Source organism: Chiloscyllium plagiosum, unplaced genomic scaffold, assembly GCF_037043375.1.
Source record: "Chiloscyllium plagiosum isolate Xiang-an unplaced genomic scaffold, Cpla_swu_hap1 HiC_scaffold_29, whole genome shotgun sequence".
Lineage (NCBI taxonomy): Eukaryota > Metazoa > Chordata > Chondrichthyes > Orectolobiformes > Hemiscylliidae > Chiloscyllium > Chiloscyllium plagiosum.
Window position 1 is genome coordinate 70,827,506 of NW_028270167.1, and position 72,089 is coordinate 70,899,594.

Sequence of the window (72,089 nt, forward strand, 5' to 3'; positions counted from 1 at the left end):
ATAGTTAATGTTTGCATGTTAACAAATAAAACGATTCAATACTTTCAACAGTTCACAGTGACATTGATGAGATAATCATTAAGACAGATCAACTAACCATTATAATCTAGTTCCAGGATTATTGAATTGAAAAAAAGATGTTTTTCACATGAAATTGTTTTTTTCATTCAAGTACGTAGGCTGTTCAAGAATTTTATTTCGCCATCCATTTTTGTTCTTGTCAAGAATGCTAATTTATAATTCAATGACATTTTATTGTGTTCTGTATTTCGAGATTCGTGTCAGGTTTGAGAAGAAAAAGAGGAGCAATTAACACGAGAATATCAGTAAAGAGAAAGCACAGAAAAAATAAATTTACAGAGGCAACTTTCAGTATTTGCTCTGAATAAGCTGACAAATATTTCTCTGGTGCTGTAAAAGCATCAGGCAGCATCTGGGGAGAAGCAGAATCAACATTTTGGACATAAGCCCTTCATCAGGAATCTTTTCTGATGATGGTTTCATGCCCGAAAGGTCAATTCCCCTGCTTTTTGGATGTGCTTGGCCTATTGTGCTTTTCCAGTGGCACACTCTTGACTCTGATCTCCATCATCTGCTTTCCTCACTTTCTCCAAATATCTTTAATGAACATAAACTGAAAATGTTAGCATCGGCTTTTGAAGAAGACCATATTAACACTTCTTTGCAATATTTAGAGTGAAAACCTGTTTGTCAATATGCAGCAATTCCGAGCTATCAACATCTCTTCCCAGTAGAATCCTTGGCCTTTTATAGTAAAGAATAACCACTGCTTTGACTAACAATATCATGTATAATTACTGAACTGAAATACCAGAGGACAACTATTGTATTTATTGAAGGGAATGATAACCAGATCCTACTGTGATAGTGGTGATTGATCTCAGGAACAATAAGTTAGTTACTGTGATTATTGCACTGAACAATGATTAGATGGTCATGAAGATCTTTGTGAGGCTTTATGTGCAGTGTTTTGTTTCAGCATTAATTTTAGTAACATTGCGATACTTTACAAGTGTGTCAATTGAGAGTTAAAGATTTTTTTTTAAAGACAACATTTTCAAAAAATACTTGTTGGTTTTGTTTATCAAAGCACTAATGTAAGATTATGGGATGCCTACAGTGTGTAAACTGGCTATTTGGCCCAACAAGTCCACACTGACCTTCCAAACAATACGCCAATCAGACCCATTCTGGTGCTAACCACTGTTCTCGACGCCCAGCACCATGCAGGAAGTGAGATAAGTGAGAGACGTGCAAAGTCAAATTTCAACTGAAAACTCTCCGATGTTGTAAAAGCATATCAACGTTATATTCAATATGAATAGGCGAATGGAAAACAAAACAAAAGTCCTGACAAATCATGAATGAACAGCAATTAGACAATTAATTTGATCAAAGAACACAACAATATGTAGGTAACTTGTATTGTTTAATAACAAATTTGGGAATTAACTGACTAGCGAACAGCAGGAAGTGACATTTGTTTATTTTACTGATGAAGAAATTGTTTTTCATCCTTGTAATACTGCAGAATAATGATTTATGTGCCTGAAAAATTTGATTAATCTCTTTCCAATAAAAAGAAAAGATCAATACGATCACTTAGACTGCTTCATCTTTAAGACTGCAACATTCTCGATTTTTTTCCTGGAATTTAGAAATAGCAGAACTAGTTAATTTTTTCCTTGGGAACCCGAAGAGAATAAACAGCAGATTCTGTGAATTCGTCATTCAATGCAAGTATTCAGCTGAAGACAAGGACCCTTCATTGCAAAAATGTTCAACTTCTAAAAGTACAAAATTTATTGTCATTGTTTAATGAAATGATACAGAGATGTCAATTCTTTTTCATTTGACTTAACAAAATGCATGAATTTTACATCATTTTGTTGTATGAAAATATTTAAATCTTATCGCGATTACAAACACAATAAATGTTACAATGAAGTCAAATATATTGAAATGAATTCAACGATGTTTCCATGGGCAAAATAAGAATTGATATTAACAATGATTGAGAGATTGCACACGACAATATATTTATAGTTATTCATGCGAAGAGCCATAATTCTACAATTACAGCACATACTGAATTGAATAATTATTAGGTATGAACAACAACTGAAGTGTAAAATTCGATCAATGAATTTAGAAATAATGAAAAATCTCATTTTGCTATGTGACTGAGGATTATGTGAAAACGAACAGGAATTATTGCAGTGAAAAGTAATTGCAGCTCCATGAATTTAAAGCCTGGGATTTTGGTGATCATTCAAATTAGCAAACATCAAATATTTACAATGAATTTTGGATGGAAGTCATTGGATCCATTGTGGGATACTTGACCTGAAAAAAATGCAGTTTCATTCTGAAGTTTTGGCAGTCATAAACAACTGATTACATTAAAATGTGAATCTCACTATACTTGTTCAAAAGACTTTCTTCATAATTGTGCAATTGTTGTCATGACAATGACTTGATAATTAATGTTATAATATGAGCAATTAAAATGATTCAATATTTCAAAAACACTTTGTTGTGATGTTGATTGGATATTTATTAAGATTGGTAAACTGAGGAATAAAATATAGTACTTAGCTTTATGGATTGAAGAAAAAAAATCAGTGATTATAAAACAAAATGCTTTCTTTTTCCTCAAAAATCTAGGTAATACAAGAATTATGAATTTCCATCTCATGGTTTCTTCATAGAGACATGGTATTTTAATTCATATGATAAATATTATGATCAGTGTTCAGACATTCGTGTCAGAATTTGGAAGACAATTAATAGATAATGAAAGTGAGCATGAAAGTCAACAAACGATGCAGTCAATGACATTTGGTATAGAATGCCATTTTCATAGTTGTGTCATCATTGTACAATGATGAATAATGCTGGACCAGAAGCGACAAAAAAAAACATGTTCAAAGCAGTCATTTTCAGACAATGAAATGAAACCAATAATCGTTTTGCAGTGCGCATGGTTTGAAAAAGCTAATTTAATGTGTTCTATAAACTGAAGACTACATTTCTTTTAGCAAAAATGGAGGACTTCCACAAATTCGAAACTTAAGTTTTTGAATATAAAACAAAATGATTGTAATTTGAAATTTCTCTTGCACACAAATTTAAAATAACTAAACGTAACTATTTTTAGAATGACAATATGTTAGTTGTTCGTGTGGTTGTATTACTGTCAATATCCGTGATAAAGTAGAATCATTGTTTTAAACAACATCTTTAACTACTGAACCGAAATAAGAGATATCAATTGCACTTGTTGCACGGAAAAGTAAACAAACGTTTACTGTTGTCATTGGTTTCAGGAGAAATACGTACTTACTCAGGTTATTCTCCTGAACAGTAATCAGGTGGCATTGAAGATCTTTGTGTTGTTTTATGTGCACTGTTTCGTGTGAACATTGATTTCTATAAAATTGAGATATTTACATGAATGAGGAACAGACTGATAATTGGGTGTGAATGATCTGATTTAAAATCAGACAATTTTTGATATTTACTAGGACTGCTGAGTGGAATGTCCTTAAACCAGCATGCGATAAATGGAGATAAGTGAGAGATATGCAAAGTGAATTTATAAATGAATACACCCTGGTATTTTCACACCATTTCAATGCAATATTCAAGATAAATATGTGACTGGAAAGCTAAAAACAAACCTCACAAAATTCATAAACGGATCAATAAGTAAAAATTGATAAATAATAGCAAGTGGCATTTGTTTAATTTCCTGAACAAGTAATTGATCTTTTCTCATATTTATAGCACTGGATCCTAAAATTCTGTGTGTTGTTTGAACTAAGCTCTTTTCAACAAGAGAAAATTAATGACTATCACTGCTTCGTCTATTTCAGCGTTATGACTGCAACATTCTCAATTACTTTCTGCGGAATATTGATTGAGTAGAGTTAGATACATCTTGCTAGTAGTGACTGGAAGAAAGTATATAGCAGATACTATGATACCTCAAAGAATCTACTGATATCGTGATTGGATACGCAGTAAATGTTAGCATCAAAGTAAATTATAATCAAATCAATTGAAAAATATTTCCAAGCTTAAAATAAATACAAAATTCACATTGATTGAGAGATTGTACATTGCAACCTCCTTGCGTTATTAATTGTATGGAAGCATAATTCCACACTTGTACCCCGTACTGGATTGAACAATTATTAGATATAAGACATTAGCAATAAAGGGGTTTTAAAAATTATATTTGTGAATTTGAGAATAATGAGATACCTATTTTTTTAAATAAACATTTTATTGAAAAAAATCCAATTTACTTAACTGAAACTAAATTACAAACATATTGATAGATATAGCTTAAATTACATTAAAGTTACTTAAATTAGATCATGTCCTACTGCTTTATTCGGTCTTACTCGTCACTCCCCTAGTGAGACCCATCCCTGTGAGGATCCCCTAGAGTACCCATATTCTTTTCCTTCCAGTCTCCTCCTCCCGCGGCCTCACGAGCATCCATAAGATTTCCACGGCGACACCGCTGCCCTATTATTGCTGATAAGTCAGTTTCAATATAATTTAAAAAGGGCCATCACGTCTGACAAAACTGTTCCGTTATGTAAGGTTCCGTTATTTGTGAGGTAACCTTGGGAAAGAGATGTCTCACCTTGATATTAGATTGAGTAATGTGCAGAAATGAAGAGAAATATTGCAGTGTAAAGTATTTGAAGTTCTCTGAAATTCAAAGACTGAGATTACCGTGATCTTTCAAATGAACAAGAATTTTGCTCGGGATGTTATTGGTCTTTTTGTGTTTGCATTGGCCTGAACAAACAGGTTTTAATATTGTAGCATTAATAATAAGAAATAATGAATGAAATAAAAGACATTGCATTTGTTAAAAAGTCTCAGTTCAAACGCTGTGTAATTAGTGAAATTGATCATTGTTTCAGAATCTGGATGGATAAATTGACATAACATTTTGGAAGCACTTTGTTTTTGTTTTTGTTCAAAAATTGCAGGCAATGCAAGAGTTATATGCTTTCTTCCTGTAGTTTTCTTGAAGAGTCGTGTCAATGTTATTAATGTAATTTTTATCATGATAAATGTTTCGACATTCATTTCAGAATTATGAGGAAAATAATTATGCCATGAAAGTGACAATTATTGTGAACAAAAGATAGAGTCAATGACATTTGGTACAGAAATGAATTCTCATAATTGTGTGATTATTGTTCATTGACACCTAGTATTGGAAGGAAAAGGAAAATTGTCAACATTTCCAAGTTTTTTTTTAATTAAATGAAAATAAACATCATTTTTGAGTGCATATAATTTGAAAAAAAGAAACGATCATTTGATGTGACATTTGACCTGAAGACTATTTCCCGTTTCCCCCATTGTAGTCTTTACAAAATTTTAAAATTTAGTGTTAGCTGAACTAAAGAACAAATTTATATACCCCCATTGTTTTCTCGTACACCAAAAAAGGAAAATGTAAAGCAATCTTATCATGACCATGACATTGCTCTGAATGTAATCATTTCACACACCAGAAATGTTTCTATTTAATTGAAATTTCATCATAGCTGTCGTAGTGTTTTCCCCTGACGGGAATGAAGACTCAGAAGGCAGGCAGACGTCAGGCAAGTGCAAGATGTTTACTCATGCTGCAACCAGTCAATGCAGGGATCGTTCCCCGAGACTAATCTGGGAAGCGAGATCCATGTCACAGTGTAAAGTGTACAGGAAAAAGCAGCATTTTTCTACACTTGCTGTATTACAATGGTCACATACAACATGATTACAGCCCTTCCCTCCTCATCCAGGCACCCAATACAAACACATAATTTCAGATGGGCATTCTAATCGACAGCCCCAGGTTCCGATCATCTCATGTTGTTTCACAGTTACAATAATCTTCAGGCCTTGGGATCTTTCCATGCATCTTGTTCATTCGGATTCCAAAGTTATTTGCTACAGTCCATCGAGCCTTTCAGGATGCCTTACCTGTAGGGACATTTTGAATTCTGCTATTCATTGTATTTTATTTTATCAAAGTCAATTACTCCTCATATTGTCCCTAATTATATCTGTACAATGAAATACACATTGTGTAGTTTTAACTTACTTGCGACACAATTAGTAATATGACTTGTGTTATAAAGTTAGTTATACAGTGTAAAGGTATACAGCCGCTCTTACTGTCAGGAATTCATAATTAATGGGCAGGTAACATCATGTCTTGAACTTAATTCCTAAAACTAGCTAACGTCACATCTGAGTCTAAATGCTTTTCTATGATGCTTTTTAATAGACATTTGTTACATGTATCTAACTTATATTGCAATTTTACCCCATGATATTCAAAAATCTGTAATTAGAATCATTGTTTATTGTTCTGAGTAACTTTAAAATAATAGCTATTCCTGACAAACGAAATCTGTCTGTTGTCCTGATCGCTGCTGAGTGAGTTAATTGGGCCACATTCTGCAACTGCTGTTTATTCATTTACTGGGACATTTATCCTTTCATTAATGATGATCGGGGATTGTCGTTTGTCTGCATGCCTGCTGGAATTTTCTGGAATGCAGTACTCCTGGCATTGGAGTAGGTCTACTGAAAGTGTTTTTGTTTTAATTAAAGGCTGGAACAGACTGCTATTCTTGTTTATCTCCCTTCTGACAGGTGCTTCGTTTTGTTTGTCCGGCATTCTGTAGGATCCAACAATGACCATTCTGTTCCAGATGGGGGCAGGCCACCCCTACAACAGCACATCAACTCGGATCCCAGTATTAAAATCAAAATCAGCATTTGCTGCCATTAGTATCTGCACAGTACAATACGTTTCCGTCACTGAGCCATAATTCCACACTTAAAGCTGGATGTACTGCATTTGATCAATTATTAAATATTAGATATAAGCAACATTTAATCTTAAAAACATTTATTAGCAAATATAAAAATGATTAGAAATTTCATATAGCTGTACGTGATGTGAAGAAATGAACAGTAATTATTGGAGTGTAGAACAATCAGATGTGTCTTAATTTGTAAGGCCGAATATTTATCCAATAATTTCTGTGAACTTTCAAATGAGAAAGGAACAGATATTATCTGTGAATGTTGGATGGGGAATCATTGGTTGAATTGTGGTTGTTCACCTGGAATAAAAGATCTATTATTCTTTGTAATATTGGCACTAAGAAACAATAGATTAAATAAAATGTGAATTTGACGATTTTTTTACAAAGCCTAAACTGATTACTGTATGATTGTTTGAATGACAATTAATTGATAATTAATTTTAGAACTTTGGCAAATGATCAATATTTCCAACGGGTTTGCTGTGATGTTGATTAGATATTTCTTAACATCAGTCAACTGAGAATTAAAATGCTGGCATGTTGGTTTGGAAATAACATTAGACATTCAGTGAACATTGATCAGAAATGGTTTGTCATTCATAATTCTCAGATCTTAAAGAATTCTATACTTGGTGTCTCTGCTTTTCTTCTGGGGAAATATATTATATAATAAGAACAAATTATGTATTATATTTACTTCATGCAATGTTTTCATATCATCAATATTTAGAAATTTGAGTCAGCATTACACAGAAAAATAAGGTAATAAGGAACATTTCTTTTCACAGAAAAAATACAGTCAACAGCATTTATCAAGGTTTTGGTTTGAATATTGTCTCTGTATGAACAGATGAATACGTTTAATGGGAACATGTTCATAATGTAATAAGCCACAATTATATTTTTATCATAAGTTTTGGACTGGAAACCTATCAGAAAATTTGCCTCTGTTCAAGACTTACTTCATCTCGATACATGTTACGATTAGCATTCTCAGCCACAAATATTAGTGTCATCATTGGTGTGGGAAAGCTGTAGTGGGTAAATTGGTGTCACTTGCATATCTTTCGATCTGGTCAGAGCGTGATGTTTGCTGTGGTTATTCATCCTGAGAACAATAAGGTACACACAAAGAGTTTTTTCACTGAACAGTAATTAGGTGACCTTGAAGACCATTACGGGTACTTTGATTTCAATAATGATAAGCTGATTTCCATGATCTGGGAAATGTTTCACAACATTTTACCGAAGTTCTGGATTCTAAGCACCCAGTAGCTTTCGTGCAAACGCCCTTCTGTTATCATTCCCAAAAGAGGTGTGTAATGCTCAGTCACTGAGTTGGAAGTCAAGGTACCAGGAAGTCTGCTTCAACTCTTGGGCTGGTTGTAACGGATCTCCCGAACATTTAGTGACCTCCTTGACCGGGCTTTACACTGTTTTCTGGAGCTTATTGTCTCTGCCTACTGTTTTCTTTAGTTTGACATTTTGTTTAAAGCTCCGATGTCTTCAGGTGTAGGAATATAGATTAGATTCCCTACAGCGTAGAAACATGCCCAACATGTCCACACCAACCCTCCAAAGAGTAGCCCACCCAGTCCCATTTCCCCTCTGACTAATGCACGTAACACAATGGGCAATTTAGCATGGGCGTTTTTGGGCTGTGAGTGGGAACTTGAGCACCCGGAGGAGTCCCACGCAGACACAGGGAGAATGTACAAACTCCACATAGACAGTCACCCAAAGCTGGGATCGAACCTGGGACCATGTTGCTGTGAGACTGCAGGGCTAACCACTGAGCCTCCGTGCCACCCTGATGTTCAATTATGGGCCACTGGTCACTTGACCTCAGTGGATAGATAAAATGTGGTTTACTTATTGTTGTAACAAGGAATTGATCATTAATCTTTGCATTTTACAAATAAAACCATTCGATATTTTTAAGTAGTTTACAGCGATATTGATGGGATACTAATTCAGAGAGATCAACTGACAATTATTAGCTATTTCTATGATTATTTAATTTTTAAAAAGATACAAACATTCAGAAATCTTTTGGATGGAATTGCTTTTTCATTCACACATATATAGGCTGTTCAAGAAGTCTATGTAGCTGTTCATTGGTTCTCTTATCCCGATGCTAATTCATAATTCATATCACTTTTATGATGACCAGGATTTTGAGATTTGTATCAGAGTTAAGAAGAAAACGAGGAGCAATTAATATGAGAACGTGAGTGAATAGAAATCAAAGTAAATTTCAATTACAGAAGAATCTTTCAGTATTTGCTCCAAATAAGCAGATAGATATTTTTAATGTCGAGACTATAGTGGTGGTAAAGCACAGCAGGTCAAGCAGTATCCATGGAGCTAGAGAGTTGGCATTTTGAGAATAAGCCCTTCATCAGGAAAGATTCTCAGATGCTGCCTGACCTGCTGTGCTATTCCAATGCCACACTCCCGACTCTGATCTCCAGCATCTGCTTTCCTCACTTTCTCCAAATATTTGTAATGGGCATGAACCGAACTTGTTAACATCGGCAGTTGAACGAAACCAAAGCAACACTTTTTTTGCAATACTTGGATGGAAAAACCTGTTTGTGACCATGAAATACATCAGGACATATGAACATCTCTTCCGTTGGAATCATTGACCATTCATAATAAAGAATAACCACTGCTTTGACCAACCAGTATCGTGTGTAATTACTGAACTGCAATACCAGAGAACAACTATTGTATTTATTGGAGGGAATGATAACAGATCCTTACTGTGGCAGTGGGGATTGATCTCAGGAACAAACATAGTTACTCTGATTATTCCACTGAACAGTAATTAGATGGTCATGACGATCTTTGTGTGGCCTCATGTGGAGTGTTTTATGTGAGCATTAATATCAATAACATATTTTAAAAGATTTAGGAACACAATGATAATCGAATGTTAAAGATATTAATTAAAATCAACATTTTAAAAATGTGACAATTGCTTAGAGAATCGCAATTAAACGACTGTAGAATCCCTGTTACCTCAGTGTGGTAACAGGCAATTTGTTTGAAACAAATGCCCCTCTAAAGAGTAACCCACCCAAACACTTTTCCTGATCATATTTCTTCACATTTCCTGCTGACTAATACACAGATCCCTGAACACAATGTGCAATTTAGCATTGCCAGCTCACCTAACCTGCACATCTTTGGATTGTGGGAGGACACCACAGCAAAGTCACATAGACTTGGGGAGAACGTGCAAAGTCCACACAGACAGTCACCCGAGGAGGGAATCCCTGGCGCTGTGAGGCAGCATTGCTAACCACTGTGTAATCTTATGCAATAAGTCAAAATCAGTGAAAGATTCGAAGACAAGTTTCAAATGAACACTCTCCGATATTGTCAAAGCATGTCATTCTTACATTCAATACGAATAGGTGTATGGAAAACAACAAAAAAAAATCAAATTCCCGGCAATTCATGAATCAACAATAATTAGAAATTTAATTTGATCAAAGGTCATAACAATATTTAGACAAATTGCAATTTTTAATAACAAATGTAGGTAATTAGCTGACTAATAAATAATTGGAAGTGGCATATATTTATTTTACGCCGAAGAAAGCGACTTGTTTTCCCCTTGTAACACAGCAGACTAACGATGTGTGTGTGTGTGTGTGTATGTGTTCGAAATGTTTGAATCAAGCTCTTTCTCACAAAATAACTGATGACTTACGATCACTTAGTCTTTTCACCTTTAAAACCACAACATTCATAAATATTTTCCAGGAATTTACAACAAGCAGAACTAGTTAATTCCTTTTCATAGGAACCCAAAAAGAATACGTAGCAGATACTGTGAATCAGTGAGTCAATGCAAGCATTCAACTGAAGACAACATCCCTTCTTTCCAAAAATGTTCAAAATTTTAAAAATCAAAATTTATTGCCATTGTTGAATGAAAGAATAAATACAAAGAAAAATAAATCTTTTTTCATTTGATTTTGTTGCATGAAACATCCATAAGTCGTATTGTGATTACAGACACAATAAATGTGAGCATCGAAGTCAAATATAATTACTTGAATACAACTCTGTTTTAACAGGTAAAGTAAAAATTGATATTTACAATGATTGAGAGATTGTGCATTGCAATATCTTTACAGTAGTTCATCTACTGTGCCGTAATTCCACATTTGCACAACCTACTGGATTGAATAATTATTGATATATTATTATAAATCAGCAACAATTGAATTATCAAAGACTGTCAATGCATAAAGGAATAATGAAAAATCTCTTTTTGCAAGTGATTGAGCAATGTCTGGAAATGAACTGGAATTAAGTCAGTGAAAAGTAATTACATTTTCCTAAATTTTAAGGCGAGATTACCGTGATCATTCAAATGAGCAAACATCAGATATTTGCAATGACGTTGGATGGGAAGTCATTGGTTCCTTTCTGGGCTAGGTGACCTGAAAAATAAACGCATTTTCATACTGTACTAATAGTACTAAGAAATAATGAATTAAATCTAAATGTGAATCTCACTATACTTGTTCAAAAGACTTTCTTAAATGATTGTGCCATTATTGTAATGGCAATGACTTGATAGTTAATGCTGTCATATGAAGAATTAAAATGATTCAATATTTCAAAAGCACTTTGCTGTGATGTTGGTTGGATATTTATTAAGATCAGTAAACTGAGGAATAAAACATAGTACCTAGCTTTATGGATTGAAGAAAAATGAGCCATTCAGTGATTATTGAACAAAATGCTTCTTTTTTTAAAGTCAAAAATGTACGTAATACAAGAATTGTGAATTTCCATCCACTGGATTCCTTGTAGAGATATGTTACATCGATTTATATGATTAATATTATGATCAATGTTTAAAGATTGGTGTCAGACTTAGGAAGAGGATTAGTAGGTCATGAAAGTGAGCTTGAAACTGAACAAACAATGTAGTCAATGACATATGGTATATAAGCGATTTTAATAATATTGTAATTATTGTACAATGATGAATAAGGTTGGAATAGAAATGACAATAAAATCATCATTTTCAAAGCAGCTCTTTTCTTACAATGAAATGAAAACAATACTCATTTTGTAGCACGCATGATTTGAAGTAGCAGTTTTTTTAATGTGACATATACAGTGAAGACTAACCTTTTTGCAAAAATGTAGGGATTTCACAAATTTAAAATGCAGTGTTTGTTCAATTTGTAATAAAAATTGTTATAATTTGAATTGACTCTTGTACACACACAACAAACAAGGAGCTTAAAAATTGTTAGAATGACAAAAATTTATTGTAGTTCAGTCAATATACGTGATAAAGTAGAATTATTGATTTAAACAATATAAATCAACATAACGACTGAACTGAAACATAACACATCAATTGCATTAACTGCATAGAATAGCAAATAAATGCTTACTGTTGTCATTTGTCCCAGGAACAATAAAATACCTACTCAGGTTATTCCACTGAATAGTAATCAGCAGAATATCTTTGTGTCGCTTTATGTGCACTGTTTTGTGTGAACATTGATTTCAATGAATTTAGATATTTACATGAATTAGGAATAGAGTAATAACTGGGTGTGAAAGATCTTATTTAAGAATAGACAATTTTTAGTATTCCCTAGATTTGCTGAACACAACACACTTAAGACATCATGCAGTAAATGAGATTAGAGAGAAATATGCAAATTCAATATTCAAATGAATGCTCTCAGATATTTTCACAGCATTTCAATCTTACACTCAATATAAATAGGTGAGTGGAAAACTTAAAACAAATTTCAGACAATTCATAAACAAATCAATAACTAAGAATTGATATATAGTATGGAAGTGGCATTTGTTTATTTTACTGAAGAAGAACTTGATTTTTTTCTCATATTTATAGCTTTGAAGCATCAAGTTCTATGTGCAGTCTGAACTCAGCTCTTTAGAACAAAAGAAAATCAAGGAATATCTATACTTTGCATATTTCATCTTTGTGAGTGCAACATTCTCAAATATTTTCAAAAGAATATTGATTGAGTCTAATTAGATGCATTCTGTTTTAGCGAACTGAAGAAAATCCGTAGCAGATACAGTGATTCTTGGAATGAACAACAAATGGAAGCATATCTAATGTTGAATTGAAAGGCAATTCATTCGATTCTTAGATATTTTCTAATCAACATTCAGAGCTGCTCTGACACAGCTCTGTCCAAGTTGGGAATTGAAATTGTGCCCTCTGGTCTGGTAGCAGTGACACGACTCGAGTTGCACAAGATTCCTTCATAACATTCCCAACCAGGCTGGGCAGGGCTGAAAACTAATCAGATGTTTATTGTGATAATTGGATTGGAATTAAATGGTTGGATACTGTGTGATATCACAGCAGAGAGCGGCGCGAGCTGGGCGGAAGTGAGGTCAGAGCGCAGAGCTGGTCGGGAAGGTAAGTGATTGATATTTGAGTGGGTGTGTTCTAGACCCCAGGCCCGACATAGTAGGGCCTTCCTCCCATTCTCCTCGTCTAATCTAATTTTAAATTCCACAGGTAAGCTACTCAGTGTTCTTGTTTTCGGAGACGAGGTCTAGAGTAATGGCAGCGCAGGCAGTGGAATGTTCCTCCTGCAGGATGTTCGAGGTAGGGGTGACCACCGATACTCCTGCCGACTTCATCTGCAGGAAATACAGTCAGATCCTGCTCCTCACAGAACGAGTTAGGGAACTGGAACTGGAGTTGGATGCACTGAGGATTATTCGCGAGGCTGAGAGGGACATAGACAGAAGCTACAGGGACATAGCTACGCCTGAGAACAGAGGTAGCTGGGTAACAGTTAGAGGTGGGAAGGGGAGGGAGCAGGCAGTGCAGGGATCCCCTGTGTTCGTTCCCCTAAACAATAGGTATACCGCTTTGGATACTGTTGGGGTAGCAGGGGTAAGCTGCAGTGACCGGGTCTGTGGCGTGAGGTCTGGCTCTGAGACTCAGAAGGGAAAGGGGGAGAGGAGGAGAGCGCTAGTTATAGGAGACTCTCGAGTTAGAGGGACGGACAGGCGGTTCTGTGGACATGGGCGAGGCTCTCGGATGGTTTGTTGCCTTCCGGGTGCCAGGGTCCGAGACATCTCGGACCGTGTCTTCAGAATCCATAAGGGGGAGGGTGTGCAGCCAGAAGTCGTGGTGCACGTTGGCACCAACGACATAGGTAGGAAGAGGGGTGGGGAGGTCATTCAGGAGCTCAGGGAGTTAGGCTGGAAGCTAAAAACTGGGACAGACAGAGTCATCTCTGGGTTCTTGCCGGTGCCACGTGACAGTGAGGCAAGGAATAGGGAGAGAGTGCAGTTGAACACGTGGCTGCAAGGATGGTGTAGGAGGGAAGGCTTCAGATATTTGGACAATTGGATTGCATTCTGGGGAAGGTGGTGTAGGGGGTGGTGTAATTTTTAAATCATTAACTGTTGTAGTAAGCACATAGTAAGTACAAAGCCACCATTTTAGTCTTCTCTACCATGTAGTAAGCACGAGCAGACACTCCCCCAGATTTTCATGAATGGAACAATGGAAACAGCTTTCCTCGTGGCTGAGGGACCGCCCACAACCACGGCTGTACGTCATCATCCATATAAGGGAGAAGCGGGGAACTCGAACACTGATTGGCTGGGTGAATAACCAAATAATCTCATCCATCAGGAGGACAGTGGGGAACTTTAACACTGATTGGCTGAGACAGTAGAAGGCCCCGCCCACTCCTACATGTATATAACGTGCGGGGTTTACAATCTGTGTGTGTGCCTCGTGGGAAGCCATTGAGGTAACACCCGGTTCTGCAGAATTGAATAAATAGTTTTGGACGAACTCCTCCGTGTCCTTGTTCTTGGGAAGGGAAGCAGAGTGCCTGATGGGGGGTCGCAGAGTCCCCTATCCTGCACAATTGGGGGCTCGTCCGGGATGCAATAATTATTGCCGGGGCTCTCTTCGGCTCGTGGATCAAGTCTGATACAAAAAGACGCGTCTGGTATATATTTATACTGCTCACTGGATCGGCTTGGTCCGTCAGCCGTTGGCCAAGAGAGTGACCCGGCTCATTAAAATAATTTTGGATCCCGAGAAAAGGAACACACGGACGAGTGCTGGGACGACCGGTTAGTGACTATACACGGGGGTACACACATTTAAAAAGGCCAGACAACTTCGTGCACGAATCAAGGTAAGAGATTTTTTTTGTTCTTCCTTGTTGGCCACGTGGTTTTGACGGTCATCTGTGAAAACGCTTTAAGCGTTTAAGACCAGGACCGAAGATACACCACGGGAAATTGTGGTTTTGACGATTATCTGTGAAAATGCTTTAGGCGTTTAAGACCAGGACCGAAGATAGACCATGGGAAATCAGACTTTTAGGTCCACTAAGGACAAGTCAGGGAGGACTGTAAATGGAAATGAAATACACCCCCGATAGTCCACTAGGTCGGAAATTGAGTTTATGGACGGAAAGCAGTAGGACAAAGGACTTAAAGAAAGAGACTATGATAAAATATTGTTGTTTTATATGGACCAAAGAACCTATCCGCGCCCCCTCGGTAGTTTGGCCCGAGTATGGGTCTGATGAAGACTGGGTGTGTCAACTTCTAAATATATATGTTAACAGAAAACAACCGTTTAACCCAGAAGAGAGCAAATACGCCGCCGCCTGGTTGGCGAGTGACTGCGGGGACCCCACGAGTCTCTATCCTCTGATTCCCCAAACAGACCCGAGAAAGCCCCAGAAGTCTTGGGACGTCCTCACCGACGGTTTGCCCCCTTCTGCCCCGCCCCCGTATGTACAACCCGCGCACGGCCAGGCGTCCAGCGCGGACCTCCCTCCTGCGTCGGATAATCCCGGTTCCCGGCAGGTCATGCTCAGTGAGGGAGAGCCTGCTGGGGGGGGACACAGGAAGGGAAGAAGAGCCCACCCCAGGCATTAGGAGATCAGCCCGAATTGAGATGCGGAGAGATCAAGAAGAGAGATTGGGTGCTGAGAGGGTTAACAATGTTGAACAGATGAACCCTTTACGAGGGGTGCCGTTTGGGAACGAACGGACCGGATTCGTAGTACAACCTTTAAATTCTGGGGATATCCGAGAACTCCGTAATGAACTACCCCGTCTACTGGACGACCCTGTCAGTGTGGGAACACAACTAGACCAATTTCTGGGGCCCAGTATATACACATGGGCCGAATTGCAGGCCATGATGAGAATACGATTTAATTACGATGAAATTGTCATGATCCGGAATAGTGCAATGGCCATTTGGGATAGGGAGCATCAGGACGGCCCTCAGCGTGGAGAGCAGAAGTACCCCTTAGAGGACCCCCGGTGGGATCATAATGATGAGGGGGGACGGGCTAATATGACAGACCTCAGAAACCTTATAATCAGGGGAATCGAAACCTGCGTGCCTAAACAGCGGAATTTAGCGAAAGCATTCGAAGTTGGACAGAAAAAGGATGAATCCCCGAGTGAGTTTTTAGACCGTTTGCGGGAGTCCATACGAAAGTATTCAGGTTTAGACCCCGATGGGGAAATAGGCAAGGGCATGCTTAAGGTGCACTTTGTGACTAAGTCATGGCCTGACATTCAGAATAAATTACAGAAAGTGGAGGATTGGGCTGAAAAAGATGTTGCAGAATTATTACGGGAAGCACAGAATGTGTACGTTCAGAGGGATGTAATAAGGGAGAAACAGAAGACAAAAATGATGGTGGCAGCCGTACGGGAAGCTTGTAAATCCACCGGAATGGGGAAGAAGGTTATGGGATGGAAAGAGGAAGGTCGAGGAAAAGTTGGAGAGGGAGAGGAGCGAGACGAATAGAAGTGGGAGAGGAGGATCTTATGGAATCGAACGGCCTCAGGCGGCCGGATGTTACCATTGCGGGAAACTGGGACACTTCAAGAGGGATTGTCCCGATTTTAAAAGGGAGCGAGAAGGGATGTATGAAATGGTGCACGAACAAATGGATTAGGGAAGTCAGGGGAGGATCGGAACACGGGCCTACCAAGAACCCCTGGTAAATTTACGGATGGGCCCATTTAGACAAGATGTTACTTTCTTAGTTGACACAGGCGCCGGCAGGTCCTCAATCCCCCTCCATCCTAGGGGGGTTGGCTTCCAGGCTAAAACATTAAACATTTCAGGAGTAAAGGGTGGGGTTTTCAGTGCAAGAATATTTGAACCACAACCCTTGTGGCTGGAGGAGGGGGAGCTCTAAGTGGAACTCCTTCACCTCCCGCACCTTCCCTATGGATTGTTGGGACGGGATTTAATAGTCCGTCTCGGACTACGAATAGAAGTGGGAGAAGAGGAAGAATTAGCCATTACCATGTCATACCTTAGTGAGTCCCGATTGACAGAGATAGACCCTAGGGTTTGGGTCGCCAAAGGGAACCGTGGGGGGCTCGCAATTCGACCTGTGGAGGTAAAATTAAAGCCCCAGAGCCCCGACGTCAGAGTGCACCAATACCCCATCTCTTGGGACGGGAGGCAGGGCCTGAAGACAGTTACCAAATGCCTACCCCTCGCCCTGTTGCAAATTCGCACCCAGCCAAGACGGGATTTGGGCGTCTCCCCTTACGAAATGCTGTTTGGCCTCCCGTTCCATGGGCCGAAGGGAGAACCTCCCTTATTCGTGTCTCGGGACATGTTTGTGCAAAAATATGTGGTGGCTCTGGGGTCTGCTCTATCTCGTTTACGCCAACAGGGACTTTTAGCACAGACGCCGCCCCTCGAGTTTGCGGTGCACACCGTCAAGCCGGGTCAGTGGGTCCTGATTAAAAGCTGGAAGCAACACACCCTCGAACCAACTTGGGACGGTCCCTTCCTAGTACTTTTGACTACCGAAACGGCTGTCCGCACGGCCGAAAAGGGCTGGACACATTATATTCGTATCAAGGGATCGGTGCCACAACCGACGGAGGACGAACAAACCTCTCTGACAGAGGCATCTAAGGAACAGAGACCCTGAGAACAGACTAATTGGACTTTGGCGAGTTTAAAGGACTGTGTCCTCCGGCCGGACACTAGTGTTGCAACAAAATGCAGTCAATCGTATTGTTAACTTGCTTTGCCATTATCCTTCGGCTGGGTCATAGTGTGCGTGTTACCCAATTCGGCCTCTGGAAAAAAAAACAAGCAGAGGACCGTCGGTGGCTCTCCATCTCCGTTCCCGCCAACAAGCCAACACAGACACTTTGTTTAGACCTATGTGGGTTGGTGCCCTGTGCGACTAAAAGTGAACTGAATCAGACTAAGCGTAACCTAGAGAGAGAAAGGGGATTCCAGGGTCAGACGTTAGTATTACAGTTGCATGGCAAAGAAGGCATCAATAGGCCTCCGGCCCCCGGGGTCCAGGCTATGGTGTCAATTGTCCGTGATCCCATCACCCCTGGGCGGAATTGTGAACAGAATCAGTGCAATCCACTCTATCTGACCATAAAGACCTTGGGGAACAACGGGACGAGCCTTAATGGAACGATCCTGGGTATTAGGGTTGGGGGCCAGGCAGGACAGAAGGGGTTGCAGCTGTGCTGCACAACCATCACGGTCATTGAAGCTGGGTCTGGGGCCTCATCCACCCCCGATGAGCAGGAAAAGGTTAGGATAATTGAGGTGATGGACTTGGAAAGGACCTTTGAAATAGAAACGGGATACGGGGAGGCGAATGCCTGGATGGAATGGGTCAAATATACGGTAAGGAGCATGAAAAAGAGTGATTGCTACGCGTGCATGGGTGCCCGTCCTAACCCTCAGGTGGTCCCATTCCCGCTGGGATGGGAGAAACATCCACAAGCCTTGGACTGCATGGTAAGGCTGTACCAGGACCGAGAGGCCTGGAACGACCCCACTTGTCGACCCTTAAGTTTGAAGTTTCCTCCCGTCAGGTCTAAAGGGGCGCCCCTCCCTCCGTCATTCACAGGGGTAACGGGTACGCACCAAGCCTGCGTCTCTCGGACGGGACCGCAATGAGACAATGATGTGGGGACATTTGACAAGTGCAGCGGATCAATTCGGCGGGTCAACGAAACTACCGGGGGCAGGAATTACTCCCACATTCATGTACCCAGGGCAGACCTCTGGTGGTACTGTGGTGGGAGGATTCTGCGACCGACCCTGCCCCAAAAATGGGCGGGCACTTGTGCAATCGTTCAATTGGCCATCCCATTCACCCTGGTATTCGAAAAACAAGAGCAACCCCGTTCCAGTAGAAGAACTAAAAGGGCTTTGGAGACCTCTTTTGATGATAATATATATTTAGATGTCATAGGGGTCCCCAGGGGTGTTCCTGATGAATACAAGGCTAGGAACCAGATAGCCGCGGGTTTTGAGTCGTCACTGTTCTGGTGGGTGACCATCAATAAGAACGTGGATTGGATTAATTATATTTACTACAATCAGCAGAGGTTCATTAATTATACTCGGGATGCAGTGAAGGGAATAGCAGAACAACTAGACGCCACTAGCAGAATGGCGTGGGAAAATAGGTTGGCCCTGGACATGATGTTAGCAGAGAAGGGGCGTGTTTGTGTCATGATAGGCACTCAGTGCTGCACTTTCATCCCCAACAACACAGCCCCTGATGGGTCCATCAAACGCGCCCTGGATGGGCTCACCACATTGGCGGATGAACTCGCCGAAAACTCGGGCATCGATTCTGGCCTCACGGGTTGGTTGGAAGCTTGGTTCGGTAAATAGAAGGGGGTGGTCGTTTCCTTTCTCGTCTCATGTATAGTGGTGGCAGGGGTACTACTGCCCTCGGGTGTTGCATCATTCCCTGCGCCAGGGGGTTAACTCAGCGACTGATCGAAACCGCCCTTACTAAGAGGGATGTTCCCTATGGGCAGGTCGAAAGGATGAACCTCGGGATAGAACAGTCTGAATCCCTCTTGGGCGGGGGTAGCATTAGAGACGGGCAGCTTGATAAACAAGCTCGGGAGCTATTGGACGCCCTGGAGAAGAAACTCCCAGTTTAAAAATTACAAACCGTAAGAAAAGACACGGGGGATTTGTAGGGGGTGGTGTAATTTTTAAATCATTAACTGTTGTAGTAAGCACATAGTAAGTACAAAGCCACCATTTTAGTCTTCTCTACCTTGTAGTAAGCACGAGCAGACACTCCCCCAGATTTTCATGAATGGAACAATGGAAACAGCTTTCCTCGTGGCTGAGGGACCGCCCACAACCACGGCTGTACGTCATCATCCATATAAGGGAGAAGCGGGGAACTCGAACACTGATTGGCTGGGTGAATAACCAAATAATCTCATCCATCAGGAGGACAGTGGGGAACTTTAACACTCATTGGCTGAGACAGTAGAAGGCCCCGCCCACTCCTACATGTATATAACGTGCGGGGATTACAATTTGTGTGTGTGCCTCGTGGGAAGCCATTGAGGTAACACCCGGTTCTGCAGAATTGAATAAATAGTTTTGGACGAACTCCTCCGTGTCTTTGTTCTTGGGAAGGGAAGCAGAGTGCCTGATGGGGGGTCGCAGAGTCCCCTATCCTGCACAGTGGGACCTGTACAAGCAGGACGGGTTGCACCTGAACCAGAAGGGCACCAATATCATGGGGGGTAGGTTTGCTTGCACTCTTCGGGTGGGTTTAAACTAATTTGGCAGGGGAATGGTATCCGGATTTGTAGTCCAGCAAGTAGGCTCGCTGTTTGTCAGGATGTCCAAGAATGTAGGGAGGCTGTGAAGAAGGTAGCACAGACAGGGAATACTTGCGCACACAGAAATGGGTTCAAGTGCGTATACTTCAACGCAAGGAGTATGAGAAATAAGGTGAGTGAACTTAAGGCGTGGATCAGTACCTGGGACTACGATGTTGTAGCCATCACGGAAACTTGGATAGAAGAGGGACAGGAATGTTTGTTGGAGGTTCCTGGTTACAGATGTTTCAGTAAGATTAGGGAGGTGGGTAAAAAAGGAGGGGGGTGGCGTTGCTAATTAGAAATGGTATAACGGCTGCAGAAACGCAGTTCAAGGGGGATCTGCCTTTGGAGGTAGTATGGGCTGAAGTCAGAAATAGGAAAGGTGCAGTCACCTTGTTGAGTGTTTACTATAGATCCCCCAATAGCAGCAGAGATGTGGAGAAACAGATTGGGAAGCAAATTTTGGAAAGGTGCAGAAGCCACAGGGTCGTAGTCATTGGCGATTTCAACTTCCCAAATATTGATTGGAAGCTCTTTAGATCAAGTAGATTGGATGGGGCGGTGTTTGCGCAGTGTGTCCAGGAAGCTTTTCTAACTCAGGAAGACTCAGGAGATAGGCATAACTCAGGCAAGTTGAAGATGTTCACTCATGCAGAAATCAGTTAATGCAGGGATCATCCCCCGAGGCCAAGCTCGGAAGGGAGGTCCATGACGCACTGTAACGTGTACAGTAAGAAACAGTATTTTTACACACTTTCTGTATTACAATGGCCACATGCAACGTTGTTACGGTCTTATACAGACACCCGATCCTGTAGAACACCTAATCTCAGATGGACATCGCTATGGATAGCCCCAGCTTCCTATTGTTTCATGGTGTTTACAGGTGCTAAGATCGGCAGACCTTGGGGTCTCTCTGTGCATTTTATTTCGGCAGATTAGAAAATTAATTAATTTCTGCAGTCCTTTGGGCCTCTCACTCTGCCTTATTCACGATTCTCAAGAGTATGTAATTAGAAACTTTTTAAATGTTCTGAGCAACTTTAAAATAGTAACTATTTCTGACAATCAAACCCCGTCTATTTCCTTGATAGCAGCTGTGTAAGTTAGCTGGGCTCTATCCTGCAGCGGGTGTTTATTCATTCACTGGGACAATTATTCTTTCATTAATGAAGGTCATTTTTCTGTATGCTGGCATTCCATTATCACTATCTGGAATATCAGTGTCTGGAATGGCATACTTATGGACTTGGAGTAGGATTGTACAAAATGTTCTTTTTTTTAACTTAAGACTGAAACAGACTGTTCGTCTTGTTTATCTCCCCTCCACCATTTGTGTTTTAATTCCAAGGCAGGCTGCTCAGGGCATCCCTACAGCAGCAAATCAACAAGGATTTCAGCATTAAAATAAAAATCAACATTCGCTATCATTAGGAAACCGTAACATACAAAATGCTTGCGTCACTGAGACATAATTCCACACTTAAAGCCGACTATACTGGATTTAACCAATGATTAAATATTAGATATAAGTAACAATTAGTGTTAAAACTGGTCACCTTAAACTAAACATGATTAGAAATGTCATATTGCTATCCGTAACATGTAGAATTGAACATTAATTATTGGAGCCTAAAACAATCAGACGTATCTTCATTTGTAAGGTCGAATATTAATCCAATGATTTCTGTGAACATTCAAATGAGAAGATATCATATATTCCTGTCAGTGTTGGATGAGGAATCATTGCTTGGTTTGTGGTTGTGTTGACCTGGAATAAAAGATCAATTTTTCTTTTTAAAATGGCACTAAGAAATAATGATTTAAATTGAAATGTGAATCTCACGATATTTGTTACAAAACTTAAATTGAATTATTGTGTGATTGTTGGACTAACAATGAATTGGTAACCTATTTTAGAACACTGACACATTAAGTGATTAAATATTTCCAAATGGGTTTGCTGTGATATTGATTACATAATAATTAGTATCAGTGAACTGAGAATTAGAATGCTGGCATGATATTTTGGAAAATACATTCGATATGCAGTGATTATTGATCATTCAACATTCTCAGATACTCCTGCAACCTGTACTTGCCGCCTCAGCTTTTTTTTCTGTAGAAATACAATATCTCATCCATGCAACTTTTCATGTCATCAATATTCAGACATTTGTCAGCATTACAAAGAAAATAAATCGACAACGAACACGGGTATCATAGCAAAAAACAGTCAACAGCATTTATAGAGGAAATTTTTAAACATTGTCTCTGCGTGAATACATGAAAAAGTTTAATGGGTATCTGTTCCAATGTATTGAGCCGCATTTACATTTTTATCATGATGACTGGGGCAACCTATCAGAAAACGCGCCTATATTTAGGAATTCCTTTATCTCAAAACATGTTACTATCAGGATCCTTAGTCGTAAATAATGAAGTCTGCTTAATGGTGTGGGAAAGATGTGTGTAAATTCTAAGAAGGCATCTCTTGCATATATTTGGGATGATGCGAAAGCGTGATGTTTGCTGTGGTTATTCATCTTGAGAACAATACAATACTGACAAAAGGTTTTGCACTGAACAGTAATTAGGTGGCCTTGAATACCATCGCGTGGCTTTATGTGCAGTGATTAATTTATTTCAAGAGCTTTGAGATAATTTCCATGATTTCTAAAATGATTAATAATTTTATGACAAACGGCCATATGTGGTCATGAGCTGGATTTAAAGAATCCAATGTGTTGGTGTGAAAACCCTTCATTATTTACATTTCCAAGAGAGGTGTATAATGCTCAGGGACTGGCTGGAAGTCAAGGTGTAGGAAAATCTGATTCATCCTGGAGCTGATTGATTCTAGCTGCTGTTTGATTGAGTTTGATTGATTTTGTATTTGTCCCGATTTCTCTGCTTGAAGGTGAATTTTAGAACATCCAATTTCTGTTCAAGGGTCACTTCACATCACTGGAGAGTTAAGATATAATTCATATATTGTGATAGCAATGAAGTTTCAAATAAACTTTGTGTTTTAACAAGCAAAACGATTTGATGTTTTCCGGGAATTTACACTGACATTGATGAGATATTTATTAAGATAAACAGAGAATTATAATCTAGTTGCAGGATTTTTGAATTGTTAAACCATAGACTTAAGAGTTTTATTTTTTGAATGATTTGGAGGTGCCAGTGTTGGACTGGGCTGTACAAAATTAAAAATCAAACACCAGCAGGTGTTTATTTTGAAGAACTAGCTTTCAGAGCGCTGCTCGTTCATCAGGTGGTTGAAGGAGCAGCAGTCTGAAAGCCAGTGCTTCCAAATAAACATGTTGGACTATACCCTGGTGTTGTGTGATTTTTAACTTTGTTTTTTGGAAGGAATGTTTTCTTTATTCAAATATACAGCCTTTTCAAGAATTCTATCTCACCTTTCGTGATTTTCTTTTAGAGACCACTCATGTATAATTCATACAATTTTCATACATGTAATCAGTATTTCAAATTTCCATCAGATCTAAGATGAAAATGAGGACCAAATAATGAGTACTTTCATGAATGGAAAGCACAATAAATCAATTTTACAGAGGGAAGATTCAAATTTGATCTGAATAAGCAAATCAACATTTTGAATGGAAAATATCTGAAAATGTTTACATTTAATTTTGAACGAAGTCAAATTACTTCTTTTTGAAATACATGGCCCGAAAACCTGTTTTAAAACATGAATAAATCAGGACTATCAACATGTCTTCCTGTCAGTGTCCTCGCCAATTGTCATAAAGACTAAATACCACTTTCAACAACAAGTTTCATGTATAATTGCTGAACTGAAAGGTAAGAGGATAGCTCTTGTATTTAATGGCCAGAATGATAACCAGATGTTTACGGTGGTTATTTCACTCAGTAACAATAAAATCAAGATAAATAGCTGTTAGAATCATTGGCCACTCGAAATGAAGAATAAACACTGCTTTGAGCAACAAGTATCAGGGATAATTACTGAACAGAAATTTCAGAAGTAACTCCCCCAGACACTCTCTTGCTCTATTACTCGACATTCCCCCTGACTAATGCACCTAACCTTGGTAAAAGCAATGACTGCAGATACTGGAAACCAGAGTTTAGATTAGAGTGGTGCCGGAAAAGCACAGCAGTTTATTCAGTTCTTCAAAATAAACACCTGCTGGTGTTTGATTTTTAATTTTGTACAGCCCAGTCCAACACTGGCACCTCCAAATCATTCAAAAAATAAAACTCTTAAGTCTATGGTTTAACAATTCAACAATCCTGCAACTAGATTATAATTCTCTGTTTATCTTAATAAATATCTCATCAATATCAGTGTAAATTCCCGGAAAACATCAAATCGTTTTGCTTGTTAAAACACAAAGTTTAATTGAAACATCATTGCTATCACAATATATGAATTATATCTTAACTCTCCAGTGATGTGAAGTGACCCTTGAACAGAAATTGGATGTTCTAAAATTCACCTTCAGGCAGAGAAATCGGGACAAATACAAAATCAATCAAACTCAATAAAACAGCAGCTAGAATCAATCAGCTCCAGGATGAATCAGATTTTCCTACACCTTGACTTCCAGCCAGTCCCTGAGCATTATACACCTCTCTTGGAAATGTAAATAATGAAGGGTTTTCACACCAACACATTGGATTCTTTAAATCCAGCTCATGACCACATATGGCCGTTTGTCATAAAATTATTAATCATTTTAGAAATCATGGAAAATATCTCAAAGCTCTTGAAATAAATTAATCACTGCACATAAAGCCACGCGATGGTATTCAAGGCCACCTAAGCACACCATTGTAATTATTGGTGGGAATGATGACCAGCTGCTTACTGTGATGATTAATCTCAGGAACAACAAGACAATTACTCAGATTATTTCCTGAACAGTAATTAGACGGTCATGAAGACCATTGTGTGGCTTTATGTATCGTGCTTTGTGTGAGCATTGATTTCAATAACATTGTGATAGTATACAAGTGTGCAGCTGAGGTGAGTTGGCCATGCTAAATTGCCCATGATGCATGGATGATTCAGGTTTGGTGCATTAGATTTTGTTAGAGTGGTGCTTGAAAAGCACAGCAGTTCAGGCAGCATCCGAGGAGCAGTAAAATTGACATTTCGGGCAAAAGCCCTTCATTAGGAATACAGCCTGTATTCCTGATGAAGGGCTTTTGCCCGAAACGTTGATTTTCCTGCTCGGATGCTGCCTAAACTGCTGTGCTTTTCCGGCACCACTCTAATCTAAACTCTGGTTTCCAGTATCTGCAGTCATTGCTTTTACCAAGGTTAGGTGCATTAGTCAGGGGGAATGTCGAGTAATAGAGCAAGAGAGTGTCTGGGGGTGTTACTCTTTGGATGGTCAGTGTGGACTGTTGGGCCAAATGGCCTGTTTCAACACTGTAGGGATTCGATGATTCTATGATTTTGGATTAAATTGATAAGTGAGTGCTAAAGATACTACTTAAAGTCAACAAAATCTTTTAAGTTTAGCAAGGTACATTAAAGCCATCATGCATGAAGTGAGATAAGTGAGAGAGAGACAAATTAAATGCTCAAATGAAAACATGCCAATAGTTTCACAGCATATCAATCTTACATTCAATATGAATAGTTGAATGGAAAATAAAAATAAATTCCTGACAATTCGTGAATGACTAATAATTAGAACTTTAATTTGATCAAAGCACATAAGAGTATTTAGATGAAATGCAATATTTAGTTACAAATGTAGGTGATCAGCTAACCAATGAATAACATGAAGTTACATTTGCTTATTTTGCTAAAGAGGAATTTCGACAGTTAATATTTTCCTCTTTATAATACCGGAGAATAAGGATTTATGTGCTTGAAATATTTGAACTAGGTTCCTTTAAACAGTAAAACAAATCATGATTACCATGTCTTAGACTCTTCCAACTTTATATATTGCAACATCGTCAACTATTTTTCCAAGGAATGTAGAATCAACAGAATTAGATGCATCATTTTATTAATAAACTGAAGAAAATAAATAGGAAATATGGTGATGATTGAAATGCAGAACAGATTGAAGAATATCTAATGTTGTTTGAAAAGCAGTTCAATCTATACTCAGTTATTTTCTCATGAAATGAAAGTTCCGAGCTGCTCTGACACATTTCCACTGATGGTGGAAATTGAAATCATTCCTCCTGATCTTGTCGTAGAGACACTGTCAGAGCTCCACAAGGACCCGTCATAATATTACCATCCGGGAAGGGCAGGTGTATAGTCACATGCTTACGGCGGCAACTCAAATGAAAATTAATCAGACGTGTCTTGTAATTATTTGAATGGGAATTAATTGCGTATTTCCTGTGTGTAATTAACTGACAAAACGAATTAGTAATTTACAGTAATGATGTAACAAAGCAATAATGACTTTAATTAAATATGAATCTCTTTATTATTCATGATAAGAAAAAAACTAATTATTTGATCAGCGTACACTGATGAACGAAACTCAATTAATCAAAAAGTTCCATATGTTCATGCAGTTTGTCACAGAATGAAAAGAAAATTAATATGCATTTGCAACATAAACGATTAGGAAAATAAATGAATTAGTCACTCAATGCGGTTACTCATCTGAGGACAACTTCCCTTCTTTCCAGAAATGTTCAACTTCCCAAAGTTCAAAATGTTCTCTGACTATTCCATGAAACAATAAAGATATGTTAGTTCCTTTTGTTGTACTTCAAACAGTCACAAGAATTTTAAATGATTTTGTTCCATGAAAAGTGATTAACTTGTTTATAAATACAGTAAACGTTAACATTGAAGTTAAACATAATTAAATCAATTTAACTGTTTTCATGGTTAAAATAAAAATTGATATCCACAATGCCCACTGCAAAATCTTTACATTATTTAATTTATAAGCCATAATTTCGTAGTCATACCCTGAACTATATTGAGCAACGATTAGGTAATAGCAAGAATTGAATTGTCTAAATGATATCATTTCATTTAAAAATACTGAGAAATCTCAGTTAATTATTTAACTGAGCAATGTGGAGAAATGACCAGGAAATGTTCTGATGAAAATAATTGCAGTTCTTTAAATGCTTCAGCTGAGATTACCGCGATCATTTAAATGAGCAATCATCAGATATTTACAATGAGGCATCGAATGGGAAGTCATTGGTTCCATTATGGGATCGTTCACCTGAAAAGTAAATTGATTAAGATATTGTAGTGTTCGTACTAAGAACCAATTGATGCAATTAAAATGCGAATGGCACTATATGTGTTAGAACGACTAACTCCAATAATTGTGCAATTATTGTCATGGCAGTGACTGGAAAATTACATTGTAATCTAAAAAAAAAATAAATTGATTCAATATTTTAAAAGCACTTTGTTGTGATGATGATGGGATATTCATTAAGATCGGTAAACTGAGAAATATAATATGGTAGCTAGCTTTATGGATTCACAAAAATGAGCCATTCAGTGATTATTCAGCAGAATTGCGTTTGGTTCAAAAATGCAGGATTACAAGAATTGCATGTTTCCATCCATTAGTTTGCTTATTGAGCTGTAGCTTTAATTTACAACTCTCTTTGTTCATGACCAATGTTTAGACATTCATGTCAGACGTAAGAAGTAAATAAGTAGATAGTGAAAGTGCACATTGCAGTGAACATAAGATACAGGGATCTTCCATAATTTTGTGATTATTGTACATCGATAAATAACTTGGGAGTAAAAAATAATTAGAAATCAACATGTTCAAAGCAGTTTTTTTCTTATAACAAATTGATAGAAATCCTGATGCATTGCACATGATTTGAAAACACATCAGTCACCGAAACACCAGTCAAAAATAAAATCAAGGTCATACATCGGTTCAAGATAATAAGACACTTGTGAAGAGTATTGTACTCAACAGTAATTAGAGGACCTTGAATATCTTCATGTCATTCTTGCAGAGAAAATTATGTCATTATTCATAAAGAGTTAATATCGTAAATATTTTGACATTTGTATCAGAACTAGGAAGAAAATGAGAAGCAATTCACATGATTGTTTTCGTGAAAGAAAGTCAAAATAAATTAAATTTACAGTGCCACCTTTCATTATTTTCTCTGAATAAGCAGATAAAGGTTTTTAATGCGCAAAATCAACATATTTTCACTGACAGTTGTACTAAGCCGAAATTAAGTTATTTTATTTTGCGATACTTCAACTGGAACCCTGATTGGAAAGCTGCTACGTATGTTGATGTTAGCATCCTCAGTCATTTGTAATAAAGCATGGTTATTGGTTTTAACTAAATATTTTGTGTGCAATTACTGAACCAAAATGTAAGAAATCAAATTCATTTATTGGATGGAACTGGTCATCAAATGTTTATTGTGGCTCTTGTTCTCAGGAACGATAAGATACTTCCTCCGGTTTTTCTCCTGAGCAGTAATTAGATGACCAGGAAGACATTTGTGTGGCTGTATGTCCCCTGCTGTGTGAGCATTGATTTCACTGACATTGAGATATTTTACTAATGTTGGAAGGGATCAATAATCGCGTGTTAAAGTGCTTAACTAAAGTCATATTTTCTTTTTAAAAATTGGGATGAGCAAAGTTAAAAATCACATGACACCAGGCTATAGTCCAACAGGTTTATTGGGAAGCATTAACTTTCACGGTGCTGCCTCTTCGTCAGGCGATCTTCATCTCTTCATCTGCTCAGACTAGAGAATAAGGATTGGTGTACGTGTGGTGTTGAAATGCACAATAATGATGTGTTAAATGTTTATTGAAAATCTTCTGCAGCATTACGTTCACGGAATAAAAAAAATTTGAGCATTCATGAGTTGACTGGAAGTCAAATCCTGTTGCCCACCATATGAATAATACCCGAATGTATTTTGATTAAATAAAATGAATTTCATTACTTACATACTTTAAATTTTTAAAAACTGCAGTGTCCTCAAATCTAAAATTTAGATATAATGAAATGTGATACATACTTTTATTAATAACCTGAAGATAATAAATTGCAGATTGAGAGATTATTGGAATGAACAACAGACAGAAGCAGATCCAAAACTGGATTGAAAATCAATTCAAACTCTGCCTAGATATTTTCTAATCACCATTCTAAACTGCTCTGCCGTATCTCTGTTGGAGAAGGGAACTGAACCCATACCTCCTCGTCTCATAGGAGAAACACTACTAGAGATCCACAAGTGTCTTCCATTATGTTCCTAACAAGGAAGGGCGGGATATTAATCAATTGTCATTACTCAAATGAAAACTAATCAATATTCATTCAGATAATCGGGCTGGGAATTAACTAGACTGTTTCTGAGTGTAATGGACTGAGAATGAAATAGTAATTCCCAATAATGATGGTACTCAGCATATATACTCTTTCTTTAAAATTAAAATCATGACAATTGAAAGAAAGATAAATACACCTATCATGTGCTTATTGTAAATTCACGAAAAATATGACTGCAGAAAGTGTTTAAAACAATTTTTCTTATAATGAAAAGATAGCTAGAATGCTTAGCAGCAGGATGTAATCGCAAAAAAATATTCACTGTGACTATTCTACTGCAGGCAGCTCCCCTTCCTTACACGCATGTATAACTTCCAACAATTCAAAATTTACTCTGATAAAGAAAAGAACATAAGCATTTAAATTCTTTTTTCTTGCAAACAAAAAAGTCACAAATTTGATTTTTTTAGCTTTAAAATATTTAACTATTACTGTGATCAGAAATACAATAAATCTTCATGTTGAAGAAAAATATAATCAAATCAAATCAAATCAAAATACACATCGATATTCACAATAATTGGGAGAGTGAACACAACAATAGCTTTCCATCAGTTAATGTACTAATTCCACTGTTATACCCCTTACTGGAATGATCAATTATTAGATATTAGCAATAACTAAATTATTAATATGCTGTCAGTGAACTGAATATTAATGAGAAATCTCACATTGCTGTTTGAACGAGCAATTTGTCGAAATAAACACTAATTATTAGTGAAATGTCTTAGATATCTCTTAATCAACGAGGCTGTGATTACTTTGACTGTTGAAACGAGTAGCATTCAGATATTTATAATGTGCATTGGATGGAAATCAATGCTTTTTGGTGGAGACCTGAAAGACTTTGTTATTGTAGTATTGGCAGTAAGAAATAATGGATGAAATTATGATGTACATCTCATCTTCCTGAATATTTTTCAGTTTTCTAACATGTTTCTGGTCCAATCTTCAGTTTAACAAGGGTAATTTTGGGTCAGCACATCAGTAACTGCAACATCTGCATGAAAGTTACTAATCTGATAATTCAGAACAAATATCAAAAAAACTCTGTAAATTTAACTGACTATATTTTTAGATTGTAGTCAAGTTCGTTCTCTACTTATTTCCTTCCTATTTCTGACACCAGTGGCTAAATATTAATTCGATTAAATGTCATGAGTTTGACATTAGTTTTCTCTCAAAGATCTGTGCAGCACAGGAATTGGTCATTTGGCCCATAACGTTATGCTGAACATAATGCAAAAGAAACTCATCTCTTCTGCTTACTCTTGGTCCATATCCTTCCAAATTATCGAAATGAACATTAAAGAGCCTTAATGTATCTGCCTCCACGACCAACCCTGGAAGTTCATTCCAGACACCTACCACTCCCTGTGTAAAAATAAATTGCCCCTTTCATGCCCCTTGAACTTTCCCCCTAACCTTAAACGCATGTCACATAGTTTTTGACGCATCAACTCTGGGAAAAACTTTCTGACCGTCAACCCTATCTATGTATCTCATGATTGTACAGATATCCATCAAGTCTTTCCCCAGTCTCCGCCAATCCACGAAAAAGCAATCTGAGTTTTTCTCGCCTCTCCAGCATCCTGGTAAACGCCCTCTGTACCCTCTCCAAAGCCTCAATACCCGTCCTGTAATGTGGTGGACAAAAGTGAATACAATACTTCAAGTATGCCTTAACCAAAGTCTTATAAAGTTACAACATGACTGCCTGACTCTTGTAACCAGTTCCCTGACCAATAAAGGCAAGCATGCCATTTGCCTTCCTAACCACCTAATTACTTGCATGGTCACTTTCAGGGAGCCATGGTCTTGAACGCCAAGATCCCTTTGAATAATAAAGCTGTTAGGGTCCTGCCATGAACTATCTACTTTTCCTTAACATTTGAGCTTCCAAAGTGAAACACCTCACACTTGTATGGATTAAACTTCACCTTTAATTACTCTGCCCATAACTGCAATTTATCTTTTTCCTGCTGCATTATTTGACAACTCTCTACATTGTCCCCAACTGCACTGAACGCTATATCATCTGCAAACTTATTAACTCCCCCAATTGGATTTTAATCCATTTCACTTCTATATATTTGTATCGCAAACAGAATGGTTCCAGTACAGATACCTATGGAAAAAAGACAGAAAATGAGGGTAATGCAGAATTCTTGAAGAAATTAGGTTTTTTCAATGACAGAACAATTCTGATGAATAATCTTCTAAGGTGTGATTTTTGTTTTTAAATTAACCCAATGTTTTAATTCTCAGTTTACTGATGATAATGAATATCCAGTACAAACTACTTTGAAAATATTGAATCATTTTAAGTGTTAAGTTCTAACATTAATTATTGTTTAATTGTTATTTCAATTCACACACCATCATGAGATTCACATTTTAGTTGAATCTATTATTTATTAGTGCCAGTATCATAATGAAATATTAACATTCTTTTCAGGTCAACACACCTGCAATCAAACAAAGTTTTCTCATCCAACAATCATTCCACCTATCTCATTCTCTTTCATTTGAATTCTCATATTAAAGGAAGGATCATTAATCAGTCTTATCAATTAAGAGATGGCAACTATTTTTCACATAAATATTTCATTTTTTCCCCAACATATTGCATAATACATTGCAATAAGAGTTTTCTCATCATTCTTAAATTTGTTATCAGCCATTTTAAAACTAATTATTATCAATATCTAACCGGTAATCATTGTTGAAATCCAATATCTCCAGCTGTCGATGTGGAGCTATGGTTCAGTACATCAACTGACGCAAACAATATTACACTCTACAATGTCTTAACCTTAGCAAAAATAATTTGAAGTGTGTAAACTTAGCTGGATTGAATTGGTTTTGTGCAAAAATGCAGTCTGAAGAAAGATCACTGGCCCAAAAGTATTTACACTGATTTCTCACCACAGATGCTGCCAGAACTGCTAAGTTATTTTCCAGCAATTACTAATTTTGTTTGTGATTTCCAGCATCCAAAGTTTTTTTACATTCTTGTATTGATTGTATTTCACTTCAATTCTAACATTTCTATATTTCTGATTATTACAATAAGAGCTAAGTATTTTTCATGTTAAACATTATTTAAATTTTATGAGTTTCTTGTGTAAATAAACCAGAATTAACAAATGTTTGTTCTATGTTTTTACAATAAATCTTGAATTCTTAGCAATCACAATTTTTTGAAAATGAGGAACGTTGTCTTTCGCTGAATAGTCACATTGAATGATTATTGCTTTAATTCCATTTCATGTGCATTACAAAGCGTGTTAATTTTTATTTATGCAGATGAATAACTGCTTCAAGCAAATTGACTTACTTGATTATCATGAGATCTATGTTTATTTAAGATCATTGTTGCTTGTTCCTTCATTATTAGAAATTACTAATTGTTTTTATCGGTCCATTACACTCTGGAACTGTCTAATACAATCCTAGTCCAATTATAACAATAAATATCTGAGTAGTTTTCCCTGTGAATAAAGTAAGTCTGTGATTATAGTCCTGCCCTTCCTGCAGGGGAATATTATGGAAGACTCCGGTAATGTCTATACTCGTAGACCAGGGGGCATGGGTTCAATTCCCACCTTCAACAGAGATGTGTCAAAACACCTCAGAGTTGATTAGAAAATATCTAAGTATCGATTGAATTGCTTTTCAACCAACATTGTCTCAACTTGTAACTGTTGTTCATTATAATGATCACAACATCAAGAATTTATTTGCTTCACATCACTGATTAAAGTATGATTGTTATTACGCTGCTTCTAAATACCTCTCAACTTTTAATAACTTTGCAGTCTTAAAGATTCTACGGTATAAAAAATATTTAAGGTGTGGGGGAAAGATTTAAAAGGGGTCTGAGGGGCAACTTTTCCACACAGTGTTTTTCACATATTGGGATGAGCTGTGAGATGAAGGGCAGTGGCTGGTACAATTACAACATCTAAAAGACATTTGGACAATTTATTGGATAGAAAACGTCCAAAGGGGTATGGGACAAACACAGGGAAATGGGACTAGTTTAGTTTAGGAAACCTGGCCGGAATGCCAAGTTAGGATGAATGGGCTGTTTCCGTGCTGTATCAGTCTAGCATTCTACAATTCAAACTTCACTGTGATTGGTAAAGGAAAGGGTGTTAATTCTATTTTGTGTCCATAAAAAAGTGACAGGAATTTTAAATAATTTTGTCACATGAAATAGTTTGCTCTTATTGTGATTATAAATACAATGAATGTGAGCATTGATTTGAAATATAATTAAATCAATTCAACTATGTTTCCATGGTTAAAATAAAAATTGATATTCACAATCATTGTGAGTTTGTACATTGCAATATCTTCACATTACTTCATGTACTGAGCCATTATTACACATTTATACCCCCTACTGAACTGAACAATAATTAGATATTAGCAACACTTAGATTTTCGAAAATCTATCAGTACACTTAGAAGAAGGAGAAATTTAATTTTGCTACATGGCTGTGCAATGCGCAGACATGAACAGGAATTGTTGCAGTGAAAAGTAGTTATAGTTCTCTGAATTCATAAGGCTGAGATTACTGTGATTATTCAAATGAGCAAAAGTCAGTTTGCAAAGCGTGTTGGATGCAAAATGATTGGTTCCATTGTGGGATAGTTGACCTGAAAACAATAGCATTGTTGCAATGGATTAAATTAAAATATGGATTAAAATAATATATGGATCTGACGATATACGTTAGAAAGACAAACAAATTATTCTGCAATTATTATAAGGATAATGAATTCCTAATAAATGTTGTATTCTGAACAAATAAATTGACTCAATATTTTTAAAACACTTTGCTCTGATGTTGATTAGACGTACATTAAGATCGGTAAACTGCAGACTGAAATATAATACCTGGATTGATGGATTGAGGATAATAAATGAGCCACTCAATAGTTATTGTCTATAATTTATTTTTTTGTCAAAATGCAGACAATACAGATGTAATGTATTTCATTCAATTAGTTTACTTGTAGAAACATGTGTTTTTAATTTATGTAATTTTATTCTGATCGATGTTCAAACATTTGTGTCTGAATTAGGAAGAAGATAAAGAGATAGTGAAAGTGAATATGAGAGTGACCACAAGATACAGTCCATGACATTTGATAGAAAAAAGAATTTGCATAATCTCATGACTATTTAATGTTAATAAATAATTAACTCCTCAGGTACTGAAGCAGTCCAAGTCCAAGTCCAAGTACAACAAGATCTGGACAATATCCAGGCTTTGGCTTACAGGAGGCAAATAACATACATGCCACACAAATGCAGGCTATCACGTCTCAGAAATAACCTTACCACCATCCCTTAACATTCGATGGTGTTACCATGACTGAACACCCACTGTCAACATTATCCTGTGGATAATCATTGATCAGGAACTGAATTGGTCCCACCACATAAACACAGTGGCTACAAGAATAATTCAACTCCTGGCTCCTGAAATCCTGTCCAAACGCTACCAGGCACAAGTCAGGAGTGTGATGGAATACCCCCCACTTGCCTGGATGAGTGCAGCCCTAACAACACTCAAGAAACTTGATACCATCCGGAATAAAGCAGCCCGCTTGATTGGCATTGCTGCTACTGAGCATCAGTGGTGGTGAGGGTGGATGCCTGTGGATGTCCTAGCTGCAATCTCTGCCTCTTCTTACGAACTAAGATTAACGAATCTTACATTGCTCAACTTTCTCATCAAAACTGAGTATCGTATTCACCCCAGCCCTCTGCTATACCAACCAGCAGCATTTCCACCACCAATAGCATCTCCTCTTAAAATATTTTGTCAGTAACTTGTAATTAACTAGTTACTACAATTACAACTGAAAATGTGTTGCTAGAAAAGCGCAGCAGGTCTGGCAGCATCAAAGGAGCAGGAACATCGACATTTCGGGTATGAGCCCTTCTTCACGAAGGTCCTGAAGAAGCAGTGAACCAAATTTTGAAATGATATAGGTGTCTTACACAACTTGCTGCAAGGACACAGACAGTAGAATCTGAAGTGATCATGAGTATGTGGAGGTGAATGTGGAAGACAAGCTGGGGCTGTATTGGATTAGTCATGGTGCGAGGGAACAAATGTTGGATGCAGGGTTTCAGCAGCTGATGGACTGACGCTCAGGTGAGCCATCGGAAACTGAGCAGGAGACCACCATCTAATAGGACAGAGAAACTGATCCATCAGCCTGAAACTGACTGACCACGTGGCTGTCAGTGACTCCAACACAAGCGAATGGAAACATTGCTCAGAGTCTGTTTCTGTAACATTCAACACAACCAGGAAATGGAAAGTGAATAATTAACTGAAAATAAGGCAACTGCTCTGTTAGAGTCAAAACCATTCAATGTTCAGTTATTGAACATTATTGACTCTCAGAATATTCTAACCTGCAGAATCACAGTAAAAGGGGAAAGTAAACAACATTCTTGGCAAAGACATAATGAACCAACTGCTTGCATAAAAACAGCTCAGAACAAAGGGGCTGAATCCTCCATAAACTGACAAACACAGATACCATCAGATTTATAGATAGAGATTGGAATTCTTTAGAAAAACACGTTCCTGCGTATGGTGTGTGGTAGAAACCATTCTCAGAGTGAACTGCCAGTTATTTCATTTGAAAAGAGTCTCTGTTTCCCCTCAGAAAAGCAGGTGTGTCGCGCACTTACAGACTGACTTACAGACAAAAGAAACCTGATCAGGGACTCGCAGGTTAATTAAGCTATTAGTGACAGTCCATTGCACACAACAAGAGCTTAGACCACAACAGATTCTAGTGAAACCAACAATGCAATGAATAAGGTGAATTAGTCTTTATAATCATGCAGCCTCTCTCAATCAAATAATCCCAGTCAACTTCCAAACATTTTAAAACTATTAATACCAATGTATACATATTTATTTCCTTTCCTAATTTCTTCCAAAAATATATCTGATTATGCTCTTCCAAATATATTTTAAATGGTCAATTCATAATCAAAATTCATTTCCCATTATTCTTAGTACAAAACAACTTGCAAACTAAAATTGTTTTCATGTTTATAATGACACTGGAAACTTTGTTATGTCGTTCAACCATATTTCCAAATATTGTTTTGGTTCATTATTGCAGTGAAGCTTAAATTAAAGTCTATTTATTTTCTCTGATATTCTTCCATTACTTTATTCCCTAATAAGAATGCCCATGGTGTAATGGGTGACAAGCTTTAAATAAAATTGAATTTTCATTGCAAGAACTTGTACAAATGATCACATATTATTCAGTTCATTCATTGTCGTTGATTATCAGGTATTTTCACTATATAATCACGTTAAATTCACTTAAATAATCACAGTAGAATTTTCACCTCTATAGATATGTAAAGTGAATGTCAAATTATTAATGTTTCAAGTCAAACCAAATTCACATTTTGTTCTGTTTTATTCCAGGAATGACAGGATGTGTTACATTATTATGGGAAACAGGAACAAGTGAAGGTGGTGGCTCTCAGACGTGAGGCCTTACAGCCAAAGGGCCAGGTGGTAGTTACAGTGGGGGAGGTACCTTGTGCCCCGCTCTCCTCAGAAGGCAGTGAGGATGGTGACACTGACTGGAACAGGTTAGATGACAAAGCGCCCACGTATGGACAGAGGGATGGCAATGAGTGGGATGACCCACCGCCCTGTAAGGCCCAGAAGGCTTTGTCCATGGCACTGCTGTGCATCAAAGCTCAAACTTGGACAGACAGGAGGGGGGCATGAAAGGGAACTGACAGAAACCAAACTGAACTGTTTACCCAGCTGAACGACAGATGTTGGTGAATGAATACCCAGCCTGATAGAGAAATGGTAATAATGGGCCTTATTGGGAGAATGCATAAATTAGTTGAGGTATCGATGATGGTGTCAGGCTAAAATCTTTTAGGCCAAGATGCTCCGACGTGTACAGCAGAACCTGTCTCTGCAATGAGAGGGTGAGGTTGTGAGCCGGTCCCCCCCAGTGCACAGCCGATCAGTGTCTCCAGGCATTTACAGATATTACAGGGATACACTGGGGAGGTGACAGGCTGAATAGGCTAAAATAACCTTGGTGACTCAGGGAGCCAAGGGTAATATCGAGTATCATACAGAAAGGAAGCCTGAGGTGTGTAAGGACCACGGGGGATTACCAAACCCCAACCTGTGATGATGAAATAGGTTTGATGTATTTTAAAGATGACATGGGACCCCATTTAACTGTAATTATAAACATGGGACGCCCAGTGGGAGATAATTCTAACCACATTCTGAATTGGGCCATGAGAACTGAGGCAAACTCAGAAACACAGGGGAATAGCTGCAATACAGGGAGGGTAACCAGACCCACAATGTTACAAGTGAAGCATAAAAGGGCACATAGCCAAGGAACGTAGGCAGAGAGAGGGAGATAGATGTTCACATTGTGTGTGTGCATGAGTTCACGTAGGCACATGAATATTCATTGATGCTGTGTTTGGGAACCAGCAGAACATAATATTAATACAGGAGCATCTATATCAGTTACCGATACGGATTTGCCCTCACACCTCAATTACTAAAATGAGATCAGTTGGAGAGGGAATTGAGGAAACTGGATGAAATAAACCGATCCCAGTGCAGATCATGGATATGGCAAAATATATTCAGATATGGGAGTGTGAAACTGAGGAAAGAACCATGCTGGGAGTTCCCATGTTAGAACAGTTCGGAGCAACTATTCATGTAGAGACACAAACTCTAATATGGGAACAACCTGGCCAGGCCCGGGACAGGAATCAAAGGAGAGGCGACATCTCCAGATTAGTTACCTTGCAGGGAGACTGGAAATGTCAGAGAATCTGGGAATCTAGGACTCAAACAGTAGTGTGGGTAACTCAAACAGGAATGTGGGTTATTATCTGTTGTTCCTGTAAAGTTCGAGGGCCCTCTCACTCCCCACACAAACCGGATCCCATTAAAGCTGAGGCTGAGGAGGCTGTAATTGTGAGAGAAGCAGGGAATAGTCAGACCAACAGTATCCCAGACTAACTCACAGAAGCCGAAAGGCTCATCCCACCTCACTATTGATTATACCTCCCTTGGTAAATCCGCCACTAAAGAGTAACCTACAGTAGTGAACCACACCACTGTATTTAATGGATTAAAATTGCAACAGGATACAGTCTCAGCCCTTGATATTGTGAATGGGTTCCTGTGGATCTGGAACGGCGGAATAAGCTAGTATATACTGTCTGAGGGATGCAGTCAACCTGGATCCAGTTACCTCAGGGATCCCATAATATTCCAGTATATCCCACCGATACATGGCTGATGGAGTTCGTCAATTTAATCTTACCAACACCTCAATATCTCAGTTGGAGTGAAAGAACATATCCAGATATTACACAGAGAATTGGGTCCGGTCAGGCAGGCCGGGCTTAAAATTAACCCACAGAGCGTGGGAAGGTAGGGGGAGATGTACCTGGGACATCACATCAGGGAAATCAAATCAGGAAAGGAGGAGGACAATCCCAGTGGAACGAAAGACCATGATTTCAAAACTATCCACCCGCAAACCGTGAAGGGGATAAGGCAAACTTTAGGATTGTTTAATTATTGGAAGACTTTTGTGGAGAATTACCCAGAAATGGCAGAACCATTACGAGCCCTGACAGAAGCACGGACAGTAGCCAGGGTTCAGGGAGTCAGCATATACACAGACAGCCAGCATGCCTTTGGTATTGTTCATGACCAAGTGATGGCCAGGGCTCGGTGAGGGTACATCACCTAGTCTGGGGGCCACATAGAGCATGAAGAACAGGTCAGAGAGTTAGTGGAAGCAGCTAACTTTCCCAGTGAAGCAGCAATAATGAAGATTATAGCTCACAGGAAAGTAGAAACCCCACACCAACAGGGCAGTGAGTATGTGGGTAAGGCAGGTGAATAGACAATAGGCGCAGGAGTAGGCCCTTCTGCCCTTCGAGCCAGCACCACCATTCATTATGATCATGGCTGATCATCCTCAATCAGTATCCTGCTCCTGCCTTATCCCCATAACCCTTGATTCCACTATCCTTAACAGCTCTATCCAACTCTTTCTTGAAAGTATCCAGAGACTTGGCCTCCACAGCCTTCTGGGGCAGTGCATTCCATACACCCACCACTCTCTGGGTGAAGGAGTTTCTCCTCAACTCTGTTCTAAGTGGCCTAACCCTTATTTCTAAACTGTGTCCTCTGGTTCAGGACTCACACATCAGCGGAAACATGGTTCCTGTCTCCAATCCTTTAATAATCTTATAAGTGAAATACTGACTGAAACAGTGCAGACATTTGAGGAGATGGCAATGGGCATAGCTACAGAAGTGAGAGAGGAGGTTTAAAGATATTCCCAGAAACAGTCTCACAACAGGAGAAACAGGAATGAGAAAAGGGTGGGGTAGTAATAGGACACGACAGAGTCTGGATGATCCAGCAGTGCCATCACACTGTAGAAGACAAACATTATTAAAAACATATCATGGGCTGGCCCATATTGGGGAGGATAAAATGCAATATCAGATGATCCACTACAATCCGTGCCTGGAACAGGGAGAAATACAGCAAGGTTTTGTCGAAGGTGTGCAGTGTGTTCACAGTGTGAGCCAGGGAAAGCAATAAAATGGAGGCAGCAGCAGGGACCCAGGGGCCCATGGGAACAATTACAGATGGACTTTACACACACACCCATCCCAATCCCAGTGAAGGAATCCCTACTGGGTTTTAATAAATAGGTTTACTCAGTGGGTGGAAGCATTCCCCTGCAGATTCTGACCAAGGGACAAATGTTACAGGGAACATAGCTAAAGAGCTATGTGCCCTGTTTGGTACTGAACAGAAATCCCATCCCCCATACCACCCCCCCAGAGCTCTGGGACAGTAGAAGGAATGACGCAGACACTGAAAGCTAGTCTGACTGAGGCTCTCTCAGAGACAGGACAGCGATGGGTTAGGGTACTCCCCACCAGCTTAATGAAACTGAGGACAACCCCAGCAATGGGGACGGGGCTGTCCCCCTTTGAATTAGTGACTGGATGGACTATGCGGATGCCACAGGGTATGGTAGTGGGAGGGCCAGGGACATGTGGTAGTGGGAGGTTGGAGATGTGCAATGACAAGGGTAGGGTTAAACCATTTGTGAAAGAACTGGCAAAGCAGCTGCATGAGCTGAGAGAATCCGAGACTGTGAAAGGGAACACGGAAATATCCGAGCTGACATTCCAAACCCTGGAGTTCAGGTCAGGGGGAAAATATTACTGGAACGGATGAAGTAAACATATCAAAATGCTGGACTTATCTGGGGGAGCCAGAGAGGGACCCCCCACATCATGTATTAGTAAGGAGCTCTGAATAAACGTTGGTCATGCTGCTCAACACAGAACTCAAGGCTCCTCTTTGATATTTCTCCCAGCAACAGTTGTGCTGGGGCAAGTTGCCGACTGGAGGTCTGTGGCCAGTGTTGTTCCACAAGGATCAGAACGGAGACATCTGTTGTTTGTAATGTATATAAATGATTAGTTTGAAAATGTAAACGATTGAATTAGCAAGTTGGTAGATGGCACAAACTGTTGAAGTTGTGAATCGTGAAGAATGATGTCAAAGGAGACAGCAAGAAAGAGATGAGTCAGAAAGGTTTGTGGAGAAATTGCAGATATATTTTAATTCAGACAAGTGTGAGGTGATGCGTTTTGGAAGACACATAGCAAGAGGAATGTATACAATAAACGGAAGGGTCCTGAGCAGCACTGATATACAGAGGGATCTTCAGTTGCAAGCTGAAATATCCCTGAAAGTGGTGAAGGAGGTGAATGGCAGGCTTGCCTTCTCCTGTCAGGGGAGTGAATATAAAACTCTTATCAGGCCACCTTTGGGGTATTGTGTGCCGTTTTGATCACCACATTATAGGTAGAATGTGAAGGCTTTTGGGAAGGTGGAAACAGGTTTACCAGGATGTTGCGTGGAAGAGGAGAGGTTAGAAAATCTTGTATTGTTGTCTTTGGAAAGTCATTGGCTGTGGGGTGACCCAACTGGCACAGACAGAGTTTGTAAACCATGGTTTACTACTGAAATTGCATATCTTGTTAAGAAGAAAAAGAGGCTTATGTGTTGATGAGGCAAAATGGTACAGATGAAGCAATAGAGAGTTACAGATCAGTTAGGAAGGATTTAAAGAGAGAGTCAAGAAAAGCGAAGGGAGGACATGAGCAGTCTTTAGCAAACAGAATAAAGGATAAGCCTGAAATTTTCTATCGGTATGTGAAGAATAAAAGGATGATTAGGGTAGGAATAGGGCTATTAAAGACAGAAGTGGGAAGTTGAGTGTGGACCCTGCAAAGATCGGAGAAGTGCTAAATGAACATTTCTCATCGGTGTTTACACAGGAAAAGGAGAATACTGTAGAAGACAAATATGTGTTACAAGATATTAGACTAGAAAGGATTGAGGTTAGTTACGCACAGGTGTTAGCAATTCTAGAAGGAGTAAAAGTAGACAAGTCCCCAGGCTGGATGGCGTTTATCCGTGGATTCTCTGGGAAGCGAAGGAGGAGATAGCAGAGCCTTTGGCTTTGATATTTGAGTCATCATTGTCTATGGGATTGGAGGATTGCAAATGTTGTGCCCTCGTTCAAGAAGGGCAGCAGAGATGACCCAGGTAATTATAGACCAGTGTGCCTTACTTCCATTGTAGGAAAGGTTTTGGAAAGGATCACAAAATATAATAGTTATAATCATCTAACAAGCAACAATTTGATTTCAGATGGTCAACATGGTTTCGTCAAGGGCAGGTCGTGTCTCACAAACCTCATTGAGTTTTTTGAGAAGGTGACCAGGCATTTAGATGAGACTAAGGCAGTTGACGTGGCATACATGGACTTCAGTAAAGCCTTTGATAAGGTTCCACATGGTAGATTAATGGAGAAAATGCAGAGGCATGGAGTTGAGGGTGATTTAGGAGTTTGGATTAGAAACTGGCTTTCTGAGAGAAGGCAGCGAGTGGTGGTTGATGGAAAATATTCAGTCTGGAGCCCAAGTACTTGTGGTGTTCCACAAGGATCTGTTTGTCAGTTTTATAAATGACTTCGACGCAGGCATAGGTGGATGGATTAGTAAATTTGAAGATGACACTAAAGTGTGTGGAATAGTAGACAGTTTGGAAGAATGTTACAGGTTGCAGGGGGATTTAGATAAACTGCAGAATTGGGCTGAGAGGTGCAAGTGGATTTCAATGCAGCTAAATGTGAGGTGATGCACTTTGGGAAGAATAACAGGAAGGCAGAGTACTGGGTCAATGGAAAGATTCTTGGTAGTGTGGATGTGCAGAGGGATGTCGGAGTCCATGTACATAGATCCCTGAAAGTTGCCACCCAAGTGGATAGTGCTGTTAAGGCAGCATGCGTCGTGTTAGGTTTCATTGGTAGAGGGATTGAGTTCTGGAACCGCAATGTCATGCTGCAACTATACAAAATGCTGGTGTGGCCAGTTTTCATATTATGTACAGTTCTGGTCGCCCCATTACAAAAAGGATGCGGAAGCATTGGAAAAGATGCAGAGGAGATTTATCAGGATGGTGCCTGGTCTGGAGGGAAGGTCTTATGACGAAAGGCTGAGAGACTTGAATCTGTTCTCATTGGAAAGAAGGCGGCTAAGGGGGCATTTGATAGAGACATACACACGATAATCAGAGGATTAGATATGGTAGACAGTGAAAGTCTTTTTCTTAGGATGATGATGACAGCTTGTACGAGAGGGCACACCTGCATCTTTTCCAATGCTTCCGCATCCTTTTTGTAATGGGGCGACCAGAACTGTACATAATATGAAAACTGGCCACACCAGCATTTTGTATAGTTGCAAATGAGGGGTGATGGATTTAAGACAGATGTCAGAGGCAAATTCTTTACACAGAGAGAGTGGTAAGTGTGTGGAATGCCCTACCAGCTAAGGTAGTCATCTCAGCCACATTAGGGAGTTTTAAACAATCCTTAGATAAGCTCATGGATGATTATGGGATAGTGTCGGGGGACGAGCTGAGAAAATTCCACAGGTTGGCGCAACACTGAGGGCCGAAGGGCCTGTTGTGCACTGTATTGTTCGATGTTCTATGTTCTATAATCTGAATCTTTTTCCAAGGTAGAAATGACAAATTCTAGAGGCCATAGATTTCAGGGGACAGGGGGAAATTTAAAGAAAATTAAAACCGAGAGAACAGCAGATGCTGGAAATCAGAAACAAAAAGAGAAGCTTTTGGAAATGCTCAACAAGTCTGGAAGCATCTGTAAAGAGGAATCAGAGTTCACGTTTCTGAGGAAGGACCCGAAACATTAACGGATTTTTATTTTATCAGATGCTGCAAGACCTGTTGAGTATTTCCAACAACATGTGAAAGTTTAAAGGGAGTTTTGTCAGGCAAGTTTCTTATGCAAAAGGTGGTAGATGACTGGAATGTACTCTCCTGGGAGGTGGTAAAAGCAGAAACAATCACAATGCTTAAGAGGCATTTGGGCAGGCGCATACGCTGGCAGGGGTTGGCAGGTATATGGATCATGTCCGGGCAGGTGGAATTAGTTTGGAATGGCATCATGGTCCGCACAGACATGTTGGGCCAATTATTCCAGTGCTGCACTGTTCTGTTTTCCAGGGGTTATAATGTGTGGAGCGAGAGATAATATTTTGAATGGAATATGCCTCTTCTTTAGAACACACAGCAAGTTGATGCATTTTGAGAGAAGTAATGTAGAAAGGGAATATATATTTGAATGGCACAGACACAGAGAGCAGGATAGCAGGAATGGGGGACAATGAATCCTGAAAGGAGAGAAAACATAAAGTATTTTGAGTAAAACAAATGGGATGCTGGGCTTCATGAATGGGGGAATGATAACAAACTCAGGGAAAAGTTGCTGACCCTTGACAAAGCTCTAGTTAGGTCACAATCAATCATTGCATTCAATTCTGATCAACTGGTCAGATTCCTGGTCAGAACGAGGAAGTTAAAATACCATAGAGGGACCAGTTCCATACCTTTTGCTTCTCTTTCAGGACACCGTGGGGTCTCAAGGGTTAAACATTCCCATGCCAAAGTCCTTATTTCATCAACTGAAGGCCTGTACTCTTAGAATACAGACAGAACACCTCAGAAGGGGGGAGGCTGACAGTATCTCAAAATAGAACATGTGGATTGCCCCATAACCCCAGACAGAGGAATTTGCCCTTTCCAGACAAGACTGAGTGCCCTGGGCGCAACCCTGTTAAACTGCCTCCTGCTCCCATTGTCTTACCTCCCCTCCATATTAGCATAAGTAAGTGAATCCCCCATTTGCTGAAAGAAGATCCCATCTGCCTTAATCTCTTCCCATCAACACATAATCATGGACAATACGATAATCAGTTTCTGTAATCCATCACACGTTATCACAGGACATCGCCATTCATCAAGCTTTGTAAGGTCATAATTACCTACTTTAAACTATGTAATGACAGTCGCCTATGTGACTGATATACCTTTGTGGGTAAGGCAGAGATTCGTGAAGAAGAGTCTCTGCAAGTAGACGCTCGGCTACTTTAGAGACGCTTTGAAACTCTCACCGGCTGTCCAATAATAAAGCTACTGCTGTTGTGCAGAAAACTTGCATTGTCTGGATTTGTGGAACAGAATAGGCATCAACAATGAAGGATATGAGTGATCTTCAGAGTGTGGGGTACAGACTTACTGGAGTTGTTTACTGATGAAGAAAATGCAGTCACTGAATTGATTTGAAGAAATTGCGATTTTCTTTGAAGTGAAGAAGTTGGATATATTTTTGACAGAGCTGTATAAGATTACAACAGACCTAGATATAGCAGACAAAAATATCTGTACTTGATAGGTGATGGCACAAGAGTTAAGGTCAGATGTAAGGTTTTGAGACGGTGGGAGATGAGCAAGTGTTTCTGCTGACTGTATTGGCTGGAAATATGCGGAAAATGTTGCCTATTATGGTGGTGCAAGTAGAGAAGATCAATGATTGATAAAAACAATTAGATCAGTTCTGAGGGAAATAAACTTGCAAAGTTTGGGGTACACAGGGGGAATTAGAATATTGGATTCTGCTACAGAGAGCCAGCTTGGATTTGATGGGCCTCTTTCTGTGCTATAGTGCATTTTATTTGGGCTTGCTTAACTTGCTCTGGTCACCGATTGTCATTTAGGTAAATCTGCTCAGTGTTCCTACCCAGACCAATACAGAATGTCCCTCCACAGCAGGAGATAATGTTTACTGCTTTATACTGGATTCTTTTTGGCGGGGGGTGGAGGAATGCGAACGGTGTGTAACAGTCTGCTCGCATTTATCTGAAATGGCAAAACACCAATGCAGCCACACTCGGGACCGACTCTGGAAATTGGGGAATGGCAGAAGGGAATTCTTTATCCATCCCACCTGGATACCAGACAAACCAGTCAAACTGGGGAGCTGTTGACCTGCTCTGTGTATGTGTGTGTGTGTGGGGAGTGGGAGGGATTCACTCAGGTATCCATCCTGCTGAGACACCAGTCTATTTATTGATAGCCACAGTTGAAGGATTTGTTTCCTCTTTTTCACGCCAAGTAATGAACAATGGTTTTGGCAGCTCACAAAGTTGTGCACATAGAGATCTTAGCTTTAGAAATGTTCACAACATTGTTGATCATGCACAGATTCACACTGGGTACAGACTTCTATTTTCTTTATTCATTCACAGGATGAGGGTGTCGCTGGCCTGGCAACATTTACTGCCCATCCTTAATTGCTCAGAGGGCAGGTAAGAGTCAACCACATTGCTGTGGGTCTGAGGTCACAATGTTGGCCAGACCAGGTAAGGATGGCAGCTTCCTTCCTGAAAGGGCATTAGTGAACCAGATGGGCTTTTCTGACAATCGATTAATGGTCATCATTAGACTCTAAATTCACAAGTTTTTATTTATTGATTTCAAATTCCCCCAACTGCTGCAGCAGGCTTTGAACCCAGGTCTTCAGAACACTATCTGGGGTTTTAGATTAATTGTCTCGCGACAATACCACTCGGCCAATACTTCCCCACATCGCTGTCCAGCTGCACAGAGTGAACGGCGATTTTCTGGTTCATCAGAACTGGGTAATCACACATACGTTTGCTCAATGATTGCAGGAGTTGGATGTTGACGGGCTATTGACATCCATCTCCGAACCATGGATTCTGGGGTTTGTTTCTGGTGATTATTGGAAGCACCATCAGTCTTGTTATCTTTTGGGGATAAAAACAGTTTCAATTAGCTTTCTGTTAAATGCATGGCAATCAATTCTATCTCACAACTCTCAGGCAGATTCGTTTCTTTTGAAGGGCTCTCCATTTCCCCAACCTCCTCCACCCTCACCTCCAACAATACAATAATCTCACAGAGTCTCTTTGTGACTATTAACGAGACAATCTGATCAACTTCTTCTTTCCCAACTCCAATGTCAAGTTGGATCTTAAACTCCCCTTGCTGCAGTTGTGATCCTGCATCATTGCACAGTGTTGCTCGTATTTCATGTCTTGGCCTATAAAGGTTCATGATACTGCATGTAGTATATGGGGCCAACAGTATAAGAGTTTAGCTTTTTCCTTCCAACAACAGCAGTAGAATTGTACTTCGACAAAACTTACAGAATCACAGCCCCGCATATCCCCCAACTTACCTCTTACCATCAAACCAGAGTATCAATCCTCATTCAACTGAGAGAATTCAGGAGGGCATGTCAGGAACAGCAGGATGAATACCTAAAAATGAGGTGTTAACGTGATGAAGTTCTCAAAGAGGACTACTTGTGTGCCTAACAGCATAAGCAGCAAGTGATAGACAGAGTGAAGCAATCCGGGAAACAACAGAACAGATCTAAGATCTGCAGTCCAACTGAATCCAGTTGTGAATGAAGTGAGAGCACAGCTGGAATTCTGAGGACAGTTCTCTTCAAGATATTAACCAACAAAAATGTCAGACTGGATTAATTATCATAAAACTCAAGTCCGTTTGATATTCATATATTTACAATCAGTGTTCAATTCACCAAATGTAGCTGAAGGTAAATATAATCTTCAAGTGATTGTAACAGTGGAGACATCTGAATACTTGATCAGCAAATTAAAGCCTGTTGTGTTTAGATAGTAATTTTAAAGAGATTTTAAAAAGTTAGGTGACTTGAGTATAATGGAAGAAGTTGATTGGTGGGTAGCTGATAATGTTGTTTTAATCTGAAGTTAATTTAGGATTAGTTAACAAATAAACACATGGTAGGGAATCCTAGTCCCATGGAGTGCACATCCAGTTCCATGTGGGAAAACCAGGACACTTGTTGTCTGAGCGACAACCACAAGAACACGGAGGTGACACGGGAAATGTCAGGAACACTCGTTTGACTGCGGTTAAAGTACTGCACACACTTCTGATCCCCTTATTCCAGGGTTGATGTGATCACACCAGAGAGGGTACAGAGGAGATTGATCAGAATGTTTCTACAATTGGAAAATTTCTGCTCTGAGGAAAGGTTGGCTAGGCTGGGGATGATTTCCAAGGAGGATGAGCTGAGATTTAATTGAAGTGATAAAATGCTGAGGAATCCAGATCAAGTGGATAGGAAGGAGCTATTCATTAACTCAGAGGTCAGAAACTGGAGGTTTTAGATTGAAACTAATTCTCAGAAAGAAGGGGAGGGAAGAATTCATTTCACTCGGAGATGGTGGGAGACAGGTGGCAGAGGCAGTAACCAGCATCACATTAGAATAAAAGGACATGGATGTAACTGAAATGCTGGACCACGCAGGGCTGCGGACTAAAGTCTGCAGATTGGGATCATTGTGATTTATTTGACATTTCTCCAGAATATTAAAGTCAATTCCAATTTGCGGATTTATGAACATCATCCGACCTGAATTCCAAATGTCAGAATAAATTTATCAGAAAGTTACAGCACAGATTGAGGCCACATGGCCCATCCTGCATGTGTTGGCTGTGATAGAACTACCCAGGCTTTACAGCGTTCTGCACTCACCAATGAGTGCAACAATTTCAGACTGTGAACTCTGCCCTCTATGTTGTTATAATCTGCTTTTATAACGTATTTCTTTTACAGCTGCACACCTTGTTACCTAGTTTCTTTCCCAGCCCTAACTCCATTCCCTGTGGCCTTGAGGGATTACCATTTCTGCTGTTTAATCTCTCCTGCCTTCCCCCGTGTGACAGACTGTCTTTTTGTCCTTGTCTCACCCCCAGCTTGCTCACAACCTGTTACATTTCTGATTCCCAGACCTCTGTGACTTCACTGTGCCCCCTGGGTCAGTGGCATGAGTTTTGAATTCTCTTCCTCATGAGATAATCAGAAATCTTTCTGTCTGCAGCTTCCCCTAGATTTTATTTTGAAAAAAAAGAGGATTTGCGTCAGAGTCAAGTATTTTGAGCCTTAAACATAATCCTGAGCACTTAAACATAATTTGAGACCCTCCCACAGATGTGCAGGTTTGATGGATTGGCGGTGCTAACTTGGCCTGCAGTTTGTAGGTTAGGTGAGTTGGGTTAGCCATGGTAAATGTGGGGTTATGGGGGAAGGGTGGGATAGCAGGTCATTGCAGACTCGATGGACCGAATAGCCTGTTTGTGTGCCTAAGGGATGCTGTGATTCTAACTAATTGTGATTGTTGTCGGATTTTCCTCATGCCAGGTTCATTCAGCTCAGGTACACATGCTGCGTTTTGTGTTTCTCTGGGTGCTCACTCAATCCTTTCCTTCAGTTTTACATCAATTTCACACTGTTTGTGAGTGTGGGAATGCATTTGTAAATATAAATACTCCAACTGAAACCCCTCACAAGTCAGAAACTGTTTCTACTACTAGCATCACTCACAAGGAAGAGGAAAATAAAGGTTCTGTCATAAATCTGACAGAAAAGACATAATCACCAGGGAAGGCTTAACAGCTTAAAACTGTTTTCTTAAGAAAAGAGGAGGCTGAGAGACAACCTGGTACAAGTCGGAAGCTTTGTGTCTGTGTTTTCAGAGATTTGAGGTTGAAATCATTGGGTTTGAAGCATGTTTCATTGCCCCAGGTTATCAAAGGTGCTATCGAAATGTGCATCTTTCTTTCTGCCGATCTGTCTGAGTTAACAATCAGATGGATAGGTCATTGTCTCAGTGTTTTCCCAAATCCCTGATTGAATCTGCCTCCCTCTACAATCTCAGGTGCCTCACCACTCACTGGGTCACGGAGAAACTCTGCTGTTATCATGAGAGCTTTCTTTGCTGTCACCTCTCTTAGTGTTTCTGCCTAATCCCCACTTCCCTTCATTAAATCCCAGCTGCCTACAGTTCACCCACATGGGCATGTTGAAGAGCATGACGGAGAATGGATTGAAACTGACAGTTCAATAGCCAGAATGAAAGAGGAAGGAGGAAATAAACATGTTTTGTGGATCCCGGGGATACAGACTCCAGGATTAGTCCTTGTGGGCATTCCCGCAGTGATACGAGACAGCATTCCATGATGAGAGTTAAACGCAGGTGGCTGGAGAGGGAGCCACTGAACATGAACAGGTTTAGTTCAAACACAGGAGGTTTGTCCAGTCAGTAACAGTGTGTTAGACATGGAGGTGAAGTGAACAGTGAGGGGAAATGTTGCCACAAGCTGCCGATGGATAACTTTCATTGGAACAGGAGGAGACCATCCAGCCTTCAACCCTGCTCTGCCATTCAATAGATCATGGCTAATTTGTGGCCTAACTTGCAATTTCCAAAACTCTCCAAACTCATCAATAAACTCCTCTGTAACACACAAGATGAATATTGAAAAACTAACCAACTGCAAATGCTGGGAAATCAGAAACAAAACCAAACATTGCTGGAAAATTTCAGGAGGTCTGGCAGCATCTGTGGAGAGTGAATCTTTGGGTCCAGTGACCGGTCAGGTGACCAGCTGCAGCTGACCATTCTGCCTTTTCTGTAACACTCTCTGAACAGGTTCTGGTGTGAGGGGAATGAGACTGTCAATAACAACTGAGAAAACAGGAGGATGTGCTCAATCAGAATAGAACCCATTTTGGTCTTTCACTTTTAATTCAACTGCAAACATTATTCATTATTAATTCAGAAATAGGATAATAGACCAGAAAACAACTCTTCAGGTCATTGGGTCTGGGAAACTGTGTTTATTCTGACCAGGTCCAGCCGACATGTGAATCCAGACCCTGAATAATGTGGTTGACTCTGAACCATCTCCTGGGCAGTTAGAATGGATGACAAATGCTGCCCCAGCAAGTGATGCCGTGATCCCATAAAAAAACCAAATCCAATCCAATCGCTGTGGTTAGTTGTGAACTTGCCGGTGTTAGTGGAAGGGGACGAATGGGGAGGTTTCTGGGGTAAAGGCAGAAGAATGGCATTCGGTGAGGTGATCCTTTCTCTGCAGCAAATTGCACGGTGAAGGCAAAAAGGCATGGAAAGTGGCATCTCGAACTGGCTCCGATGTCAGAGAATCCTCACAATGTGATCTATCGTCCTCGGATTGTAATGCTACCTCCGGTTTTAGGGTGGAGAACATTCTTTGGGACTCTTATTCTGCAAAACAGACACAGTGACTGAAACGATGCTGCGCGGTATGATGTGGAACACGGCCTGCTCAGCTTTGTGCATTTTCCCTGTAGTCCGGTGTATTTCATGTTCCATGTAAACGTGAAAGTTGTTCTGTTTCGAGCAATGGGTGAAATCATTTAGCAAAGCAAGAATCGAAATTGCAGTAATGTCAAGCAGCTCATGGTAATTTGACCAAATCAGAACCGATCATATGTTCTCACGAAGTCACAGATACATTTGGAGCTGAAAAGAGTCTGAGAAGATAGACCCAGCTTACCATTGATATTTGTCTGGATTGATGGGCTATCATTATCTGCTGCGAAATTGATATTGTAGACGGGGACATCCCAGCAGCCGTGCGAGTCGGAGAGGGATCATGGAACCTTTTTCACGTGACTTTGCGTCTGTTGTTATGCAGGAGCACAATTGGAAGTGCAAGAAAACCGTGCGAGCGTCTGTTTGGTAGTGTGGCCGAGAGATCTAAGGCGCTGGATTTAAGCTCCGGTCTCGACAGAGACGTGGGCTCGAATCTCAACGCTGCCATTTCTGCTGATCCGCTCCAACGACGCAGCTTGTTGAAATGCTGTTTCAACCCCTGCTGCATTTCTGTTTGAAACAGAAGGAAAATAGGTTTGCTTCCCGGGCAATTAACGGTGGTGTGGGAAAGTGCCGAATTTTCCGAAGTGTCTGTGCTATCATGATCGTGTTCGCCTCCCGCGCGCAAAATCGCAAGCCGCTTTACTGTTGCTTCACGTTCCAGGCAATTTGAGTTTTTACTGGAACCGAATGGAGACTGTTATTTCATCGCTGTTGTGAAACAAAGTCCTACGGTGACTCGAATCGTCGTTATTTGATTTTCTGGCCAAAGAAAAAAATCGTTCCAATGAATTTCGATGTCATATGTTATTGAATTTCGCCCATTTCCTTCATCTCCGTCCTGGAGACATCGGCAGGGAAAGGTAATCTAATCGAGACTGTGATTGGTGAAATTCACTTTTTATGCCCCATTCTTATTATGTTCTTTCTTTCTCTCTTTTCAGCATTTTCTGTGAAGTGGTGGTGCACTCAGGCTCCAGTATGTTGGAAAGAGTAGTTTGGAATTGCCCTGTTGTTAGTTGTGAGATTACTTCATGGCTCATGACCCCGGACTGTCTCACATTTAGCATTCATGCTTCACTGTGTCTGAAAATGCATTTGGTTTGCCAGTTTTGTTTGTGTTCCGTGTTAAATGCTTTCTGTTTTGCGATTGTCTCGATACATTACGAATTAACAAGGTTTCTGAGGTAAATTCCAGCAGCAAAAATCCTCAACTGAGAATCTGGGAAAATTTCACGGAGTATGATCAGTCGGAGCAAAAGTAAGGAAGTCGTTCGTTTCTGCAGTGTTTCACAATGCAACCTTTCCCGTGAGCAGTCGAACAGACTAAATGATTGTGCCACAGCCTTTAACGGCAAGCTCCGCTAAAAAGTAATCCTTTAAAGCCGGTGTAAGCAACACAACGCTATTGGGGCACAGCGCATGGAAACAGATACTTCGGTGTATCTCGTCCATGCTCACCACATAGCCAAAATTAAACATGTCCCATGAAACAACGGGCTATTGGAAACTGAAAGGTGAAAGGTAGAATTCCTTCAACTTTCAATGCTGGATGCCACTGAGCCTCGGCCAAGACGCCTGAAGCTTGTTTCTGTAGTGCCGTGGTCATCACGTTCGCCTTGCGCGCGAAAGGTTCCCCAGTTCGAAACTGGGCCGAAACTGCTTTGTTTTTCAACTGCAGCCTTTTACATGGACAAGAACGGAGCTTTCTTGCTTGCTTTCCCATCTGCAAACCTGTCTTCGAATTTGCTTAGACCATAAGACCATAAGACATAGGAGTGGAAGTAAGGCCATTCGGCCCATCGTGTCCACTCCGCCATTCAATTATGGTTGATGCGCATTTCAGCTCCACTTACCAGCGTTCTCCCCGTAGCCCTTAATTCCTCTCGACAACAAGAATCTATCAATCTCGGCCTTGAAGACATTTAGCGTCCCGGCTTCCACTGCACTCCGTGGCAATGAATTCCACAGGCCCACCACTCTCTGGCTGAAGAAATGTCTCCGCATTTCTGTTCTGAAATGACCCCCTCTAATTCTAAGGCTGTGTCCACGGGTCCTAGTCTCCTCGTTTAACTGAAACAATTTCCTAGCATCAACCTTTTCCAAGCCATGTATTATTTTGTACGTCTCTATTAAGTCTCCCCTTAATCTTCTAAACTCCAATGAGTACAATCCCAGTATCCTCAGCCGTTCCTCATATGTTAGACCTGTCATTCCAGGGATCATTCGTGTGAATCTCCGCTGGACACGTTCCAGTGCCAGTATGTCCTTCCTGAGGTGTGGGGACCATAACTGGACACAGTACTCCAAATGGGGCCTAACCAGAGCTTTATAAAGTCTTAGTAGTACATCTCTGCTTTTATATTCCAACCCTCTTGAGATAAGAGACAACATTGCATTCGCTTTCTTAATCACGGACTCAACCTGCATGTTTACCTTTAGAGAATCCTCGACTAGCACTCCCAGATCCCTTTGTGCTTTGGCTTTATTAATTTTCTCACCATTTAGAAAGTTTTCTATGTTTTTATTCTTTTTGCCAAAGTGCAAGACCTCGCACTTGCTCACGTTAAATTCCATCAGCCATTTCCTGGACCACTCTCCCAACCTGTCTAGATCCTTCTGTAGCCTCCCCACTTCCTCAGTACTACCTGCCTGTCCACCTAACTTCGTATCATCGGCAAACTTCGCTAGAATGCCCCCGGTTCCCTCATCCAAACCATTAATATATAATGCGAAGAGCTGTGGTCCCAGCACCGAACCCTGCGGGACACCGCTCGTCACCGGCTGCCATTCTGAAAAAGAACCTTTTATCCCAACTCTCTGCCTTCTGTTCGACAGCCAATCCTCAATCCATCCCAGCAGCTCACCTCGAACACCATGGGCCCTCACCTTGCTCAGCAGCCTCCCGTGTGGCATCTTATCAAAGGCCTTTTGAAAGTCTAGATAGACCACATCCACTGGGTTTCCCTGGTCTAACCTACTTGTTACCTCTTCAAAAAATTCCAACAGGTTTGTCAGGCATGACCTCCCTTTACTAAATCCATGTTGACTTGTTCTAATCAGACTCTGCTCTTCCAAGAATTTAGAAACCTCATCCTTAATGATGGATTCTAGAATTTTATCAATAACCGAGGTTAAGCTGATTGGCCTATAATTTTCCATCTTTTGCCTTGATCCTTTCTTGAACAAGGGGGTTACAACAGCCATCTTCCAATCATCCGGGACCTTTCCTGACTCCAGTGACTCTTGAAAGATCTCAACCAATGCCTCTGCTATTTCCTCAGCCACCTCTCTCAGAACTCTAGGGTGTATCCCATCGGGGCCAGGCGATTTATCAATTTTAAGACTTTTTAACTTTTCTAGCACTATCTCTTTCGTAATGGCAACCATACTCAACTCAGCCCCGTGACACCCTTTAATTTTTGGTATATTACTCATGTCTTCCACTGTGAAGACTGACGCAAAGTACTTGTTAAGTTCTCCTGCTATTTCCTTATCTCCCATCACTAGGCTTCCTGCATCAGTTTGAAGTGGCCCAATGTCTACTTTTGCCTGTCGTTTGTTTCTTATGTACTGAAAGAAACTTTTACTATTGTTTCTAATATTACTGGCTAGCCTACCTTCATATTTGATCCTCTCCTTTCTTATTACACTCTTTGTTATCCTCTGTTTGCTTTTGTATCCTTCCCAATCTTCTGATTTCCCACTGTTCTTAGCCACTTTATAGGATCTCTCTTTTTCTTTAATACATTTCCTGACTTCCTTTGTCAGCCAAGGTTGTCTAATCCCTCCCCGGTTAATCTTTCTTTTCTTGGGAATGAACCTCTGTACAGTGTCCTCAATTATACCTACAAACTCCTGCCATTTTTGCTCTACTGTCTTCCCGGTTAGCCTCTGCTTCCAGTCTATTTTAGTCAGTTCCTCTCTCATGCCCTCAAAATTACCTTTATTCAACTGTAACACCATTACATCCGATTTTGCCTTCTCCCTTTCAAACTCCAGACTGAACTCTATCATATTATGGTCGCTACTTCCCAAGGTATCCCTTACTTTAAGATTTTTTATAGAGTCTGGTTCATTGCAAAGCACTAGGTCCAGAATAGCCTGCTCTCTTGTGGGCTCCATGACAAGCTGTTCCAAAAAGCCATCCTGTAAGCATTCCATGAATTCCCTTTCTTTAGATCCACTAACAACATTATTTACCCAGTCCATCTGCATATTGAAGTCTCCCATGATCAATGTAACCTTGCCTTTCTGACATGCCTTCTCTATTTCCCGGTACATGTTGCGTCCCTGGTCCTGACCACTGTTAGCAGGTCTATACACAACTCCAATTATGTTATTTTTGCCTTTGTGGTTCCTCAATTCCACCCACACAGACTCCACATCATCCGACGCTATGTCCTTCAGTGCCATAGATTTAATTTTGTTCTTAACTAACAAGGCAACCCCACCCCCTCTGCCCACCTCTCTGTCTTTTCGATAAGTTGAAAAACCATGGAGGGTTAACTGCCAGCCCTGACCCCCCTGTAACCAAGGCTCTGTGATGCCTACTACATCATAATCATTCACTATTATCTGTGCCATTAGTTCATCAGCTTTGTTATGTATGCTACGAGCATTCAGGTAAAGTGCCTTAATGCTAACTTCCTTATCATTAGAGATGTTGGAAGTCATATGTCCTAAGTTATCCTTGCTTTTTACTGCATTCTCAGTCTGCCTCAATTTTAAATCCGCCTGGAAACATGCTATACTGCTGCTTATCTTACCATTTACCTCCATACTCCCTGTCGCTTTCACTTTCCCTTCCCCCCAACTCAGACGTTTAATGTCCTACTGACCACCCTATTTATCCTCTTCGCTAGAACATTGGTACCTGATCGGTTCAGGTGGAGACCGTCCCAACGGTACAGATCCCCCCTGTTCCAAAACTGATGCCAATGCCCCATGAAGTGGAATCCCTCTTACCCACACCAATCCCTTAGCCACGTGTTTACCTGCCTAATTCTCTTGTCCCTATGCCAATTGGCACGTGGCTCGGGCAGTAATCCGGAGATTATGACCCTTGAGGACCTGTGCTTCAATTTCCTGCCTAGTGCTTCGTAATGCCCAAACAGGTCCTCCACCCTAGTCTTGCCTATGTTGTTGGTACCAACGTGGACCACAACAACTGGATCCTCCCCCTCCCACTCCAATATCCTTTCAAGACGGTCGGAGATGTCTCGCACCCTGGCACCGGGCAGGCAACACACCATGCGAGACTCCCGATCCGGCTTGCAAAGGATACTATTTGTCCCCCTAATTATAGTATCCCCGATAACCACTACTTGTCTATTAGCTCCCCCCTCTTGAATGGCCTTCTGGACCATGGTGACTTGGTCAGTTGGCTCATCCTGTCCAGAGGCCTTTTCCTCATCCGAACAGGGAGCAAGAATCTCGTACCTGTTGGACAAGGTCAAGGGCTGAGGCTCCTCCACTCCTGAACTCCGGTTCCCCCTATCTGCCTCACTTACAGTCACACTCTTTTGTGCCTGGTCACTAGCTGAATGTGAATTACTTAACCTCCCAGGTGTGGCTGCCTCCTGAAACAAAGCATCCAGGTAACTCTCCCCCTCCCAGATGTGCCGCAGTGTTTGAAGCTCAGATTCCAGATCATCAACTCTGATCCGGTGTTCTTCCAGCAACCAACACTTGCTGCAGATGTGGTCACTGCCGTTCACAATGGGATCAGCCAGCTCCCACATCATACAGCAACAACACATCACCTGCCCAGCCATCTCTGCTTAGTTAGTTAATTAGTTACTTTGTACAAGTATGAATTAGAATACCTTCTGATACCTCTCTGCTATAGTTTTTTTTTTACCCTAAATAAGGACTTGATGTACACACACACACAAAAACAAAGTAAAAACAAAGAAAAAATCGTTCCAATGAATTTCGATGTCATATGTTATTGAATTTCGCCCATTTCCTTCATCTCCTCTGCACCCCCTCCAGTGGTACCACATCCCAGAACGCCACAAAATATTCCATCTAGGCCGAACCAAAGTCCTGTATAGCTCTTATAATCTATGTCCCGATGAATCAAGGCTATTTATTATTCACAATGCCTTCTTCACTCCACTATTACCCTGGCCAGTCACATCCAAAGATTTAGATTTAGACTTAGATTACATTACAGCGTGGAAACAGGCCCTTTGGCCCAACAAGTCCACACCGACCCGCCGAAGCACAACCAACCCATGCCCCTACATTTACCCTTACCTCACACTACGGGCAATTTTAGCATGGCCAATTCACCTGACCTGCACATCTTTGGACTGTGGGAGGAAACCGGAGCACCCGGAGGAAACCCACGCAGACACGGGGAGAACGTGCAAACTCCACACAGTCAGTCGCCTGAGGGCAGGAATTGAAACCAGGGCTCAGGCGCTCCCCCCTTCATAGATTGAGTACTCTCTTGTCTTGTTACTTCTGACGTGCATCACTTCACATTTATCTGTGTTACACTTTGTTGGGCATTGTTCTGGCCAGCTGAATAATCTGTTTATACTCTCCTGCAAACTAACCCTTTCTTCCTCACTGTGAACCACCCAAATACTCTTTGTGCCTTCCACAAAATTGTTTATCATTCCACTACCAGCATCTTCCATATTCTCACCATCATACCTGATGAATATCACATACAAACTTTGATTTTTTTTTCCTGTTATCCAGATGGTATTCCCAGATGAAGAATTAAGAATTACAGTCTCTTCCTATTTTGGTTAATTTACAGAGCGATGTAGTTAACGTCTTTTATGAGGGAGCCAGAAATAGCATTTTGAACAGAGTTGAACCCTCCTTTTACGTACGCTCTGCCACCTCTGCATGTATTATTCATCAACTTGTAAACAAGTTAGGATGGATTAGGATTTGGTACCTTGCACTGGAACATTCGTATTTTCCGTGACACTGAATTATGTCCTTTGTAACATCCCCAGCAATAGTCAGTGCTGAAATAAAAATCTACAGAATTTACAGACTAATTCATTGTTTGTTTAAAAGAGTGAGTGTGATGAGGATAAAGATTCGATTAAATTGTACCTAATGGACACACTGCCGGAGTTCAAATCATATTCTCACGTCTTCCTTGAGTTGGAAGTAAATTATTAGAACAAACGCCCACTGTTGCACATAGTGTAAAAAAAGAACAAGAAATGTTGAGGCGCCACACTATGCGAGAAAAAACATGTCGTCTGCACTTGATGGAGATACGGAAATTCAGAATAGCTGTACAACCTGAATAAGAATCAAGTGAGAGAAAAAACATAGAACAAACCTTTTCTTAGACCCCACCATGGCACATCAGGTCACACAGATTCCCCATCATCTGACCCTATTTAATTTCTTACTATTGGTTTAGTTTTATTTCTTACTAGTAAGGCACCCCACCTCCTCCGCCCACCTGCCTATCTTTTCAATAAGATGTATATCCTTGAATATTCAGCTCCCAATCCTGATTCCCTTGCAGACATGTCTCCGTGATGTTCGCCAGGGCATACCTGCCAATGTCGATCTGTGCCACAAGCTCGTTTACCCTATTCCTTATATTGCATACATCCAGTCCTGTATTAACCTTTCCTCTTCACATTGTCATTCGTTTCCTCAGTGTGCTTGAAGTTTGATTGCAAAAACTCCATGTGCTCTGTCGTATTTGTTTCTGTCCTGGAGATTTTAATAACTTCTCCTGAGTTCTGCACTCTTACCTCCTCCTTCAATTCTGGTTTTCTAATTTCGCCAATATCTGACCTTCCCCATACTCGCCCTATTAAGTTTAAAGCCTTGTCTACTGCTCTGGATGTGCGATCCCCTAGTACTCTAATCCAAGCACGGTTCGGATGAAGACCACCTCATTGGTTCCAGTCTTTGCTTCTCCGGTACTGGTGCAAATATCCTATGACTTCAAATTCATTTATCCAACACCAACCGTTGAGCCACGCATCTACCAGCTTAATTAGATTAGATTAGATTACTTACAGGGTGGAAACAGGCCCTTCGGCCCAACAAGTCCACACTGACCCGCCGAAGCGCAACCCACCCATACCCCTACCCCTACATTTACCCCTTTAACCTAACACTATGGGCAATTTAGCGTGGCCAATTCACCTGACCCTGCACATCTTTGTGACTGTGGGAGGAAACCGGAGCACCCGGAGGAAACCCACGCAGACACGGGGAGAACGTGCAAACTCCACACAGTCAGTCGCCTGAGTCGGGAATTGAACCCGGGTCTCTGGTGCTGTGAGGCAGCAGTGCTAACCACTGTGCCACCGTGCCGCCCACTTGTTGACCTTGTGCCAATTAGCACGTAGCTAAAGCAGTAATCCAGAGATCATTACCTTTTTGGCTCTGCTTTTTTAAAACTTTTGTTCCGTGCTCTTAATAGCACTGAGCAGAAGGTGTGCCATAGTTTTATCCATGTGGTTGGTCCATACATGGGCCACGACCACTGAACCTTTACATTCCCACTACAACTTCCTCTGCAGCCCAGGTAAGATACTCCAAATTTAGCGTGGTGCTGGAAATGCACAGCGGATCAGGCAGCATCCGAGGATTAGCAAAACAGGTGTTTTGGGCAAAAGCCCTTCATCAGCATGAGGTTCGGAGCCTTGAGCGTGGCGAGATAAATGCGAGTGGGGTGGGTTTGCGGAGAATGTAGCAGAGAATATAGTAGGTGGATGGAGGTGGGTATCCCAAACACGAGCACCCGCCATCGTTATTGCATTTAGCTACTGCTGAATTTGTTTTTTTATTAATTTTAACTGTTTTTATATCTCTGCTTATGCAACTTGTAACCAATAGATGAACAAAATTCAATTTAAGGCAGATTCATATTTCGCAGAGTCCCAATTAGCCAATCAAATCACATCCTTCCTTTGTCAGACTTGCACATTATCATCTGAAAGAATTCTGACAGACGTGTCAGCGGTACCTCTCCTTGACAAAGTTATGCTGACTCAGCCCTACTTCACTATGCACCTCCAAGTACTTCATTACAAGGGCCCAGTTCTTCAGCGAAATATCCCAGACCAAGCCATCTCCAGCTGCTTCATCAATATCCTTCACTCCATTATAAGCTCAAAAGTTGGAATGTTCAATGACAAATGTGCATTTAATACCACCCACAACTCCTCAGTTGAAATTTAACATATCACTATCAATTAGAGATTGGGTTACTTTAGATTTTGCACTATGCAATGAGAAAGTCTAATTAATAACGTTGTAATATTGTGTGTGTGTGTTCCAGGGAAACAGCCAAGCAGAATGTTGTAATATTGGACTCCGTGAGATCTGATTGTAGCGTGGTTCATTCTGAAACTAGAGATTGAAATTCCAGCAAAGGAAGCTAAGAAGGTATGAGTGACAAGTTGGCTGAGTTGGCATGTTGGTGGCTTGGGCAAATCACAAAACGCTTTGCCAGTAGACAGGCAATAGCTAGTATTTGAAAAGATACATAATTTATAACAGTAGCAGAAAGCATAATGGACTGTCAGAGAATATGGAAAGATATAGATAGAATGGAGAGTTGGGTGGAAAAGTGGCAGATGGCTTTCAATCCAGACAAATGTGAGGTGATGCATTTAGGCAAGTCTAATTCTAGAGCGAACTATGTGAGGACTAGTGGGGTTCTGTCTGGAGGTTGGTGGGGTCACTAGTCCTCACCTACGACCCCACCAACCTCCAGATACGTCGGATCATCCTTCATCATTTCCGCCACCTCCAAACAGACCCCACCACCAAGGATATATTTCCCTCCCCACCCCTATCAGCGTTCTGGAAAGACCACTCCCTCCGCGACTCCCTTGTCAGATCCACACCCCCCACCAACCCAAACTCCACTCCCAGCACCTTCCCCTGCAACCGCAAGCAATGCAAACCTTGCACCCACACTCCACTCCTCACTTCCCTACAAGGCCTCATGGGATCCTTCAATATCCATCAGAAATTCACCTGCACCTCTACACACATCATGTACTGCATCCGCTGCACCCGATGTGGCCTCGTATACATTGGGGAGTCAGGCCGCCTACTTGCAGAACGTTTCAGAGAACACCTCAGGGACATCCGCACCAAACAACACAACCGCCCCGTGGCTGAACACTTTAACTCCCCCTCCCACTCCGCCAAGGACATGCAGGTCCTTGGCCTCCTCCATCGCCAGACCATGGCAACACGATACCTGGAGGAAGAGCGCCTCATCTTCCGCCTAGAAACCCTCCAAATACAATGGATGAATGCAGATTTCTCCAGCTTTCTCATTTCTCCTCTCCCCACCTTATCTCAGTTCCAACCCTCAGACTCAGCAACACCTTCTTGACCTGAAATCCTCTTCCTGACCTCTCCGCCCTCACCCCCTCTCCGGCCTATCACCCTCACCTTAACTTCCTTCCACCTATCGCATTTCCAACGCCCCTCCCCCAAGTCCCTCCTCCCTACCTTTTACCTTAGCCTGCTTGGCACACCCTCCTCATTCCTGAAGAAGGGTTTATGCCAGAAACGTCGATTCTACTGCTCGTTTGATGCTGCCTGACCTGCTGCGCTTTTCCAGCAACACATTTTTAAGGTCTGATCCTCAGCATCTGCAGTCCTCACTTTCTCCTTCGTAAGTACTTATTGTCAAGTCTGTCCATTTAAAGAAATAAAGTATTTCCAGAATTTCGCTGAAATTATATTTAAATTTTGGTGCGACAAGACTATTCCATGTGCCAATGAGGTTAGGAATAGGAAGGTAGTACAGTTAAATACATGGGCAAAGAGCTGGTCGAGGAGGCAGCACTTCCGATATGTGGATCATTGGGATTCCCAAGACGATAAGATATACACAAGAAGGACGGGATGGACCTGAACTGGCAGCAATCTCCTGGCAGGCAGGTTTGCTGTTGTCACTCAGGAGGGTTTAAACTAGTGTGGCCCTTGGGAGGAGGGGGGGGGGGCACAGTGGGAACCAGAGCGGTAGGTCCACACGTACACGACTGAGGCGGGGTTGGCGACTTATTCCAGTACAGCTAAGACCAACAACAAACAGAAGAGGACATATGGGACACTGCTACGCCTTATAACTTTAATTCATTATTCTTAGACGATAAACTGTCAACTATGTCTTAAGAATATTCAATGTCTTACTCTTTGGGAGGAGAGTTCCCACAGACGCAGAACCCTTTCAGATGGTTAAAACAATCACCAACTCCTTCACTGCGGTATTCTCCAGTTTCCAGCAGTCCAGCCATTTCTGGAAATCTCTCGCACAAATTGAAATATTAGATTAGATTACATTACATTACATAATTTCTAGATTAGATTATGTAATCTAATCTAATCTAGAAATATTGTTTCAGCATTCAATTTGAATGGGTTTAAACGGGGTCACGTGTCATTTGCCTAAACTCCAACTGATCCAAGGCCAATCTGACAATGTTTCCTCCAGAGATAAATGCTCCTCACTGGAATCAGTTGACTGAATCTTCTCTGGACTGCTTTTCATGTCATTGTGCCCTCTGCTCTCCTGAAGTGATCTCACCATACCCTGCAAAACTGTAGAAAATCTTCCCTACTCCTAAATGTATTCTCTTTCAAAAGGTTTGAAATTTTATATTGCCTCCCTATGATGTGCACGCAACGTGTTTGTTTTGTGATCCAGGTGCCTGGTTCCTCTGTGCCTCAGCTTTGCAATCTCTCTATTGGATAATACACTGTTTTTCTATTCAAACCACCATCTATTCAAACACAGACACATTTTTCCTGCTATGCCGCATATACCAATATATCATTCACTTGACCCACCTCGAACTCTCTATAATATTATGAAGTGGAGGTCAACATCCATCTGATAATTAAAAGCAATGCACCCAGCGAAGATTTCCTCGCCTTATAATATGGTAAGGGAGTGTGACAAGTGATGTAACCCACCTGCTTTTCGACACCCAGTTAGCTATAAAGGAGTGGTTCAATGAAATGTTTGTGTAGAGAAGCACCATCTCAGTTTCTCGGAGTGCTGCCATTCATTGAGTCTACCCCTGACTGGTTTCTTCTTCCAAAATGCATCACCTCATATTTATCAGAGTTGCATTCTATCTGCTATTGATCTGCCCATCTGACCAATCCATCTCTATCTTCCTGTAAGATAAGGCCTTCCTCCTCACTGCAAATCACCTGGTCAATCTTTGTGTCGAACATACACTTATTTATCACACTTTACCTCCCCCCTACACATTCACATCTACTTCATTAATGAATGCCACAAACAATAAGGGATACAGCACTGGGGTACACCAGGGGTCACAGATATCCAGTCGCACAAAGAACCTTTTTCCATCACCCTCTGTCTCCTGCCTAGAAGAAAAATTGAATGTCATTTACCAGGTTACCCTTGATACCATGGAATTGTACTTTCTTTATCCGTTTTGCATGTGAGGATTTATCAAATGCGTTGCTGAAAAAAAAACATATAAACAACCTCCTTGAAAAAAAAATCAATAAAATTCGTTCGACATGACCACCCTCTGATAAGTTCATGCTGACTATCCCTGATCAAACATTCCCTGGTTATTCTGTTCTGCTTGATGTCCTTCTGGAATGCCTTGGGATTCTCGGTACTCTTGCTCGCACTTGTGAATGCCCCTGTGTTCATCACTCCCCTCTGTGTGAGTTTTTTAAAAATGATTCATTTCGATCACCTCTCATTCTCTGAAACTTTCTGGAACACGGGCGGAGTTCCTTCATCATACAATCTTGCTACCTGAGGGATTAATCTCGAGAATGTCCTTACAGACCTCAAAATGTTTGTATAAATAACAGCCATTGTCTGTCTTTCAAATTCACTGAACCCAACTTTTTCCTCGTATCTTAATGGCGTGCATGACTCAGGTATACACCAGTAATATAAGAAAAAAAAACTGCTTTGTATTCAGATGTCATTTAAATTCAAAATATTAAGCTTACTATTCCCAAAAGCTCCTTTACAGCAAAGTCTTTAATTACCTCTTCTGATCACACAGCAGCAATTCCAAAACAGCCTGATATCTAGCTCGGTGGTCAACATATTGTCAAAACAACCCATCTCATACACGGTCATGAAATCCATTTTCTCAGCATTATAATTCACTTGGGTTAACCTGTTCAGAAGTAGCTTAAAGCTGTCCATTATTACTACAGTACCCACAAATTTGTATATCTAATTTCCTGTTTTATAAGATACCCAACATTTGTATCACAATTTGATTTTGATAAATAACGCGCATCAATGTTTGCTGTTTCAAAGCTCCACCTTACCAGCTTCCGTGGAATCTGAGTGACGTGGGCTCTGGGGAGATTAACGGTAGATTCAGGCGAGATGTTTGGCAAGACATATCTCAACATTGATATCATCTCAACGCACCTGACATGTTCTTCTCAAGTGTCATTGTGACATTATCACCAGATCTCCCGTAATGCTTGTGGAGTTAAGAAGGACAATGATCTTTCAGCAATGCTGTGTATTCCCCAGAGAGCTGAGACTGCTCTAACCTGGGTGGGAACACTACAGTAGGCTGGCAAAGTGCTGCTGCTACTGTATAGGGTCTCAGTGAGATCACATCTGGAGTAGTGTGAACAGAGTTAATTTCCTCACTGAGGAAAGGATATTGGAATTAACTCGAGGATTGTTCCCTCAATAGATTTCTGCAAGAATCTCTACAGTGTGGAAGTAGTCCATTTGACCCATCGACAACACACTGATCCTCCGAAGAGCATCCCATTCAAACCTCACCACCCACCCCACCTAATCTTTATAACCTGGCATTTTCCATGATGCACCTAGCCTCACATCCCCGGACATTATGGGTAATTTAGCGTGGCTAATCCACCTTACCGACATATCTTGGGACTGTGGGAGGAAATTGGAGACTGTATTTGAACATGAATCTCTGGTGCAGTGAGGCAGCAGTGTTAACCACTGAGCTACCCAATGTGAGAAACACAATTTCCTGCATATTTCAGCTCTTGAAAAGTGACAGTTGAGTAGGGAGATTCCATAAGTCCCCAAACCTGTTGTTGAGAGACAGGAGGAGGGCATTGAGATCTTGAACGGCTTGGTCAGGAACAGGAACAGGAGCAGAACATACAAACCATCGAGACTATAATATAGGGACAGCAGGAGGACATTCAGCCTAGTAAGTGTGTAAAGCAAGAACAGAATGAGTCCAATCAGCCACTCATGCCTTTTAAACAGCAATTGGAGCAGATCTTTTACAGTCGTGTGCTTGTCATATGGGAATTGTGAAAGGAAACGTAGAGGTTATGGAAAGCAAAGAACTTAGAATAACCAGCTTCTCTAGGGAATGAAAAGTAATGAAAAATTTATTGAAGGCAAATTGTAATCAAGGCAAATTGTTAGAATCCGTTATGAAGGAATTAATAGCATGATGTTTTCAAAGTCAAGACACAATCCAGCACAGTCAACATAGCTTTATAAAGGATAAATCATGTTTGAATGATTTGACTAACTTTCTTAAAAATTGACAAACAATGTGGATAATGGGGATCACATAGATGTATTATATCTGGATTTCCAGATAGCAGTGTGTAACGTGCTTCACAAAACATTAATATGCACGAGAAGATCACATGGGGAAAGGAAAGATTTATTTGCTAAGAGAGATGATTGGCTAAACAAGAAAAAGCTATGATATGGAGCCGCTGGGACTGGGTCAGACAAGGTCAAAATTCACATGACAGTAGGTTTTAGTGCAACGGGTTTTTTTGAAAACACAAGCTTCCATAGCGCTGCTCCTTCATTAAGTGTTAGAGAGAGAGGACTACCTTAAACAGAGAAGTTATAAGGATTGTACAACTCATGCGCATGAAAGGTACACACCTAGGATGGTTCTTAAATCATTAATCACTTAGAATTGAGGTTCATGTCTTGATTGTTTAAATGCAAATCGCAGAATTTATTTCAGGTCACTGCATGGAGATACCTTCAGGCATTATTGATGTAAAAGAGGTGACCCCTCCAGCCAGACAATGTATTTCTGGCGAGAGGTCTTGTTTGGAGTCTGTCTGTGTCTTCGCCTGGAGTCAGATTGGGCTTGTTCCCAAAGCACGAGCTCATAAAATACAGCATTGACTGACTGTCTACAAATTGTATGTTTTTGGAACAAAATAAAGTGTATCTGCAAATGCAAACGTGCTCATGCAATTTCACCCCACAAATTTATACGTGCATGCATATGTGTATGAAGGAGGGTGTCTGTGTGAAGGGCAGAGAAACAATGTGTATAAGTGAGAGAGACTAAGGAGGTATGTGTATGTGAGTACAGGAGGGAAACATAATGAATGTGGTCATGGGTGTGACAGAGCAGAGTGTGCGTGTGCATATGTGAGACAGGAGGATTATGAATGTGCGTGTGTGTGGAGCAGAAAGGGAGAGTGTGCATCAGTGTATGTAAAGGCGAGAGTGAGAACGTTTGCTTGCCCAGACTAAGACACAGACAAATTTGACAGATCCATTTCCCCACACACTCACTCCGTGGTTTCAGAGCTTCCCCTCTGTGCAGCCTCTGCTACATTGTTATTCATGTTGCAGATCCAGATGCTGTAACTACAGTCCTCATGCTCCATCGAGAGTTGGGTCACCAAATCCTCCCTGAATGTCTGAGGTCGCTCACAGCACAATCTCCGCAAACGATCCCCAGCAGGTCCACTAACATTTCAATAACAGGAGACAGTCAGAAGCCCCTGAGCTACAAGTTCGATGCCTGCTCCTTTACAATAATATTCGAGGGGCTTCCTCGTGTAACTGACCGCACGATCAGCTGAGAGGGACAGACACAGGTGTTCAGTGGACAGGCACAGATCAAGTTTCAAAGGCGTGAGTCAAAGCTACTGGAATTCCCCTGCCCGACATGGAACACCACATGGGACACAGCGGAAAGTGAAAATCAGCCCGACACATACCATTTCAATGTTTTTTGAGCTTCATAATGCCAGCACTCGATACACGAGGTAGCCAAAAACCAAATCCAGGGAAAGATACAGAAAGAAAAAAAAAACGAATAATTAATAAACTGATAACTTCGAGAAAATATGATTAAGGAGGCATGGGAATGGACGTAACCGGAGAAGGGAGAAAATGATGGGACAACTCACAAGAATGCAAACATTGAATAAAGACATTGCCAGATCAGCTCGAATTTCCATTGCCTCAAAGTCTGAATCTACCACACAGAACCAGCCCTGACACCATATACTGGGACAAGGTAACAGCCAGGATGGAGAGCTGTGCAGACCGTGCTCAGGGATTACTCTCTAAACTGGACTATCTGCCCAGCATTGCAAACATTTGCCAGTATATTGGAACCCTCCACCACTACCGTCTGTCTCCTACCTTGAACAAAATTTATATCCATATGTCTAGTTCTCCATAGATTCATATGAACCAACCGTGTTAACCAGATGCTCATGCACAACATTATTAAACGCCTTACCAAAGTCTAAATTGACAATATACACCTTTCGGCCGCAATTAATCCTCTTAGTCGCTTCTTCAAAAAAACTCAGACAAATTAGTGAGACACAATATCGCTTGCACAAAGCCATGTTGAAGATCCCGAATCAGTTATTACCTTTCAAAATACGTGCAGATCCAATGCCTCAAAATCCCCCCCAACAAATTACCCACTGCTGACATCAGGCTCACTGGCTTTTCCCTATCACCCTTAAATCTTAAATTATTTAAGTAATGGCATCATATTAGGCAACCTCTATTGTGGGATATAGGTAAAGTAGTGTTACTTCTGCAATTATAATTACTTATGCAAGGTAGATGAACTCACACCAGTGTGTAATTGTTTCAACCAAGAGCTGAGTCAACAAGAATGGAAACTATGTGAAGGAAATACATAATTGTTTTTGTATTAGCTGAAATGTGCCTGTAAAGAATGATAGATGCTGCAGACAAATAGAGAAGGTGCTGTGAGGGGAGGGGGTTAAGCCAGATATGCTTGCACAAGCAGTAGTTATAAGCATCTGTTTCCCACTTGTACAGAAACACAGGAACAAACCCCAATTAAAAGGTCATAAGGATCAGTATGGTTGGGGAAAGCACAGATGGAGGGAGTAGATAATGGTGAAGAAAGACTATACCTAACAATGGGCCACAGCGGGATGTGGTCAAACGGCCTAGTGAGGCCAGAAATAATCATTTTGGCACAGACAAGGCCGGATAAGGCAAGAGATAATCAGGTGTAATGGGTGTCGGTCTTAGAGAAGTGGAAGATGTAAGCGGGGATGATCAATGGGATAAAAAAAAGAAACCAAATTACATAAATATCGTGTATTAGTTGAATTCATTAGTGTGATGTAGACAGTGGACATCACACACACTTGCAAGAATAAAATAAAGGACACGACTGATGCAGGTTTTGTCTCGGACTGAAATTATTGAAGTGAGTGAGCTTTGTTTCTCACAATTGGGGGCTGTCCGGGATGTTTTTCCATCGCCGGGGGCAGTGGCTGGCCCTAGACAGTGGAAAGATGCGTCCCGTTCCCAATTAAGGAATGGTCTCGTGTCCAGGTTTGGTCCGCTCCCTTGGGCGACTGGTATGAATCCCACAAGAGAGACATCTGAATCAGACAGTGACAGGAGGTCGATAGAAAATACGGTGAAAGGGGCCAGGCAACTCTGTGCACAGACCAAGGTAAGAAACATGGCTTTTAAGTATTGCCTTGGTGGCCGGGAAAAATGGTATTTAATCGCTGAGTGACAGGCGAGGGCCCGGGAAATGGGGGGTAGGCAGTGTAACTGTCACGGAGGAAAGGAAGAAAAAGTCCCTGGAAACATTCCTCCTTAAAGTCCGTTGGGGAGGATGTTACATGAATGAACAAGCAATAATTGTACAAGGGCAAAAGATAAAAAGAAAATGATTAAATATTGTTGTTTATTATGGACCAAAGAACCAATCCTTTGTCCGGCTGTTTTCTGCAAAAATATGGTTCCGAAGAGGATTGGGTCTGTCAGTATTTAGATTTGTATGTGAATAAAAAATAACCTTTTATTCAAGAGGAGGCGGACTATGCGTCCTGTTGGCAGGGCAGTTTGGGAATGATGGTAGTAAAGATAAGAGATTCCCCCTCTGCCCCACCCCGCCCCGTGGGATCCTATTGGCTGCTTCCCCACGCCCCCTCCCCCCACCCCACACACACACTCCATAAAATCAGATTAGGTGAAAATGGGGGAGGAGTAGACAGACACACAGGGACAGCGAACGGATGACTTACAAGAGGAGGACGAAGGGGCGGTAGACCGGGATGTTGTTGTTCCCTACCCCCAATCCTCAACAAAAGAAAGGAAAGATAAAGTAGACGTAGAGGAGGCCTCCGGAGTATCTAAACCAAAACCTAAGGGGGAAAAACAAAAACAGAAAAAAAAGGGAAAAACGTAACGAATTATCCCCTTCAGGAGGTATCAATAGGGGACAAAGAGATTGGGTTTGTAAGTGCCACCCTCACCAGTGGGGATGTCAGAACATTCAAAAAGGAAATGAAGGTCCTGGTTGAGGATCCAGTAGGGTTGTCTGAACAAATTGATCAATTTTTGGGGCACAATCTGTAGACGTGGACTGAGTTAATGCCATTTACTGGGGAAGAAAGAGGACTTTTCCGAGGAGCAGACATTAAAATATGGGACAGGGAACACCCCATTGGAGATGGGGATGCTGGACAGGGAGAGATGAAGTTTCCCTTCAGAAACCCCCAGTAGGAAAATCAAAACCCAGCGCATCGAGAAGAAATGAGGGAATTGAAAGACCTGATTCTAAAAGGAATAAGAGAGGCAGTTCCGAAGTCGCAGAATTTTACTAAAGCCTTTGAAGTTAGACAGGAGAAAGATGAGACTCCCTCAGCTTTCTTGCAAAGATTAAGAGACTCAATGCGGAAATACTCGAGAATGAACCCTGATGACCCAGTGGCACAGAGTCTTTTGAAAGTACATTTTGTGACAAAGGCATGGCCAGACATACAGAGAAAGATACAGAAGATAGAAGGATGGAGCGAAAAACCATAAGATGAATTGTTAAGAGTGGCACAGAAAGTGCTTGTAAAGAGAGAGGGTGGGAGACAAAAAACAGAAGGTAAAAATGGTGGTAGCTACGGTTGATGAGGTAGTTAAGAAAAGAATGGAACCAATAGTGAGCAACCGGAGCGGTGGGTGGCAGCATGTAGGACAGAGAGGAAGAGGGAGAGGGAAAGGACAAGCGGGAGCATTTGATAGAGGGTTCGGGCGACAGGGGCAGAGATGGAAGTCTCCACAGGCAGGATGCCATTATTGCAGAAACTCGGGCATTTTAAGCGGGAGTGTCCTGATCTATACAGGAAAGAAAGGGCAATTCGGCTTATGAATTTTAATGAAGAATAGGGGTGTTGGGGGTTCCTGCCCCCGGGGAGCCACCAGGAACTCTTGATAAACTTGAAGGTGGGCCCCTGTAGTGAAGAGGTAGTCTTCCTTGTAGACACGGTGGAAGCACGGTCATCGCTGAATTTTAAACCAAAGAAAGTAGAAATGTCGACACGGTCAATTACTGTTTTAGGGGTAAAGGGGGAAGGATTTACTGTTCCAGTATTTGAACCTATGATGATAGAAGGTCCTAAGGATAGGGTCACAGCGGAACAGTTGTATATCTCTGATATAGGAAGTAACTTACTAGGGAGAGACTTAATTATCCTCTTAGGACTGGAGATTTGAATTCAGGAAAAAGAATTAGTTGTACAAATGGCAATGTTGACAGAAGATGTGGAGAGAGAGGTAGACCCCATTATATGGGCTAGAGAAGGGAATCGTTGAAAAGTACAGATCCGTCTCCTAGAAATAAGTTCAAAAAGGAAAGGGGTCGTTGTTTATGAGGAACAATATCCCATTTCCATAGAAGGTAAACGAAGACTGCAGGCAGAAATTGAGGTTCTAGAGATGGACTGTTGGAGCCATGTATGTCTCCTTACAATATCCTAATTCTACCAGTGCGGAGATCTGATGGAAAGTATCGATTGGTGCAGGAATTGAGAACATTGAATCGAATAGAACAGGTCAGGTACCCAGTGGTGCCAAACCCCTATACGTTATTAAGTAAGATCCCTCATAACCACAAATGGTTTAGTGTGAGAGATTTAAAGGATGCCTTTTGGGATTGTCCCTTTAGTGGAGGAAAGTAGGATTTTTTTTTGCCTTTGAATGGGAAGATCCCAAGACAGGACGAAAACAGCAATACCGGTGGACTGCGCTCCCCCAAGGGTTTACGCAATCTCTGAATTTATTTGGACAGATGTTAGAACAAATAGTGAAGAAATTTACCAGCCCCAAGGGAACTGTTGCAGTATGTAAACGACCTCTTAGTAACAGGAAAGAGAAGAGAAAGA